The sequence below is a fragment of the Aphis gossypii genome, chromosome 2 (genome assembly GCF_020184175.1).
Source record: "Aphis gossypii isolate Hap1 chromosome 2, ASM2018417v2, whole genome shotgun sequence".
Taxonomy (NCBI): Eukaryota; Metazoa; Arthropoda; class Insecta; order Hemiptera; family Aphididae; genus Aphis; species Aphis gossypii.
The window spans coordinates 8,268,236-8,329,816 of NC_065531.1; the positions used below are offsets into that span (position 1 = coordinate 8,268,236).

The 61,581-nt window shown below is 27.7% G+C and overlaps 6 protein-coding genes across 14 annotated transcripts; 3 read left to right on the top strand and 3 right to left on the bottom strand.

Annotated features, from left to right (window-relative positions):
* The first annotated feature begins 280 nt into the window (after positions 1 to 280).
* LOC114124927 (casein kinase I-like) lies at positions 281 to 7,638 on the top strand. Of its 3 annotated transcripts, none has more exons than XM_027988379.2 (9): positions 281 to 924; positions 2,342 to 2,452; positions 2,523 to 2,671; positions 3,183 to 3,411; positions 3,471 to 3,641; positions 3,707 to 3,855; positions 4,414 to 4,609; positions 4,781 to 4,922; positions 5,708 to 7,638. In XM_027988379.2, the coding sequence occupies exons 1-9, from the start codon at positions 849 to 851 to the stop codon at positions 5,733 to 5,735; spliced, it is 1,251 nt and encodes a 416-aa protein (XP_027844180.1). In that variant the 5' UTR covers positions 281 to 848; the 3' UTR covers positions 5,736 to 7,638. The 3 variants fall into 3 exon arrangements, with proteins under 3 accessions (XP_027844180.1, XP_027844178.1, XP_027844179.1); XM_027988378.2 differs by having other exon boundaries at positions 283 to 924; positions 5,789 to 7,638; XM_027988377.2 differs by lacking the exon at positions 5,708 to 7,638 and having other exon boundaries at positions 282 to 924; positions 4,781 to 5,678.
* A 3,939-nt stretch (positions 7,639 to 11,577) lies between these two features.
* LOC114124933 (isatin hydrolase-like) lies at positions 11,578 to 14,189 on the bottom strand. 3 transcript variants are annotated; one of them, XM_050199418.1, is made up of 4 exons: positions 14,043 to 14,189; positions 13,676 to 13,982; positions 12,331 to 12,526; positions 11,578 to 12,095 (listed from the first exon to the last, which is right to left on the bottom strand). In XM_050199418.1, the coding sequence occupies exons 2-4, from the start codon at positions 13,965 to 13,967 to the stop codon at positions 11,810 to 11,812; spliced, it is 774 nt and encodes a 257-aa protein (XP_050055375.1). In that variant the 5' UTR covers positions 13,968 to 13,982; positions 14,043 to 14,189; the 3' UTR covers positions 11,578 to 11,809. The 3 variants fall into 3 exon arrangements, with proteins under 3 accessions (XP_050055375.1, XP_050055374.1, XP_027844186.2); XM_050199417.1 differs by having other exon boundaries at positions 14,039 to 14,182; XM_027988385.2 differs by having other exon boundaries at positions 13,676 to 14,181.
* Positions 14,190 to 20,196: 6,007 nt separating this feature from the next.
* Positions 20,197 to 27,489, top strand: LOC114124948 (probable cyclin-dependent serine/threonine-protein kinase DDB_G0292550). 2 transcript variants are annotated; one of them, XM_027988400.2, is made up of 3 exons: positions 20,197 to 20,557; positions 23,411 to 23,525; positions 25,003 to 27,489. In XM_027988400.2, exons 1-3 carry the CDS (start codon positions 20,525 to 20,527, stop codon positions 27,474 to 27,476), a joined length of 2,622 nt encoding a protein of 873 aa, XP_027844201.1. In that variant the 5' UTR covers positions 20,197 to 20,524; the 3' UTR covers positions 27,477 to 27,489. The 2 variants fall into 2 exon arrangements, with proteins under 2 accessions (XP_027844201.1, XP_027844202.1); XM_027988401.2 differs by lacking the exon at positions 23,411 to 23,525.
* Positions 27,490 to 27,603: 114 nt separating this feature from the next.
* Positions 27,604 to 32,468, bottom strand: LOC114124935 (uncharacterized). Of its 2 annotated transcripts, none has more exons than XM_027988387.2 (9): positions 32,120 to 32,468; positions 30,701 to 31,011; positions 30,539 to 30,626; positions 29,729 to 29,758; positions 29,512 to 29,657; positions 29,303 to 29,420; positions 28,901 to 29,246; positions 28,697 to 28,831; positions 27,604 to 28,634 (listed from the first exon to the last, which is right to left on the bottom strand). In XM_027988387.2, exons 2-9 carry the CDS (start codon positions 31,005 to 31,007, stop codon positions 28,161 to 28,163), a joined length of 1,644 nt encoding a protein of 547 aa, XP_027844188.1. In that variant the 5' UTR covers positions 31,008 to 31,011; positions 32,120 to 32,468; the 3' UTR covers positions 27,604 to 28,160. The 2 variants fall into 2 exon arrangements, with proteins under 2 accessions (XP_027844188.1, XP_027844189.1); XM_027988388.2 differs by lacking the exon at positions 32,120 to 32,468 and adding an exon at positions 31,516 to 31,653.
* Positions 32,469 to 34,903: 2,435 nt separating this feature from the next.
* On the top strand, positions 34,904 to 38,682 carry LOC126550509 (zinc finger MYM-type protein 1-like). Of its 2 annotated transcripts, XM_050202296.1 has the most exons (5): positions 34,904 to 35,364; positions 35,443 to 35,462; positions 35,549 to 35,622; positions 35,832 to 35,933; positions 36,243 to 38,682. In XM_050202296.1, the coding sequence occupies exons 3-5, from the start codon at positions 35,559 to 35,561 to the stop codon at positions 38,474 to 38,476; spliced, it is 2,400 nt and encodes a 799-aa protein (XP_050058253.1). In that variant the 5' UTR covers positions 34,904 to 35,364; positions 35,443 to 35,462; positions 35,549 to 35,558; the 3' UTR covers positions 38,477 to 38,682. The 2 variants fall into 2 exon arrangements, with proteins under 2 accessions (XP_050058253.1, XP_050058254.1); XM_050202297.1 differs by lacking the exon at positions 35,443 to 35,462.
* A 10,866-nt stretch (positions 38,683 to 49,548) lies between these two features.
* LOC114124923 (BAG domain-containing protein Samui) lies at positions 49,549 to 59,242 on the bottom strand. 2 transcript variants are annotated; one of them, XM_027988369.2, is made up of 4 exons: positions 58,592 to 58,741; positions 56,312 to 56,407; positions 50,916 to 51,807; positions 49,549 to 50,528 (listed from the first exon to the last, which is right to left on the bottom strand). In XM_027988369.2, the coding sequence occupies exons 2-4, from the start codon at positions 56,372 to 56,374 to the stop codon at positions 50,338 to 50,340; spliced, it is 1,146 nt and encodes a 381-aa protein (XP_027844170.1). In that variant the 5' UTR covers positions 56,375 to 56,407; positions 58,592 to 58,741; the 3' UTR covers positions 49,549 to 50,337. The 2 variants fall into 2 exon arrangements, with proteins under 2 accessions (XP_027844170.1, XP_027844169.1); XM_027988368.2 differs by lacking the exon at positions 56,312 to 56,407 and having other exon boundaries at positions 58,592 to 59,242.
* Positions 59,243 to 61,581: the final 2,339 nt, after the last annotated feature.

The window sequence follows — 61,581 nt, forward strand, 5'->3', positions numbered from 1 at the left end:
AACCGTACGCCGAAAGTAGAAAAAGAAATATAGAACCGAAAATACGACATTATTCATGACGAATATGATTTTTTTAAATACATTTTTTTTTATTAAAAATTATTATTTTAAGCCGATGTGGCCATGGACGGCGGACGTGAGAAGGGAAAACAGCTGTTCGGCGTGCGCGCACGGTCGCGGCAGCCTGACCGACCGCCCGTCGGTCCACGTCCCGTCCGACGTCGCGGAACGGTGATAACGAGTTTGGCGGAAAGACGGCTGCGAGGGAGCGAGACGACGGAGGCCCGAGCGAGAGAAACCACCGCCGCCGTGCGTGAGAGAGAGAGAAGGCCGCCAGAGGCACTGGTCGGGCTCCTCCCACTCCTCCGCAGCTCTTTTGTCACACTATAACTATTACAATATTATACACGCCACACGCGCGCACCAACTACGATACACACACACACACGCGCATACCTACGTACCAACAAGCACACAGACACACGCACACACACGCACACACGGACACCTCACACGCACACGACGAGAAGACGAGTCGACAAATTATAATCAACACACAATCAACATGGCCGCTATGCGCCTCGCTGGATGGACGACTGGACAATGACCACCGTCGCCGCCGCCACACGTTTCCCCGTCGCGTCGTCGTCGCCGTCTTCCGTGTCCTGTTGACAGGCACCGCTGCGTGTCCGTGATCCGTCTGCCGCCGCCACTCGGCCACTGCTGCTGCTGCTATCGCCGCCGCCGCCGCCGCCGTCACCACCACCATCACTATCACAATCACCAACATCACCACCACCAGAGCAGCTCCGCACTACGGTTTGGGTGTATTAGATGATCGACGAGCGATGGAACTGAGGGTTGGCAATAAATACCGGCTAGGACGGAAGATCGGTAGCGGTTCGTTTGGCGATATCTACCTCGGTGAGTACTTCCGTTGTGGTCCGCACCAACACAGAAGACACAAGCCGTATAAACTCTCTGTTGTCTCGTGCAGTCGACCCGGTAGTCTATGACCCTTGTTTCATCTCCTACGATCTCTCTTTCCTGTGATCGTCTACTACCTTCGACATCACTTTTCTTGCTACATAGTCCGTCCACTACTCTTGTTAATAGTCAACTGTCTAACGCTCATCCAATCCTTAATGACTTATCGAGTTACAAATTATTTAATATTTATTCATACTTTAGATCACAGAGTCTAACATAAATTTAACACCTATTGTCATTGATTTTTTCATACTCTGGTCTATTATAGCCTATCCATATCTTTTTTTATATTGAATTCTTTGTTATTTGAAATCCACTGATTTTTAACTGTAAATAAGATTCTGTGTCCATATGGTTTGTAATTTTCCTTTGTGATAACTATTTTTGACTTATTGTCTTTTAATTAAGGTAATACCTACTGTTATGCCTCTACATTTTTGGTTTCATGATTTCTTTTTCTCCCTTTCTACCTAATTAGTAATAATCAACAAGTTTGATATTGGATTTATTTAACAATACCTTTTATAAAACAGTATAAAAGAATCCCAATAAAAAATATGAGTTGATAAAAACATGTTACATAGGTAGGTATATTTTATTATTTAATGTTAAATATGTTTTTGATTGTTTAGAAGATGATTTAATTTAATTTGATATGCTATTAAATTGATCACTTATACCAACAATTATTATAATAATATAATAAATAATATTGTTTAGAAAATAATTTATTGCATTAATAATTGTAAATAAAAAACAAAACGATCTTTAAAAAAAAATTAGTAAAAACAGAAGTTAAGAAATGTAGATTCTTGATATCTGCTTAATGTGTATCTTTTCATTTTTATTATATGATCAAATCTAAAACTTTATAAATAATAAACTTACTCTAGCTCCTTGATATTATACTAATTAAATATCACTTTCTTATATGACATAGTTTTACTAAAAAAATGATTTGATTTTGATAATTCAACACCTGCAATACCTAATTACAACAAAATAATTTTTGTTAAAATAATTATGTCTAATAATTTTCATTATTTAGACTTAAACACGAGTAAAATTATAAAAATACATTTTTGGGTTTATATAATAAAAAAATAAAATGTTAACAATCACCCTATCAATCACCTATAATTGATCATTTATTATTCATATGGGTAACATATTTTAGAAAACATGTTTTTAGACACTTATTCCATCTTTCTCTTAAATTATCAACAAAATATAATAACCAATATTTAATTAAAATCCAATATTAAGATATATCATGAATACATTTGTACAACATTTACACTGTGTATTTGTTTTAACTTCTCACGACTATTTTGATTTTTTTTTTTTGTAGGTACAAATATTTCTACAGGAGAAGAAGTAGCCATTAAATTAGAATGTATAAAAACGCGACACCCCCAATTGCACATAGAATCCAAAATTTACAAAATGCTTTCAAGAGCACGTAAGTTACTACATTAATTTTTTTTTAAATGTCAGTATATTGTTATTTTTAACGTCTATTTTTATTTTAGCTGGTATACCTATAATAAAATGGTGCGGTTCCGAAGGAGATTACAATGTTATGGTAATGGAATTACTAGGTCCGTCATTAGAGGATCTTTTCAATTTTTGTTCCAGAAGGTTTTCAATAAAAACTGTGCTACTTTTAGCTGACCAATTGGTAATTATTTTACGACTTAAATAAAATTATGGTATAAAAAAACGTTTTAAAAATATATTTATTGTCATAGATTATTTTTATTTTTAATATACTTAATAGGTACATTGATTGCTATTGTGTTTTTTACAACAATAATAATAGTAAATCTTCAATTAATTTTTTTTACGTTTCTTATTAATTTTTTCTTTTATTAATATATTTTGTCTATAATCTATATCAAACATTAAGTGCTATTAAACACGCCACTTATTTATATTTAATCACATTTCCGCATACTTTTTTTTTTTTAAATACAATCAGTTTTCATCTTTACATCCATTGTTTATCTAATCTAACTTGAATGTAGTATTGTTTATTTTTATTGAAAATAAGCATTTATAACTATTTAATTTTAAAAAAAAAAGTTACAATTATATCTTGACATTAAAATTATTTTTATTTTTTCTTGAACATTAATTATTTTGCAATGTACTTATATTTAAATAAAAATAATTTTGTTTTCATTTTTTAGCTGGATAGAATAGAGTATATACATAGTAAAAACTTCATACACAGGGATATCAAGCCAGATAATTTTCTAATGGGTTTGGGTAAACGTGGCAATTTGGTGTACATAATAGATTTTGGTCTTGCAAAGAAATATTGCGACAGCCGAACCAATGAACATATAATGTATCGAGAGAACAAAAATCTCACTGGAACTGCACGATATGCTTCCATAAATACCCATTTAGGAATAGGTAATTAATTTGTGATTAGATGAATTATATTTTTTATTAATATTTTCTTAAATATTTAGAACAAAGTCGAAGAGATGATTTAGAGTCTCTTGGTTATGTATTAATGTACTTCAATCGTGGTTCTTTACCATGGCAAGGTTTGAAAGCAGTTACTAAACGACAAAAATATGAACGTATCAGTGAAAAAAAAATTGTTACTTCATTTGAAGATTTGTGCAAAGGATATCCAAGTAAAATAAACAAAAATATCTTCATAATAAATAATATCCTTATTAATCATAAATTATTATTCTAGATGAATTTTTAACATACTTGCTATATTGTCGTGCTTTGAGATTCACAGAAAAACCAGATTTTACTTATTTAAGACAATTATTTAGACAGTTGTTCCATCGTCAAGGGTTTACATACGACTATATTTTCGATTGGAATATGTTGAAATTTGTAAGTATACTTTTTTGATTTTTTCATATCAAATAATATATTGTATTGTATATCATTATTTATGGAGTTACCTAGTAGAAACATAAATATTGTATTATTGAATTAAACTTGTGAATAAAATAATTCCTACTGCTTGTTTAGGATTCCATACATAAGTTGTTATACCTGCACATGCTGTCTTCGCCTTACTAATACATAACATTGTAAATTTTAAGTTAAGAAGAATCTGTTTTATTCTATTATTTTTATATAAGTTTTAAAAGACTTATTATCAAATTTAAAGATAACATTATATAGGGACTCGTTTAGGATATTTTTTATTTTTAAAACTTTCATTATTTACCCCAAAATTGTAATATCAAAAAGTATATGTGTAGCCCCAGATAATATACTTCCCTTAGAAGAATAACTAAATAAAATGGATTATTATGAATGTAAATTGTAGTGTGGTATGTGTTGGTAATGTGAAGATTCGACATATTTTTTAAAATATTTAATAGTAGAATCTCAATACTTTTATTTAAGCAATAATATGTTTGATTGTCAATATTATTTTAGGGAGCAAATGGTGCTCGATACAGTGGATCAGATGATCAAAAAAATGCCTCGCATCAAGATAGCAGACGTGCAATGCAAGACAGTAGCTCTCCTTCAACTAACGTCCAACCACTAAATAGTCGCGCTCAAGCTGACCAGAGTGGGATAAAGAATTTTTTATCCAAAGTTCCTCTGGTACCAATGGATAATTGTTCAGGTAAATGTCTAGTATAATAAATAAAAATAATAATTTTCTATTCATAGATTATAGTAACCTTATTTATTTAATTAAATGGTAATTACTGATTACTAATAATTAATAAACTAAATATTATAATATTATATTATATATCTAATAAACCAGTATTATTTGTTTAAATTATATTAGGCGGTGGTGTTATTCAACCATTACCAACAAGATTGCGTTACAGTGCTGATCCTGGGTCAGCGCGACCAGTGAGAACTCAAACTCGAAGCTCAGCAATGGCAACATCTGAATCGCCGTCTGTTACTCAACCTTTGCAAACCAAGTCAGTATCTGTGACCAGACGCAATCGCCATCAAACTTAATTCTAACAAATCCCTAAAAATGTTTTTCTCGTAACACCAGCTAACCTAATATTTTTTTCCCAACTACCATTTTCTAAAAGAAATATTAATTTTTCATTTTTTTATACACTAAAATAATAAATATTAACTATGCCAGTTTTTAAAACGGCTTCATTGTTGCATTTATTTTCACAATTTTGCACCTAAAATTGGAATATGCATTAGAGCTGTTTATTTTATTTTTTGGCATAAGTTTCTATACTTAAGATATCTTAATAATTATCAAAAATGTTTAAGCAATAGGAGAGCGTTTCTCTTGTGACTCAATTTGAATTAATTTTTCTGGTGTGCTTGTGTACATGTAGAATTATCCATTATCAATGCATGCCTCACATTACTAAAATAATTGTATTAACAATGTTTATGGCTAAAACTTTTCAAGTATTCTTGTATAAATAAAATATATTAATATTACTACTTTATCTCTTATGTAATTTTGGTGGGAGTATGTAGTAACTAAAATGTTTGAATTAAATCTCAGCTCTTTAATATTCTACTTTTCTTCTTTTTCTTTTTTTTTAAGATTGTTGACTTGAACATAAAATGGTTTTGTACATAAAATAATTATGTATCATACAGCTAATAACTATTTAGAATATGATACTCTTTGTAATTTTAAAGGAGTTGCAAAATTGATTTTAACTTAATTTAAGAAATATATGTATTATTGATTTTTACTTTTTTTAACATGTGTTGCTGCCCATAGCTTTCATGTCCTACCTTACACATATTAATACTTCAAAGTCGAGAATTTATGTAAGAACTTTTCTTTTCTTTGTTTTGGAAGTGTCTCCGGTTCAATGATACCACCTGCGTGAGTCCCAATATGGGTCAAAGCACCGGATAGAACGCCAATCATGCACCAGCATAAATAAACTATTGCGTTTGAAATTATGTAAATAGCCTAGCCTATTTTTTTTTAATTTTATTATTATTTTTAGTTATTTTTGGTTAAGATATACTTAAGTATTTTTTATGTAATTCAAATAAAATAAAAATTCATTAATTACAATTTAACAAACGTTTTAGAAAGAAGTTCGGAGAAAAATTATTAGATAAAAATTAATATTTAACCCAAAAAATAATATGGGCAATATAAAAATATTTTAAATAATGTTCTAAACTTTTACAAAATATATTTATAGTATATTATATAGTTATGGGCTGGATTCATTTCTATAAATATGTACTATAGAAACAAATATTATATGTTTTATTTTAATGTAAATCATTGTATCCCTCATTAATTTTTATAATAAAATAGAAAATTATTAATATTAATAATCAAATATTTTAAGTTCTTTTTGCTGTTTTATTATTTCATTTTATGGATTAAAATCTTTTTATTGATGCCCTTTAAATTATAATTTGTTTTTATCGGCACTGTCAAATAATGCAAAATTTAGCTACAATAATTTTCCATTGTTACACATAATTATGGGATTTGATTTGGATAGGATTCATTCAATGAAATTTTTTTACACTGTATTTAATTTCTCGCTTTGCATAGTTCTATATTTATTTATAGCATATCTCAATTGTGATGTTGTATATGAGTGAATTGTACAAACCAACTGAAAGTCCCTTTATTATATATATATATATATATAAAAAAAATAATCGTTTTTTACTGAACAAAATATTATATAATTTTTTTTCAAAAAAAAATTAAAAAAAACTAATAATTTGACGTCTTACCTATCTTGTTTATTAATAAATTATACCAAACCCCGTAGGAAGTTAATTACATTATATTTCATATGAATATGAAAGTTCTTACTACCAATAATACAATACCATTATGTCAGTATTAAATGTCTTTCAATATTAAATCTCTTATCGACTGATATTTCGTGTTAGTTACATATAATTGTAAAATGGACCAATTAAATGTATCATTTATTGAAACCAAGATTATCTTTTTGATTGGATATAATTCTTGTATAAATCAATGACCGAAATCTATGTTTATATTCTTGATTACTTATTACATTATTGAATGTATAAATTTCATCAAACAATACAAATAAGTAGTCTATATATAAATAGCTCTTTATAGACAATAATCCACACCCTCCGCCTCTTTCATTTGAAATTGAAAATGTGAAGCATTTAATTTGTTCAATAACAATCAAGATTCAAGGTCTTAAATCTATTTGTTCCATGCTTTTTTAAAAATGACGAATTAATAATTTTTATCTTAAATTGAAAAAAACAAAAACTCGTATTAAATCTACATAAACTGAAGACGTACCATATGATTTTATAATATATCAGTTTGCTTTATTATATACTCTGGTTATTAACTGCGCTGATTTATACAATACAATTTTTAATAATATTTGCGCTTTGACATATTGTATTATTTTAACTGTGGCCATTTGACTTGTTAAATGCCAGTATCTATCCAGTTTGGTCTTCAGGGAATTCTCGGTACACCGGACAAAAGAAAAAATATAAATATATTAATGATTTTATGTTTGACTTGCAATTTGTATAATAATGCTTTCCGTGATATCCTCGTTGAATTTATATACTCGTTGTGGTTATATATTATGCATTTTTGTTTTTTTTTTTTTTTTTTGTGGGAACTATTTGGTGTCTATATACTAGTTTAATCCGTCTTTTTTTTTTTACCTCAACATGTATCTAGTAGATGGCGGAGATGTCCTATTATCATAGTCGGCAATTTTACAACTTAATAAAAGATTAAATTAAAATGTTAGTCAATTATATTTTAAAATAAGTACATTATCAATGTACGAAACAATAAGATCATCGTACCTTGAGACATCGTGTCCGCACACTCGACTAGTTCTTATGACATAACCACAACTTTGTTATTCAAACCATTAAAAAACCTTTGTGATGTTAAAATGTTTAAACGATCAATCTTTGTATAATATTTAATATAACATATTTTAGTTATTTTTATATAATACATTTTTGGACAGTTTGATTAGAATTTACATTGTCAGAAAACTATTAGAAAACTCATCACATTATTTTATTATTAAGTTTATACTAGAATTCTAAAGAATAGAAAACACAAATGTTGCATTTTTTTCTATTGTAAACAATTAATTTTTTCAAATTTCTATGTATAATTTTTTAATTAATATTTAATTATAATGTAATATTGAGGTTTGTTGGTTAAGTTCTCATTTGCCAGATTTGTTTTGTAATATAAAATACAAATTATACTGTCATTTTGTAATATAAACTTGTCTATATAATACATGAATAATATGTTTATTGTTTTAATTTTTAATTCTGAAAATATTATTTGAGTTTTACATTTTAAAAGTTTGACCTATTTTTCAATATTGTATTACACAATAACATACAAAGGTTTCCAATGCGAAGTTTTTTTTCCTGGTTTTTTTATGCCTTGTTACGTTGCGGAAATATTCGTGTTGCATACTACGCTTAAATTAATTATATTAATAAATATTAATTTTCGGATATCATTTTCATTGATCCGTCAACACAAACTTGCGTTTTCTTCAGAAAACCGACTTAAAACAAAAAGAGCGATGAACGTATAAAGTGATAAAAAATGATTTAACATTAATAATAAGACTTATTCCTCGACGCCTATAGAAATCCTATGACACTTCCACCTTCCGCACGCATATTATATTTATTGTTACTTTTTATGATATCATCAGCTATTCAGGTTATTTTGAAAAGAAAAATAAGTAACTGCGTTACGATTTGTGCCGTGTGCACGAATTCATTCGTCATGTAAAATAATTTATAATATTATATATATTCATTAAATACATTATAATTTATTTAAACATATTATTTATGTTTCGTAATGTAAAAATCCATTATAGAAAGACAAAAATACAAAATGTGATAAATTCAGAATTTATTTCTTTTATTGTTTTAATGCTTTATCGTGCATATATGAATTGTCGGTATATAAGTGTACACAAATATACTTATAATCGAATCAAATGGAGTAACTATCTGGGCCAGAAAAATTTCATCCTGGAAGAGAACAAAGATATTTCGGTACCTACTAAGCTCAGATATTAAATACGGAACAGAGTCAACGAAGAGTTTCTGGAGAAGGATAATTCCATGTCAAAAACCAAATCTAGTCTAGCCCAATAATATTTGTGAGTGATGATATCAAATTATTATAGAAATTGTAGGACACATAAATCATCATCACTGTTTTGTATGAATAATAATGGGTATAGTTCAACTGCAATTTTTTTTCTCATTAACAAAACATTCGTACTGTCATAGACTTATAGCTAGGTAGTAGGTACCAATATAGGCTATAATGTTAAATATTAAGACGGAAAAGCACACCCACATGTGTTGTCTCTATCTTACATAAATATACTGATATACAACGTAATAAATTTGCGATCACCCGAATTCATTTCATGTTGTTAGCTTTAATATTCAAGTGAATTTATCCATAATTAAGCTTAAAGGTAAAAATATTTATTATTTATGACATCTCATAGTATTTTATACATATAACCTATTATGTGTAGTCATATTTATTCATGTTCCTCAATCGCCATGAATGGTCAGTCTTTAAACTGAGTTAACAGGAAAAACGCTTTAAACGAATTTCATTAATTTATTGAACAAGGCTGTTTTTGTTATTTATATATAATTATATTATATTAATGTATTTTATTATTTAATACAATAGCTTTGAAATAATTTTTAGAAAAAACTATAGAGTTTATACATAAACAAATAAAAATGGAGTTGGTGTTGAGTGAATAACGACTGCAGAACCAAACTATGCCTATATTTATATACTACCTATATTAGCATTGCAAGTTTAGGCATAAATGTTACCAATTTATCATATATTTTTAAATATAGACACATAACATAATAACATCACATGATAAAAAAATACAACAATAATGTAGGTATACTTAAATATGTTATCAACTAGTCAATAAATATAATTTAATAAATGGCATAATACCTTTATACCTATGTCGAATGCTGCAGATGAAAAAAAAACTATATTTTTTTCTAATATTTCTAGTATACAAAAGAATATTGTTCGGTTGAATATTGTACCAAACTACCAAATATTTATATTACTCTAAGGCGGTTCAAATCCTTATATCGGCTCAGTAGGTACGTCGTATAAAAAATAAAAACTCAAAGAAACAAGCGTATTATCGTTACGTTCGTTCTCAGTTATATTATTATCGTTGGTTATTCTTTGTACTACGATTGGTTATTCTGTTATTCAATATTGTTTTCAAAACCAGTCGAATGAATGGAATATATACGGCCTATAGGTATATATCATATATGCATAATAGAATATAGAAAGAAACAATGAAATCACGAACCCGTCACTGTCACGTTTAATCCTTAGTATTAAATTAGCCAACAGGGTTCTTATATAGAAATTTAGATTTAAAATTTTCGTATTCGATGTAGCTACTCATTGGTACTTACCTACAACATCTGCGATATGCAAATGTATAGATATTTTATCTATTTATACTAGGCTTATTTATTACCTATATTGTTTACTTAGACTTCGATATATATATTAGGTATACTGCTGGTATATAAAGCTAAATCAGTATATCACCGAATAATATATGAATGAAACCTAACCTAACCTAATTTCATTTATTCTATAGCTATATTAATATATAATATATAATATGTATTATATTATTAATGAACTGTGTTATTTATAAATTATTAAATTATGTACAATCGTGAATCGATACAGAAATGTTCATTTGGCATTTTGACAATCTGTAATATGTTAAGATAGGTGCCTGGTGTTTAATATACTATTTATCTATAACAAAATTTATCAAAATTACAGTAGGTATCTTAGATTGACTTACAAATTACAAAATTACAAATTTATATGCAAAACGTTAAAACACAAACAAAATAATATTATGACGTATCTCGTATATTTTAATGTTATGATTAATAATTATTAATACTAATATGTGTAATGTACTTATTGGCTTGTGCACACATAATTTATTGCGCATATTATATTATTGACTAATAGCAGTAAAAAAATAGGTAACAACAATGCGTACCTATTGCGTTATAAAATATAAAAATATGAGTACCTTTACAATTTATTTTAAAGTACCTTGGTAAACTCTTTATTATAGATTCTACTTCTATGCTTAGAAATAAATAGGTGATATTATTACGAGTGCAGTACGTATGTAAGCTCTTCCGATAATAAATAATAAAAAACAATATATTATTTTTTATGTACCTATACATAAAAGTATAAGACTTGTAGTATAATTTATAATAAATTATTTTATTAAATTCATCCATTCTTTTTAAAATTCAAAATTTAAATATATAGTTACCTGTGAATTTTATTTTAAAATCAGTAGAAATTTAATAACAAATTGTTTAAAATCTAACATTGGCATCCTATCTATACTTATAGGTATTAATTATCAGTATTTTCTGTCCACACTATACCAATTTTATTTATATTTATATCATCTATAAATTAAAATCACTTTATAAACCCGCATTAATTGTAGGTAAAAATATATAATTTAAAAAAAACCAAAAATTCGTGACTATTGTCAATCATTATATTTATACAAAATAAAATTAGGTATGTTAGGTTATAACGTAATATTTTTTCAAAAAAAAAAAAATTACGTTGGTATAAAACTAAAAAGACGTCTTGTTTTACATTTTATATTTTTAGCTTATTTGTATGTGTTAATTTTATTAGGTTAATAAATTATAGTTAAGCACTTAATTAGAATATATATAGTCAAGTAAATTTAAGTTTCATTCACTTTTCAAGTGTATTATTTATAAAAGCTAAAATCCGACAAGGTCCACCGGTACCTCCTATAATTTTGATTGGCTGCATAATAAGTTTAAATCCTTTTGATGGTAATGTCGTACCATTTAGAGCTACGTTTTCAAGATTATATATGTTAGCTTTAGATAGTATTTTGTGCACATCAAATGACGTTGAACTGCCTGCATCAACACTCGGGCTATCTACTCCTACGCCAAATACTTTTTTAGAATCGACAATCCATTGTGCTGCTTCTTTAGATAATCCTGGAAAACTTAAAAAAAAAAAATGATGTACTTAACACTTAGGAAAATTAATAACACACTTTAAATTTAAATTTACACCTAAATTCATATAATTAATGAACGCAATAAATAGTAATATATAATATTTATAAATTATAAACTTGTATTATGCCAAACGTGAAAATAAATCATATACGAACATTACATTTTAATATTTTATACAACTACACCATTTTAATTTTGTATGATATTATTATTTATTACCTTAATAATGAACGTTGTGTATCGTTATTATAGTATAATTGACGATTGCCAAACTTATGAGCCCAACCAAAATTGACTAATATCACAGAGCGGTGTGGAAGTGGATCATTGTCGTGTTCCCATTTTTTCAAATGATCGACTGTAAGTAAAAATTCGCCATTTCCATTGACTTGATGACTGACATTAAGATGCACACCTATTCAATTATATTTAAAATTAAGTTATGACTGTTATGACTTATGATGGGTACATTTAAAAAAAATATTGTTAGTATTACAAAATTATTTAAACATATATGTTTACTGTTTACTATAATAATAGTAACTGGTATTTCTCGGTTATTCCGACTACCACGAGTCTCGATCCTGTTATCTTGACTACCTCCTCATAAGGGTTACAACCAACATGACTTAGTCATTTATATAATTAATATATAATTTATATTATAGTATAACTTTTATTATCAAATAACCGCGACTACCTTTCTTTATACAACATAGTTTAAAAAAATGAATTCATGCCCTATGTCAATGTTATAATTACTTCCTTAATATCATAGGCGAAAATCGGGAGGGGGCTTGCGGGGACTAAGCCCCCAAATTTAAGGTACAGCTGCTTTTGTACTGTAATGCATATATTACTCAGCCCCCCACCCCCCAGTAATTTCATCAAATTTCCGCTTATGCCCAATATCACATATTCACATCTATAAATGTAATAATTGAATTACTTTATTTTTATTTAATAATAAATTCTGTTTTCGTGAATAAGGAATTAAAATCATTAACATATAAATAATTCAACTGGAAAGATTTTTAAAAATGAAGAGATAGGTGATCCTGAGATTACTAGACTTTTTTGTGCAGGCTACAAGAAAATTAAACTTTGTAGTTTATACTCATAGCTGTAAATAGTAATCATAGCAATTGAAATTAATTTGAATAGTTATAAAATTATAAATACAAACCAACTAGGTATGAGTTTTTATTTTATATTTTTAACAACCTTTTACATTAAGGTTAAAGTCAGTTTAACGTCATTTAAATGGCAGTAACAAGGTTTTTACTCATAACTCATATTTTTTTATCATATTATACTTACAGTTTTTCCAAAGTATGTATTATGTGAATGTTAAAAACTCAAACTACTCGCATTCAGCAAAAACTCAGTTTAACCAATTAAAAAAAAAAAAAAAAATAGTACCTGAAGATCTACAAATGACGTTTTTCGAAAATGTAAATCTTTTTTGAATACCTACTTATTTTTTAATCGAACATTATTGGATTATTTTGTATGGATTTTTAAATATTTTTAAGTTATAGAGATAAATTTTGTTTAAACTAACCTTCAACTATCATGCGTTCCAAAGGAATATCATTTAATTTCCATCCGTCTTGATAAAAGTGATAAGGTGCATCTAAATGAGTACCGCAATGTTCAGATACTGAAAAGCTCTGTGTTGAATACCATTTAGGATTAACGCCTCTCTGTACTCCAAATATTTCGAACCGTTGTGTCGGATTCCAACAGGTAGTAGATTGATTTAGATAACCATGACATAAATCAATCACGATACTGTTAGCTTTCCTTATCAATAAAATTACCAATATTACGTTCCACCCATAAAAATACATCATGTACCTATTTAGTACCTATTTACCAAAAAAAAAAATTAATCACTTGAATTATTAATAATTATCATATTTACGAGCAAGTAGTAGAAATGATCTATAGCTAATGTAAGTTAGTAACTATGTACTCTTTGCCCTCGCGCCATGACGACTTATATTATAAATATAGGTATACGAAATGTGTAAATAAAGTAAGAAGACTGATAGCGTAGCTGCTGTAGCTTGTTATCTGGCAGCACTAATGGCTTTCCTTTCGAAAAATGTTTTATATACATATAATGTGCCTTAAATATAAAGTACGAGTTTAAAATTATCTACAAGATAACCGTGTAGATAACCTTGGTTAGGTCACATATTGGTCTGTGGTGATTATTTTCGTTTATTTTTGGTACGTACTAATATAATAAGTAACAACAATTTCGAGTAACGATGTGCTATTCGATTTTGTTTCAAACTTGGACAAAGTGTGACAGAAACTTTTCAAAAGCTTCAAAAAGTATATGGAAAAAGTATACTTTCAAGTGACAAGGTTTTAACATGGTTTAAGGCATTTTCAGAAAGCAGAGAGTTGATTAACAATGATAAACATCGCAGTGGAAAACTTTCAACTTTTCAACCAAAAATATTCCCTGGCCCCTCAGGCCTCAACCCCCCTATTCACCCGTCTTGAGCCCTTGTGACTTTTTTATCTTTCCAAGAATAAAAATTCATCATAAAAGACGAAATTTTGGGACACTAGAAAATAGTTTAGGAACCATTACAATTAAACTAACCTTGTCAAGCAGACTAAAAAAAATCAATATTTATAAACCATTTGGTGAAGTTTTGCAGTTTCTATAATAGGTATAATCCACACTGTAAAGAAAGAGTGAGGTGTAAATGTGTAATCTTGCCGTTTTTTTTAAAGAAAAATGATATTTGGAAGAAATTTCTATAACTCTGCCAAAGTGTATTTTATGAATATATATTCAAAATTTTAAAATATGGTATAAATGACTACCAATAGCTCATAGAGCAAATCTTCAACCAGTAAAGTAAGACATATTATTAGTTAGTATATAATATATTATGTAAAAAATTATAGCCACACGTTTTTCCGTCGTCTAATATTAAATATCAAGAATTTAAAACGAATTTTATTATAAAGGTACTTACAATTTATATGCCTTAATTTTAGAGTTTAAGATGTATTTTGTATACAGGTATTTATTTAAAATATTTTACTAAAATACCAGTTTTCAAGCTTATAAAGTAATGACTAGTTAGTTTAAGACGCGGCTAGGCGTATTCACTAACTACCTATACATATATTATATTGTATACGTAAAATATTATATTTCTATAATCTATAAAATATATAGAGTCTTCGCTCAAGTCTTATCGTTTAATTATTGTTATATTTATAAATCTACCAGAAATATAAGCAAATAATAGATTACAATTGGCACAGACTGTGATCTTCTAAATAATCTAAATCTAAATTATAGCACTGCACTACTTTTAAAAATTTAAAAGAGATACTTACCTACAACCCGTGAAAAAGGTCATTTCGTAAACATTAAAAAAGAAGCCTTCAAAATAATAGCATCACATTCTAACAAAAAAAAAAACTGAAATTAACACATTAAATGTGGCAACTTACTTTCAAGTTTCAACCAACCGAGGTTGAATTAATTTACACTATTCTAAACATCAAAATATCCTAATATTTTGTGTGGATAAATTCATAAGATCAAAAAAAATTAAATCTATTCATAACAATTATATAAGATAGATACATCATTGATAAAACAGTAACTTTATTCACCTACCAAGCATGTGTAGAATCTATATAGATGCGTTTACAATCATTAAAATAATTATGATTCGTGTAAAAATTATACACTAAAATGTATATTATGTTTATTAACATAATATATAGTATTAAGTAATCGTTTCATCAACAAATCGTGAAATTTAGAATAATTTAGTAGTCATTTGGCTACTTGTTAAATGGTTACTTATTATTTTTAAAGTATGATAAACAAAATCTGCAGTTTACCTAAAAGTACCTATACTGGTTACTGGACACCTTTACTACCATTATAATTTATAAGCTTTAAAATTAAAAAGCACACTGCTCATCGTTTGAAAAAAAACCTATTATATAGGTAGTCGTTTAGACTACTAATTATGTATTTATATAATGTATTGTATTATATATTTAAAATTGACACGTGCTTATTATGCTTCGCTATCTATACTATCCTCTCTCCACTCTTCAGTTACAATAAGAATATAGAACCTATAAAAAATAAATTTATATACGAATATTTTAGAGACTATTGAAGATTATTTTCAAAACGAATTATCTATGCGTATGATATATCTAAATGCTTAAATTATTTATAAACTGAATTGTAATAAATATTTAATGTTTGTTATGCCTACGTCATGAAATTACTTTCGCTATGACTAAAACATAAGTACAAATACTACAATATATACCTACATGAATGAAACTTAGTATTTGTATTCTTTAGATCTGTATATATAAACAAGTTATAAAGGCTATGCTATACTGCTATAGTATGTATTATTAATAATAAATACAAGGACAATAAATATTATATATTTAGAAATGTATAATACGACTACATAATAGTATGTGTGTATAAAGTATTATACTATATTATATAGGCGTATAGTTTAATGTTTATGTTTTGAAATATTATAACTTACTTATTAATACAATTGATGCCGGATGACGCCGATGTACAAACTTATAGTTGAGTGTTGTCAGTTACAGTAGTAGACTATAATAGTTGGTTGTGAATTGTGAAATTAGATTTGAAATTAATGATAAACAAAAAAAAAAAAGGTATAAATTGATAAAAAGCGAAGACACATCCTTTTTATAATTGTGTAGGCACAAGGTATATAATTATAATATGGACCTATTGGGTCTGCATACGGGGGATTGTGAATTTGTCCCGAGGCTTTCTTTAGGTCTTTAGAATCCTCAAAAAATTAATTTGTTTTATTTTAAATATTTTAATTAAAAAATTTCAATGCGAAAATAAAATGATTTATCTTAATGTTTAATAATATTTAAACAAAAAATTATTAATGAAAAGATATTAATATACCTAACGTGTATATACTTGTTATCAAATCGTTTTGATAACAAATTCAAAAGTTTGTATACCACCCATAATTATAATTTATAGTTAATATTATAATCATAATCCTACCCAGTGTCCAAGTATAGGTGTTGGTGTGTTACCGTGTTTTTAATGCAAGATCCGAAATTGCAGTTATTAAGATGAAAACATTGATCTCAAAGATGATGTATACCTACAAAATATATACAATCACTTCATAAAAATCATATATAAGCAAATGTAGAAACTGTTAAATTGTGTTTCAGGTATATGCAATAGTATAACAAATAAATTGATAGGTAGGTATATTGTATATATAAGTACCTAATTTGACTGTAGTATCAACAACTGTCTCCTAATATGGATGTTGATCAATGACTTTCTTAATCCTTTAAAAAATTTACCAGTTGCCCTAAAACAAACGTACAGATTCTCTCAGAAATTATGTACACAATTACAACGTTAAACCGTAAAATAAAGGAGGTAAACATTATGTAAATAAATGAAAATAATAAAATACATATATGATCATAAAAAAATTAATATAGTAATAACAATATTTGATATGCAATGGAATTTGTCTAAAAATATAGTATTAAATTTAAGAAAAATAAAAATAAAATATTTTTTATTATATAATTAATTCCTATATTATGTATTATGTTTTGTAATTATGATTTATGACTAACAGATTTAAAAAAAACCTATCACCTATAATATTTTATTTTTATATTTATTTATAAAATCTTTAAATTGTTAGTTTTTTGTTTACATTTTGCTTTATACTCGCGTAATATTTTCTATCGTGTGAAGTGTAAACAGCGCCAATCTACTAAAATGTACCGAACAGATATTTACTTCCCCTATTTTAAGGGTTGAGAATCGTTAAGTATATAATATTTGAAGGCAATAGGTTTATCATATTGTATACAAAAAACGATTCTGAACGAAGATGATTTGTCAGTTTAGGATATATTTTCCAGATGGCGGCGAAAAAGCTGATTTATGTTTTAATGACCTGAATACCCAAAAATTTGAATTTTTTATAATTATTGTAAGTCAAATTTATGGACAATTTTATATAAAAATTTTCAATTCTTAGCTATTTCAAAAAAAACTTATATGAATTATTATATATTAAAATATATAATAATTATATAGTTATAATTATATTATAACTACAAAATAATTTGCAAGTGTTCGTGATCTTAACGAATTTTTGTCAATATTTTAACTATTCAAATGCTAATAAAAACAAGTTGTGCCAATTTATAATGATGTACTCTTACAATTTTTGAATCGCTATAAGAGTAACGTATGAGGAATTTTGAATTAAATTTTCAAGTATTTTGACTTAGCCAAAAAAATGTTATTGATATATTTTATAAAAAAAAAAACTAAACAAAAACAAATATTTCAAATGCTTATAAATAGCTTTAAAGTTTAAAATAAACGAAATATCTTTAAAATGATGTAAAGAAAATGAAAATCTAAAGAACTGGTTAAATTTTCAAGTATCTACGACGTATACTTTTTGAATAATAACAAATATTGAATAATATCGTTTGAGGATAAATCGTTATATCATATACGTGATTTCGTAAAAATTAAAAATTTAAACATTTTTCCGCCAATGAGGATTCGAGTTTTCTCTATAGCTATTTAAAGAAAAACTTATGGAAAACTTAGTGTTGAAATTTTTAACCTTAGATATAAATGTAAAAAATGTTATGATTTTTCTGCACCTACAAAATTACTTATACATTTTTACAATTTTGACATATTTCATAAAATTTGAACTTTAAACGCTTAAAAAAAAAATGTTTGACTTAATTTTTGTTTTTTTTTTCACTACAATAAAAATAACGTATAAAAAACCTTGTATTAAATTTTCAAGTTTTTTTGAGCACTCAACATTTTTTCATCGACAACTCAAAATAAAATACTTTCAGTTGTCTATAAATACCTTAAAAAAGCCAAAATATTTTGAACATTTGTTTATCTGTTAAAAACTGTTTATAGATAACACTAATATAGGTATTTACAGTGATTAGTAGATAGAAAAAAATTGATTTTGTCGAAAACAATGGTTTTGAGTAAAAATACCCGTTTTTCCGTCACTTTTTTTTTGTTTTGAAAAATTCTAACTTTTGACCTGCATAATATACCAAGGATATTCACTCTCCCATCGGAAACCACCCCCAAAGTTTGAAATTGAAGCATTATACAAAAAAAAAACACATAATTGTAAAATCAATACATTCATCATTTCGTTCAGAATCTAAAAAGGTGCTTTTGAAAGCAACTGGTTTACGTTTTCTCCCTTCTATCTGCTATATATTCACACTCTCCTATAGATACTTTATACGTGCGATTAATGACTGTGATATACAATAAACAGTCCTTCGAGAGGGGGCGTTAAGGTCCATTCGTTAATTGTTTATACCTATAGAGTTTTATACAAATCCATGACCTGATTCGTGGCCCGGGCGAGTATATGATATTATGTATATAGTGACATAAATTTATTCCGTCGTGTGCCCATTGTCTATATTCACTTGCGATTGTAAAGATTGCGCAGAAATCTAAACGCACCCGCTGATGACACTATACATATTATTAAATTTATGCGCTATTAGGTTACTTACCTATCTACCATCTGCAGGTACCTACTCCAGATTTATCTGCAACTACATAGTAATAGTCGCAAAATAATAGAAATTTTATTAGTCGTGTATGTACACAATGGAGGTACATCGCATCATACATGCGTGGTTCAAGGGCGATCTATGTCATAACAACACAATAATAACAATAATAATAATAATAATAATAATATTTTTATATATTATTATCATCATCATTACTGTTGTGGACTTGCGGTACCGATCCTATATAATATGTATAATAATACTGATTGTTTTCTTCGTTTTTCGTGAAAAGGGAAAGGGAACTCTTTATACGTATAACCATATAGGAAGGGAGGTACAACAAACAAATTAAAAATGTAATTATATTTATATTCCACGAACTATTGCTCCGCGGGAGAAAAAAAAATTGTATAATATTATATGATACATAGGCTTATGGTGCACACGTCGGGGGATGCTTCACTCAATATCTCTCTCACACACGTTCACATAATATAATATAATCGACGTGCAGATACGACGTTTGTGTGTGTGTGTGCTTATATACATACATACGTGTCTTACAGAAAATGATACTTATAATTTTTATACATATATATAAACCCCGGTGTTCATCTACTAGTCGCAATAACGAAATGGCAAGTGACGCGACACCTAGACAGTAGACGCTCGTCGTGCTATCTTGAATAATAAAATTAAATCACGCTTTTATAATATAGTATTATATTAACTTATCGGACAGTCTTTAGTAGCAGTAGCCGTTACAACAATGGACTTGTGTTTTTATTTCAACATTTTAACCGTGAGTTAACTTTTTTTTTATTTAGTATAGATATTGTGTTTAATTCGTGTAATAGGCAGGTACATAGGTATATAGCCATTTAGGCACAACTAAACTTAAATTTTAAGGGAGTTAAAATCATACAACACTATTACGATATAAATTACTTCAACCCTGTATGCATAACATTTTTATTAATAATAATAATCGATTACTTAAATAAAAGATTATAATAATAAATAGGCTAATATGTACTATTAACTATATATCAAAGCGAGATGTCAGTCTTCACTTCTTCAGTTGAAAATGTAATAATAATATTTTCAGTTTTTAATTTATTTTTAAAATATTTTTTCAATAATTTAATAGTGATACGTTTAGAAACCATTATTGTGTTTTATTAGCGTAGTAGGAAGTCATGGGAGTTAAAGTGGACTCCCCAAAAATATTTAATGAAGGTTTAAAGCCCGTAAAAATATAAAGCGCCTAAATACTAAATAATTGACATAATTTTAAATTGTATTCTTAATAACTTTTAAATTAAAATGATTTACAAATAAATATTTTGTGCTGAAAATTAAATTCATATGATTTTATTAATTTATCATCAAATTATATCATATAAATATAATATAATATAAACGCGCAGCGTTTATTTATCAGCCAATCCACATTGTGCATTTGTGTCATTCCGACTTTAATGAAAATACAATTAAAATATACAATTTTTCACTAATCAAAAGTAATTTTTTCAACTGAACTCTGAAAAATACAAATTAATATATTTTACCATTGTTTATGAGGTATCTAATTCAAAATATTTATTTTTAAATTGTTTTATGTTTAATTTCGGAGGGTGTTTGAACACCCAAAACCCCTTTACCTACACCCATGGTATAACACATTTAATTTATTTTTATTTTTAAAAATTTTATTTTATTTATTGACATTATTATATTATGCAGAAGTGGCTACTTTGTTTTTATTAGGTATGACTTATATGGTTATATTTTCTGGGAGATAGTAAATTTCGACAAAAGTACACCTTTGCTAAAAGTCGTCGATGTGTGAACTGTGGCAAAAAAATTAACATTATACAATCTGCGACAAAACCAATAAGATACATTATACAAATTGCGACAATTTATTTTTTATATATAATTTATAATTATCTTGTACATAGCGATTTGATAAAATTTATAGGTATATAAATGCATCATATATACATATACCTATGTTTAATTATGTACATATATCGTTTAATTACCTAATACATTATGTTTGGATACAAATTTGTAAGAAAAATCCAAATTTATTTTTAAGTTTTAACGCAATATACTAAACATCATACTAGGTAACTAAAACAAGTGATAATTGTACTTAGTACGTGTTGTGTCATTTCTTTTTTTTTTTTGGCCACAGTTTAAATTAACGACTTTTAGAAAAGGTGTCATTTTGTCGCACATTATATACAGCCATATTTTTTTTTTTTTTTTAATTTATTAAGTAGGTACCTACCTATCGATTATTACTATTTAATAATCTATAATATCTGAAATTAATGTTATTAAAAACCATTTTATATTAACTATTGGAAAAGAAATATCTTCTTAAAGTATTTTAAAACTCAGATTTCTGACGTCTAATTTACCCAAATATTAACTATAACATATAATTTCTCTTTTTCTTCTAACTGTAGAATAAAAACATAGATGCAATTTATAATGGTTTAAATGTTCAAAATAGATCACCATCTCTCAATAATAAATATTGAGAAAGGTTTATCGTAAGAAATTTCGAGACATTAAGAAAAAAATTTTAGTCTGTGATTAATTTTTAGAGTAGGTAATCAATCATCTCCAATGCCTTTTCTAGTAAGAAATTAAGAAAGTGAATTATTTTGCTACTTAGAGAGTCATAAGTGAAAAATTTCCAATACTTTTCTTATTGTAAACAAATGTTAATATATACATTTTCTATGTATGGCATAACTCGTTTGAGTATAATTTTAACAATATTATGGTTCTTTTTGAACTTCTTATAAACACTTTAAATTTTATATTTAATATTAATTTTCTATACATTTCTATAAAAAAAATGTATACTCCGTCAAAAATTATGAAAATTCAATATAGGTAGGTACCTAAAGGTTTCTCATAAGTTGTTAATAATGAAATCAAAACAAATATTGAATGAAATCCGCTTTATTTTTTATAAGCGTTTTGTAGTTGAAAATCATGAATATTTAAGTATTTATATCTAAAGTTTAAAAAAGTAGTATAATTACAATATGATAATTAATATATTATTATTTAACCGTTTTAAAACATCTTAGTTTTACTTGTGAATTATAATATGGTACCTACCTACGTATGTAAACCTACTATAGGTAGATAAACTATATATTATATTATACGATTTTGTATATTATAGATACCATGTCAAGTTTAGCAATAATAACATAATTATCGTTATTATAATGAAATTGACCTTATAGTATGTAGTTAAAATTGTAAATACAGCCGTACGGGTACCTAACAAATATTATAAATTAATAATTATATTAAATTAATAACTTTTGTAAATTGTATCTGTTTTATAGTATATAATTGAAAACACTCACAGTCCACGTAGGTATAATTCAACATTATAAATAAAATTGTTGAAAACAATTAATCATATTTGTCGGTACATCAAACCAAAAACAAAAAATCACAAATGGCATTAAGAAATCTGAATTTAAATTTTAAAGTAAATTAACAATAAACTAGAACTCCTGACTAAAACATTAAAAAAAATGCATAATCATATTCTATTAATACCTATACTTACGATCATACTAATACTAAGCAACTGCTTAACTATTTGACTTAGGTGCTGCTAATTCACGAAATTGTGTTCTCTAAATGTGATTTGAAAACCAAATCATATAATCATTTTGTTAAATCCTATGTTGATGGATTTCAAAGAAAGGAAAGACAAGCACCAGGTATAGTAATAATTTATGCCATTATTTATTTATATAGCATTATATTTTAATATTTTATATAAATATATTATAATATATAAGTTTTAAGTACCTAAGTTCCTAAGTAGTTTTAAATACACTTCTACAGTTATTATAATAGTATAATAGCTATATAATATAACCTACCTATATAACCTTAAATTTGAAGCTAATAGTAAAAAATTAATAATTGTAATTTTATGGATTAGGCATTTGTCTTTCATAGGAAGATCGCCATCCTATCATCGTTTCAAATTTCAACCTATATAAGTATTTTTTTTAATAAAATTAATCTTCATAAATACATAAAACGGCATTAAATTGTATAATAATAAATTAAAAATATATTTTGATTCTTAATAATAATTAGAATTTGAATCTTCAGTAGATATCGGGTGGGTCCTCTGAAAGTGATATAATATATAACATATTATGTACAAGTAGGTACAGTTAATTGTCAGTTATTCATTCATCCCAAAACTTAATAAAGAGAACAAGAAACGACACCAGATACGATAAACTGATAGTGGTGAGCTCGGCTATAAATTACCGATATTTTCTTCACATTCCCTAACAAATTAGTACACAGGTTGATTTAAGATAAAATTTCCTCAAAATTTAGACTTTATAAATGACAAATGGATAATTGTAATCGTGGTACATAGTGGTCAGTGGACATGTAATGCTATCTACTTAGTACAATCGTAGCATTATTACATTTAATTATTTATTCCTTTTCTACAAACAATCATAACTATTTATTATTTTAAATGTGCAAAGAATATTTTACTCTGAAGGTTTTCAGATTTATTTAAGCTAACATAAATACCTTTATATGTCTGGAAAGTACAATAATCATCCCGTTCACCTTTTCAACAGAGACACTCCGAATCCATAAAAAAGTTGATCATTCTTCTTTATCTTATTCCCTAGCTGTAGATTTTTAGATAAATTCGTGTGCATTTCTATTTCAAAGTTAAATTTCGTTATTCGGACAGGTTTAATTTATATATACCTAATATAAATAATTAATATTAATATTTAATATAACTGTTACCGATGTTACTTCTTTTAGATAAGTACTGCGAAAAATTATGTTTACGATTTTCAATTAAATAATGTAATTATGACAAAACAATTGACCACATTACAATCTACAAATGCCAAGCAAAATGTTTGGATAAAACATAAATATTTGAATACCTAAAATTTTAAGTATATTGGGTTAACTTGTTAACATATACTATAACGTTTATGGAGACAATTTCTCATTCCCAGATGAAATGAAGTATAATACATTAATACCTCTCCCAAACATCCCAAATAAAAATATTAGATGACAATTATTTATCTAGCTTTATTTAAAAGGTATCTTTTTTAAATTTTATATACAGAAAGAATTAATTACTATTTACTTTACTTTAACCTTACAATAATTGACAACATTATGTCATTATAGATCCATCCCGTATGTATTTGCCACCGAAGATAGATTCTGTCGCATCTAGTGGTTTTGGAGAGCAAATAGACGCGTCCAATGATAAAAATGGTTATGGAGAAGTTGAAAACGTCCAGGGTACATTTACAACAAGTCCAACAACAGATTTTAGTAACTATGGTCTATCGCCAACAACCACCAACGACGCAAGTGATACCCAAGCTACTCTAGGATTATTTGATACAATTACTCGTATGTCAAATGAACCTGTTGGGTCATTCTTAGGCCAGAGTAATGGTTACAATACTTTATCATCGGGAGGAAACAATTTCGGACAACTTTCGAATAAGAATAATGATTATACTAGTGGTGTAGATGTACCAGGAACTAACAATAACTATGGAACTTCATTGGGCACAAAATCGATACCAAATAATAACGGTGTTACAGCGCAACCGGGAACAGCGGACGATTACGGGCAAAATGAGCTATTGAAAACTGCACAAAATCAAGGACCATCTAAGTATAATTACAACGGAGCAACGGCAGATAGTCAGATTAATCAGAACCCAAGTACAATTGCCGATCAGTATAGTCAGCAAGGCACGGTAGAGAACACAGCAGGCGGTTATGGTAACATAGATTTTGGTACACCAAAAGCTTCAGTGCAAGGTAATAATCAAATTAGTGGTCAGAATGCGTACGGTCAAGGAGGTAATGGAAATATTGGTCCAAACAGAGGTCAATCATTTTCTGTAGACAACATTGGTTATGGTAACACAGTGCCCAACACATTTGGCAAAAAATATACTAACGGTGATTATAGTCAAAATGGATATGGAAATATACCAAATACACATTTTAGTATTGAAAAGAGTATAGACATCTCAAACAATCCTGCTTCTATTGGTTCAGTTCCTAACATCCATTTACAAAATAATCCAACAAGTAAAAGTATATCGCAATACAACAATGATATCGTTAATGGGAAAAACGGACAAAATGAGTTTCCCAATAATCGTGGTTTCCAAGCTGGAGGACATAACCCAGAATTGTCGTCCTACGGATATGGACAATACTCCAGTGGATCAAATCAAGGTGTCCCAGCAACATCTCAAACTTATGGACAAAATGGTTTTGAAAAACCAAACTCCAATTCTTATTCATCAAATTCCAAGAATTTACCTTTTACCGCTGAACCTATTAGTCAATTATTGCCAATTAATAATGGATTTGAACAAAGTTCGACCAACGCATACAATCAAAAGCCTATTGGAATAAATAAAAACCAAATTGCTGATACCTCCATCATTGGATTACAGTTACCAGGAACATCATACCAAAATTCGTACAGCCAGAATTCACCAGATATTCAAAGTTTCAATCAGGAACAAGGTTTGTCAAATTACGAAAACGGATTTAATTTAAACCCACCAAGTCAATTACAAGGTTCTAACAATTTTAAACAGTCAGGATCTTATTCAATTGGAAATGAAGAGAATTATGGTCAGAGTTCTCTAACATATAATGGATTTTATCAAAACCAAAAAGACCAACAGTTGCCCAATAGCTACGGACCACCAGCAGGACCTCTTCAATCGTTCATAAACGGAAGAAATCCTATCCAAAGTCCAACAAATGGATCAGCGAACGGTGAATATAATAACCAAGACAGATCAACGACAGGTCTTAATGTTTTTGATCAAAGCAGTCCCACTACGTCACGAGTATCAAATAACAAAAGTCAAACAGAATTTCAACTATCATACGGTAACAGCCAAAGTAGTTCAAGTCCACCATTAAGTGATGGTTATTATCAAGGAAGTTCATTATACGTATTAAACGGTTTTGAACAAAATAGCCAAAGTACCCCAGGAGGACGACTCAATAACGATGGTCCAGTAGGATCTCAGGTATTACCTACGACTGGAAATAGCTTTAATCAAAATTCTCCAACAAATAGTGCTTACCATCAAGGAGCACAGAGTTCAGCATCTTACGGAGGAAACGTCGTTAAGCCCAATTCCGTAAATAAAGGAAATATAGCCACGACTCAATTAGGTTATAGTCAAAATGGTTTATCCACACCAAGTACGAGTCAAGAAAGTTCCAGTTCATTTGCAAGCAACGGTCAAGGAATAAAACCTTGCACTTCCAAGAATGGTGGAGATGTCAATAAAGATAAAACAAGTACAGGATCGCCATCAGATCCTGGTTATGGGATTCGAAACCAAAAAAAACATTCTACGCTTGTTCCAAAAGGACAATTTCAAAATTCTAACTCACCAGATTCAGGAAATGGAGTGCAAGTCTCTTCTAATACTAACAACATTGGTAATAATTATGGCGAACCAGGTTTTAATTCTTTTTCAAATTTTGCACCAGGAAATCAGCCCAACCAACCAATCAACCCTGGAATCAATAATTGTGATACAAATATACATAGTAACAGCTTCAATGAAGCAGTTTTCTCACCTTCAAATACTGGTTACTAACAAATATTTCAAGCTTTTGTTACTTAAACAAATTATTGAATTACACTTAATAATAACATACATTTTTTTTTCATTATAGTTAATTTTAAGCATTCTTATAATAATAAAAAAAAATAACTCATATTGGTGATGCATTGATTAAATGTTATGTATTTCTTTATAATTGTTAATAAAGGAACTGATTATTGAACAAAGTTTTTACAATAAAAAACGTCAAAACATGTAATACATAAAAAAATAAATGTTTACAAAGGTTATTAAAATTATATGTATTTCATTCTAAAAATTATATCTAAAGATATCTTGTTATTTTTAAAACTAGACGTATATAATAATAATTTAACAATTAACACATTATGTTATTAGTGATTATACTATGGAATTATGAAATACATATTTTATGGATTTTGTATTTATTTAATCTTTTTTTTTTTTTATTGTAAGTCGGAATAATTTTTAAGTATCAATATAATAATATGAGATTTAAAATAAGATTATGTACCTATTACATTACACATTTATATTATTCAATGTACAAAATCATTCGGTAATCAATAGTTCTAATCTAAAACTTCAGCAGCGAATCATCTTAAATATAATAAATGATACTTAATTGAAAATAAAAAAACAAAATTAAATTAGAAATAAAGTTCAATTAGCTACTTTATTTTTTTATATAATAATTTAATCTTTAACTTCAGGTGATAAACTAAAACTATTTTCATTCCTTATTTTTTTTTTATTTTTACGATCTTGTGAAGAACTAGAGCTTGATCTGCGATGATGTTTCTTTTTCTTGTCAAAATGTTCTCTATCCCTAGAACGATTCCTTTGTCCTCCTTGTGTTGATTTATTATTATACCTATCATCTTTGCGATATCTATTTCCATCTCTTTGCACCCTATCACGACGAAAATTATCATCAAAACGACGTTTTGGTGAGCGACTCCTAGAACGTCTATCAAACTTCTTTTCCATTTTTTGAAATTTATCTCTATTTTCTCCTTTACTTTTTTTTTTTACATCGCGTTGGTCTGCTTTTTTATGATCATAATTATCTGAACCATTTTTGATGTTGCGATCACGTATTATTTGAAATACATCTTCAATATTAGCCATCATGTCAATTTCAATTTTATCATTTTGTTTGTCAGAACCCTATACAAAAATTAGATTAAAAAAAAATTCAATAAAATCTCTGATTCAATATTTTTATTTACCTTAGGTGGAGATCCTGGAGGTGTTTCTCCATTTTTACTTTTCTCGCGTTTTTCTTTTTCTTCATGCCTCTTTTTCCTGGCTTCTTCACGTCTTTTAATTTCTTCTTCTTTTTCTTTACGTTCTATCTCCATCTTCTAAAATTGTGTTAAATAGTTATTATTATTTTAACAATATTAATATTAAATAATAAATTTTAAATTTACTTCAAATTCATTGAAAGTTATCATTTTTTTTTGTTCTTGTCTCCAATGGGGTGGAGTGTAACTTCTAGACCTACTACGAGATGGAGTTCGAAATCTAAGAGTTCCACGACCTTTAACAATACGGCCAGATTTTGTTACACCACGTATTCTGTTTCTTCTCTTTGGTCTATCATCATTATCTTTTTGAGGTTTCATAAGAAACATAGATGAAGGACCACCTCGAGACAAAAATCTATTAGGTGGTCCAGCTGGAATTTCTTCAGGATCAATATTAGAAACAGATACAAGTGGATGTAGCTGACCCTCTTCATCAGCATCAGCATTTTCTTCTTTTAAACGATCCGATCTAGAATAAATTTTATTTTATTATGTTTAAAATACAACAAAATTATACACTCATACTTCTTCTCTGTTTTTCTTTTTGATTCTTTTTCCTTCTTCTTCTTCTTTCGTTTTCTCTTTTTTTCATCGTCCGATTCTGAACTTGTTTCACTATCAGATGCACTTTTCTCAGTTTCTTCTACACAAAGACATGCAATATGATCATTTTAAAATATACTTTTAGTTATTATATAATATTTACAGTAAAATAAAACAGCTAATAAACATACGTTTAATTTTAGACTTCAATATAAGCTCTCCACATTTCACCACCTTTGCATCTTGAAGTGGTCGCGAATTTTTGTCAACTCCAAGTTCTTCAATCTGCATAACAACCGGCTGACCAGAAACCACTCTTCCAAATACCACGTGTATGCTATTTTAAAACAATCAATTATTAATACTTTTATCATACTATTTATAATTTTCTAACAAAATATTACTTACCCATCTAGGTGAGGAGTTGGTTGTGTTGTTCTACAACAAACACATGACATACGACCAAAATTTTATTAGGCTATTCTGATAAACTGATCCCATCAACACATTTTCAAATTACAAAATCAAAATTACATTAGTAAACATCTATTTTTTTTTCTAGAGTGAACGATCTATGAAGTGAATAATACAATTTTTCATACTTATATCACTGATATCTTATTATTTTTATTTTAAATTTTAACTGAAAAATAATTAATTAGCTAAAAAAGAAACAAACAATTTGGTTTCTACATCAAATTGTATACATAGACACGACATAAAATGCCAAAATTGTATTATTAGTATTTTAACATAAAAATCATTAAAATTTCTCAAAATTTATAGTTCAGATGTTTAAAGATGAACAATAATTTAAAAATTGTGATAAGAGAAAAATTGGTTTTGAATTTGAAAAAAATTAACTAGGTTAAAAAAGTGATGATTGATAGTATATAACTAGTTCTAAACTTTAATAAATATAAAACAGATTTAAATTATTATCGACAATTAAATGTTTACCAAATATAATAATAATAATGTTTTATAAATAACTTATAAAATTATTATTAATGATTAACTATTACTATTTTCAATGTTTAAAATTTTGTGACATACATCAAGATCTAAAATACCCATAGGTATAAAAGATAAAATATATTTTTACAATTATAATTATCATTTTCACTCTGAAATGTTCCAATGATTTATTCAAAAGCAATTAATTGTAATTTGTAATCATACAACAAATATCCTACAGTTATATTTCTTAAAACTTACATAAAAAATTGAGAACCATTTGTATCTGGTCCTCGATTAGCCATTGAAAGTAAAAAAGGCTGGTCATGTTTCAAATCAAAATTTTCATCTAGGTAAATACAGAAATAAAACATGTTATATACAATGACTATTTTTAACTTTTATGTTACATTAAATTTATACCTGGAAAAGTTCCTCCAAATATAGATTCACCACCTGTTCCATTTCCAGTCGAAAAATCTCCACATTGTACCATGAATGATTTGACAACGCGATGAAATATTACACCTTGGTAATGCAAAGGTTTACCAGTAGTTTTACCCAAGCCTTTTTCGCCTGTGCACAATGCTCGGAAATTTTCACAAGTTAAAGGACAAAAGTCATCAAATAGTTCAAATACAATACGGCCCAAAAGAATGTTATCAACAGCTACATCCATAAAACACCTAGGACGAACATGTGTTTTGACTAATTCAGTGTCAACTCCCATTATCCTGAAAAAAAATATCAAATTTCATCAATGCAATTATATATAATGGTTAACAATTTAAATGCAATAATGATGATTGATGAAATATATATTTTATTTTTACATACAACTTAATTTATAATTAATACCTCAGAGGTTATACCTCATGCAGTCATCACAAACTTAAAAAAATATAATATACGAATATTTTATCAATAAAAATAAAGTATACTTCAATATCCTTTTATCGACATTTATTAAATATACTCTTAAACTGTTAGTAACTGTACTTAATAACAGCAAATAATTAATTTATATCAAATATATATTAAAAGTATATAAATAATATTATCAGATTATCTTAAAACAATATTAGGAAAAGAAGTTGGAATACAGTCTGATGGCAAAAAAAAAAAAATTGTTTAATATTACAAATTTGTGACCGTTTATTTTGAATTAATAATGTTTACTAAAAATCAAGTTTTATACATTATAAATATTTATTTTAAATGATTTTTTTTGGACTTACCGTATATCTTTACCGTATACCAAGCATACTACTAGGAAATGGTTAAAATAATAAACCACATTCAAACAAAATTTAATACTAGGTACTTTAATTAATCAAAAGCAAGATTAAAAAAAAAGCATACAAATATTTGAATATATCATTGACAAAAAAAAAAATAACTAGATACCTAACCTAATAAATATTTCAAATACTAAACTGCTTCATGAAAAATTAATTTTTCTTGAAACTGGTATTTTAATAAATTAACATAAAGTGTTATAAGATAAAAGTAAAATACAAACAAACTGTGTAAACACGTTACAGGAAACCTACAGCCAACTCGTATACATATGTTGTCATACAACAAATAAAAGATTATAATACTTGGCAACAATCATAAACTACAAACGTATCTACCAATAATTTACCCTCAATAACAAAACCTTTAATATTAACACCCAAACTAATTAAAACCAAACGCATTAGGGTAAATAATAATAATAATTATGTTTATTATAATTTATAGACTTATAGTTAACGTATTGCGAAACGCCTACTAAATGACTACTACCACGACGCCACGAAGGGATTCGACGATAAAAGAAACGATGAAAATACTTACACGATTTACCAGCGATCTAAAGTAGAAAAATCCAAATAATTTTTAAATCTCGTAATTATCTGTGTATCACAAACTATAATTAATATGTAGGACTACTGTACTAAAAAATAAATAGTGAAAAAAACTAGATATCATAACTGAAAAAGATCATCAAACAAATAATAACACCGCGGCGGCGACAACACGTTCTGTGAAGACAATTTGAGCATACGATAACAAGATACACGGTGACGGTGTGTCGGTGTCGCGAACCATGGTCCCGGTCCCGAACAGTACGGCGGGCCTTTTTATCAAAGAAAAATAAAAACGGGTTCAATACCTTGTCTCGAAACGACATACGGTCACGGCGCACATTTATGCGAAACAATTATAATTAAATAAATAACATTGATCAATGTAGAAGTAATGAGTATATTAATACATTATAGACACTAAGTAATTTTTACTAATAAACAGTAATATTACTCTATAATTATAAGTGGCGTAAAACACAAGACTACTTCCATTCACAATGGTATACTTAATACTTATTGCAATATTTCCATTACTACGAAAAATAAATATTCTGAGTATAGTGGGTACTACGACGAATATCAATTGATCCGAAAGTATGCTCATACTTTTAATTTTTATTATAATCGAACTACACAGGATAAAAGAATTTAGAATAGATAAAAATATTCTGTATGACTGTATTGACTATATTTCTCTAATTATTGTTTATTATACAACACGACAACTAGGAATTGGGCCTGTGGGACTGGGTGTGCAGTACACCGAAGTGTTTTTTTTAAGTAAGTATAACTATTTCTTAATATTTACTTTAAAATTATTGTGGAATGCAATCATGAAGACTAGAATAACGTCCCGAAATGAGTCGCACGATTAAATCGCCACAGGTGGCGCTGCGTACGCTAAGGTTGCTACTTTAACCCGCGTAGTATAGGGATTATTCATGTTTTTTGCGTATTTTGTAAAATATATGCATTATTTCGAACCATGACTCATTATTAATTTTATAGTTCGTAAAATTACGCATTCATACATGTGCCTATGTGTATATTTCAGCAAAAAATAGTAAATAGTCACTAAACACTGTAAATAATATTAAGTATTTTAGTAATGAACCGCAATACACAGGGTACAAACTAGTAACTACTAACTACATTATGTTAATCTATTAACAATTAATAACAATATTGATATTTTATAGTGATAAAGAATTGACTATAATATAATAATAGGATTATTTATAAAATAATAAAATAATTTTAATGAAATATACACATATACACATGTATGAATGCGTAATTTTACAAACTATAAAATTTATAATGGGTCATGATTCGAAATAATGCACATATTTTACAAAAAACGTAAAAAACATGAATAATTCCTATACTACGCGGGTTAAAGTAGTAACCTTAGCGTACGCAGCGCCGTCTGTGGCGGTTTAATCGTGCGACTCATTTCGGTACGATTTTTGAGTTTTTTCATGCGGGCAGCCGTACTAGTTTGGTCTCCTATTCTAGTCTTCATAAATGCAATAATGCACTAGATAATCAACAAGCTATTTATAAACACTGTAAAATTATTGCTTTGAAATGTTGAATATTTTGTTTGAATTGGGCTTGGTTAAAGATTTTGCATTTTAAAGTATTTGCAAAAAGTAGATATTTTGCTATTTATACCTATATTTATGCTTTTTTTTTGACATTATTCATCATTATATTATTTCAAAATCATTTCAATATTGATTTAATTTTTTAGTTGTATTCAAATTTAGAAAAGTTAGTGAAATTAATTAACTAACTTACAAAAAATCTATTTTTAATTTTATTCTTATATAATATCACTAGGTAATAGGTATAATAAAACATTTGCTACATAAATGTATTATTATCGTTACAAAATGATTAAATGATTATTTAAACACAATAGGTAATTTATTTTAGCACAAAACTGCTATTAAAATAGTTGTTTTATATTTTGTTTATATAATTATAATTCATAATATTTTTTTCAATACATTTTAATCATATTATTTCAATTATAATTATTAATTTTATTTAATATTTATTAGGACTTTGATATACTTAATTGTGTATATATTGTCATTATGGTTAAACCAAAATTAAATGGAGCTGAAAATAGAAAACGAGCATTAGAACAAACTAAAACCATTGAAAAAGTTATAAAGCAAACTAAAAGAATAGATTCATTTTTTATTCACCCTACTTCTGCTTCTATTTCTAGTAGTTCTATTATAGAAAAATGTGACTCCTTAAATATTAATTCTTCAAGTCCATCTAAAAATTTTAATGAAGAGGTTACTTCAAGTTCTAAAAATGAAATAACCAGTAATATAAATGATAATAGTATTTTGCAAGCTGATAATTTACTACCCTCGAATGATCCTGCTGAATGGAAATCAAATGATTGGTATCGAGAGAGTATTACACGACTTGGTGTTTACAATTTGCTGATGCAGACTTTAATAACTCAAAGAGAGAATACCCGGATAAAAATAAGTACTGTACAAAAACTATTAGGGCTAAATATCCTTGTTACTTGTTGATAAACCTATATTTAGTTTTAAGGGCGCTATTTTATACGGGCCTAGGGGCGCCAAATCTCTTAATCCGGCACTGCCTATAACTTATCTAATTGTATCTTCTGAATAAATAAGATTAATATATTTTTTATACTATAAGTCACTCCAAAATGATAATATATTCCTGGATTAACAATTTGAACTTCGACAGGTTTTTCATATTACATTCCTGAGCATAGGCGTCATTACGGGGTAGCGAGGGGTAGCCATTGCTACCCCACCATTTGTATTGGGGTAGCAAAGTAATAGCTATGATACCCCACGACAAATATAATATTTATATATATATGTATGTATATGTTCTGAGATGTCAACGTACATATCAACTAAGATAACTATATATTAATATAGATAACATTAATCTATTTTTAGAGAAACTATTAAGTATTATTTTTCCCAGAAAACGGTTAATCGTCGATAACGATCGTCGATCTATATGGTACCAACACTAACAACTACCAATTACTAATATTATACATATATACACTTTATTATTATCACTGTCGTCTGTCATTATGAAATACGAATTAGTTAAACACAAAAATAATATTAATTGCGCGAGTTCCCGTCTTCCCGATGTCAGTACGTAATCGACCGACCACCAACGAATTAGACGGGACAATCCGACACGGTACGAAAATTCAATGAGTTACTTATAATATTATAATTTATAAAATACATATTTACTAAGTATAACTTTACGCTGTAGTGCTGTACTTAAGTCTTAAAGTAAGTATTATATATTTATTTAATTTTAATATCTTCGTATATTATGTTACAATTATTCAAATTTAGCAAAAATTGTATTTTTTCAGTTTTACAGGAATGAAACGTCGACTAACAATAACAGACTATTTCATTAAAGCTAGTTATTCTACAGAAAATAATGGTAAATACTAAATAGTAAATACCAATTAAATTGTGCTAAAATTTTTAATTCTCACAGATTCATATTCTATTTAGTAGTTTAAAAGATTTCCATATTTTTTTCTTAGTGAATAAACATTTGAATATAATAAGCTTATAGTTAATTGTTTAATTTAAAAAATGTTGAGTATGTATTATGTATTAAACTAAATACTGATTGTTCATTATTAGATGACAACAATGAAGATGAAGAGTTTCCAGCACCTCCTGGAAGTAAGAAAAATAAAGATACACCTCACACTTCTCAATTATATGAAAATAATCAAGTCAAAGGTAAATAAATAGATTTTAATTCCAAAGTATGCAAAATATAAAAATTAAATTGTTCTTCCCATCACTTTTTTGTGGTATTTCAAAACATTTCTATTTTTTACTGAAAGACCTTATTAGTTAGGTACCTATGATAAATTAATTCTTTTATGTATTCATTTTTTAATTTATGCTTTTTAGTTTTTTCATGTTAACACAACATAAAATATGTTGATCAAATGATCACATTTTTATTTAAATGTTACACTTTTAGTATATTATATAATGTATTATGTATTAAAATTAAACTAAATACTAATTGTTCATTATTAGATGACAAAAATGATGATGAAGAGCTTCCATCACCTCCTGGAAGTAAGAAAAATAAAGATATACCTCACATTTCTGAAGTACCTGAACGTGATCCAGTTAAAGGTAAAAGTATAGCTTTTACTTTATTAAGTAAAGGTTTAGGACCATATCAACCTGAAATGGATAAATATCCAAAAGTAAATGGACGGAAATTTTGTACTCAATGGTACAAGTCATATAAATGGCTAGAATACAGTCCAGAAAAGGATGCAGTGTTTTGTTTTTTTTGTAGAGCCTTTGATTTATCAGGTCGCGCTGAAGAATCATTTACTATAAATGGATTTAATAAATGGTCCAAGGCTTCAACATGTCTTCCAAAACATGAACGTAGTGTTCCTCACAAAGAAGCAATGGTTAAATTGGCAGGTTTTAAACATTCATCAGTTGAAGGTAGTATTACCACTAAAATTGATAAACATCATAACATGATAGTGTTGAAAAATATTAGCTATTTGAAAGATATTTTAGAAACATTGCTATTTTGTGCTAGACAAGGAATTGGTATTCGGGGACATAATGAACAAGACCATAGTTTGTTAAATAACAGAGGGAATTTTATAGAATTATTGCATCTGAGGGCCAAAGATAATGACATAATTAAACAATATTTTATTGACAAAGAAAGAAGATTTCGTTATATCCATCCAGAATTTCAAAACATTTTTTTATCGTTAATGGCTAAGAATGTTCAACATAGTTTAATATCAAATATAAAAGAAGCAGGTATATACAGCATATTGGTTGATGAGACACAGGACATAAGCAGGCATGAACAAGTATCCATTTGTGTTAGGTATGTCACAGAAAGTTTTGAACCAACTGAAGTTTTTCTGGGTTTTTTTAAAACTAATAGTACCAATGCTGAATCTCTGGTAGCTTTGATAAAAGAAGTTTTAAAAAATAATGACTTGAACGTTCAAAATATCAGAGGTCAGTGTTATGATGGTGCTGCTTCTATGCGTGGATCTTATACCGGTGTACAAGCTAGAATTAAAAATGAAAATCCACATGCAATATATGTACATTGTTATGCGCATATTTTAAATTTATGTTTAGTCGATTTAACTAAACAAGTTAAACAAATAAGAAATATGTTTGGTGTTTTAAATACATTACATAATTTTATTGGCGCGTCATCAAAAAGATTTTCCATTTTTGAATCAATGAGAGCAACATGTTCAGATAGTAAAGGACCAAAAACATTAAAATCATTATCTGATACTCGATGGAATTGCCGAATAGAAGCTATTAAAGCAGTATTTGAAAATTTATCAGCGTTATTTCATTCACTACACAAAATTGCAAATGATGATACTTTTGCAGGTCCTGAAGCTAGTTCGTTACTTAAATCAATTGAAACCTTTGATTTTATTTTTTGTCTAAATTTACTAAAATTTGTTTTTAATGAAACTAATATTTTATCAAAATACCTTCAAACGCAATCAATTAATTATTCATCGGTGCGTTTGATGGCACAGCAAACAATTAACACATTTAAAGATAGTCGAACTCAAGATAAATTTAATAGTTTATGGATAGAAACCCAAGATATTGTTGAAAAGTATGACTTAGAAGAAGCAAAATTACCCAGAGAAAGAAAAATTCCTATGAAAATAGGTGGAGGAAGGTCTCAACAAAATTCAATAAATATAAAGGATTATTATTTAATAAATATTTTTTATGTTGTTTTGGATATAATTATAGTCGATATAGAAGAAAGATTTAAAGAAAATAACTTAACTCTTTTAAATTCTATGAATGATGTATTAACTAGTGATTTACCAGATGTTGCTTCATATAACCTATTAAGTAATACATATGATATTAATAATTCTGAATTACAAAGTGAAGTTAATATATTTAATAGAATGTTTAAACAGTCACAAAATGATGTGAAAGAAACCGCACTTAACTGTCGAATATCTTATATTTTATCCAACAATATTCAGGTTGGATTCCCATTGTATGTGCAAATTTTAAAATTATTTTTAACATTACCTACAAATACATCAACATGTGAAAGAAGTTTTTCTACTTTAAAACGTATAAAAACCTATCTCAGATCTACAACTGGCCAAGATCGCTTAAATAATTTAGCAATACTCTATGTACACAGAAACCAAGAAGTTAACAAGGATGAAGTTATAAAAGAATTTGATGCCACAGAGAATGGACGTCGCATGATTCTTCACTAAATTAAAAAAACAATTGAACTTGCAATATTATATAAAATTGTGTATTTTAAAAATTAAAAATTGATGAATTAAAATAAATAAATGTTTTAACTGAAAAATAATAAATAAATTCAATGTGGGAGGGGGTTGAGGGGTTGATAAAGCTAATTAGCCATCTATCATAGATTTTCCAATGTTGCTACCCTATGGTTTTATTCTAAATGACGCCCCTGTTCCTGAGTACATTTTGTATAAAGTTCTACAAGAAGCTGTAAATGTTCAAAACACTTATGGTTTTTTAAAATATTTAGTAATTTATCAAAATTATTATTAGGTATATTTTGGTCTATAGCCCATTGAACATTAAAATTAAATTTAATTTAAACATTAATGCCACTTTTACGTGTGCACTCCTCGTGAGTAGAAGTACAGTGCCATAACGACCTGCCTTATCTATGTAATTAAGCTAATCAACATCGTCGTTATCCAAGTAATATGAATATTTGAATTTACTTAATCTACCCACCAATTTAATTGAATTACCAATCTAATCGTTCTACTAGGAGTCCACCAGTTAAACCTTCACTATCTCACAGTCATAATACAAATACCAAAAATAACACAAACTCGACAATACACCCAATTAAAATTGTTAAAAGCAATGACAACTCAAATAATTGGCAAACAGTACCGCAGAGATCACCTACTTCTCCAAATTCTCCCAGTCCAAAAATGCAAAAAACAAACTCCTTTTCAAGCAAAAATCGGTTCTCAGTCCTCGCCGACAACGAAAAATCATATGAAAATTCAAATGAAGTCGAAATGCAATCCCAAGAAATCTCAAACGTTCAACCCAAAATACCACCTATATACATAAAAGACGATATCGATTTCTTCGATTTTTGCAAAAAAATTAAACCTTTCACTGACCCCGAAGGGTTTAACACTAAGGCTCACCATCCGATTTAAAACTAATGACGCACTCAATAAACGCATATAGACAAATAATCAAATTTCTTGAAAATAAAAATATGAACTTCCACACCTTCCAAACAAACGAAGAAAAAGCTTTCCGAGTAGTAATTGCCACCTTCATCATACCAAGCCAACAGCCTACATCATAGAATAGCTTCATTCTCTCGGTTTCACCACTCACCACTGGTTACATCACTGTTTAATTACAAACTGTCTTCAATACAAAACCAAAAACCCACTTCCATTATTTTTTGTGGACCTCGAACCTTCTCCATTAAACCAAAACATCTATAAATTCGATTCAATTTGCCATACCAAAATTAAAATCGAAGCACCTCATCCAAAAAAAAACCCAGTTCAATGTCTAAGATGTCAAAATTATGGACACACCAGAACTTATTGCCATCACACACCCAGATGTGTAAAATGTGGTGATACTCACCTCTCTACCGAATGCCAAAAACACTCAAATACACCAGAAACATGTGCCCTCTGCTATGGGGATCACCCAGCATCATACAAAGGCTGTCCCAAATTCAAACTGCTCCAGAAAGGACGATCTTCAAACAAAACCTACAGGCCAACTGAAACTAAAGACACCTCCTCAACTTCAATCAAAACCAACACCATTCAAGATAATAACTTTCCCCCACTTTGTCAACCCCAATGGAGCACCTCCCAGTCTACCTCAAAATCAAGGTTAGGTTAGATATACCCACTCCCACCCTAAAAAAAATCAAAATCCCACAGAACCCTGTGATAACCCAAATACCGATTCCGTTACATCCCAACTAACAAATTTCCTAGTCCAATTCCAATCCCTGATAAGCCCCCTTATCGCACTACTCACTAAACTCATCGAAACTCTACTAGTTAAATGACAAACTCTTACTCAAACAATTCACCCCTCTCACTCCTACTTAGGAATTCAAATGGCTTATAAAATCATTATCACAACCTTCATCTTTGCCTCAACAGCCGAAACATCGACATTGCACTTATCACTGAAACGCATCTCACTCCTAACAAAACTTTATTCTTCCCAAATTACTCCACTATCCGAACCGATCACCCAGATGGTACAGTTCACGGCGGAGCAGCAATTTTTATACGTAACAATATCAAATACAGTATCAGCCCTCCTACTGCTAACCAATCAATACAAAGTGCAAGCATCCAACTGAACATTAACAACACAAACACTACCATTGTAGCTGCATATTTCCCGCCCGCAATTCCAATCAACGAAATCATCTTAAATGACTTATTTTCTTCTCTCAATAAAAACTTTGTTATAGGAGGCGACTTCAACTCAAAACACACCCGAGTCGCAACTTACTCAAATTTATAACAAATCCAACCTACGTACTATCTCACCTCTACATCCCACCTACTGGCCCTCTCACCAAAATTGAAACCCCGATATTCTCGACTTTTTCATAGTTTTAATCCCCCCAACCATCCAACATTCAATTCTAAATATAAACGAACTTGCTCTGATCATAAAGCTATATTACTCTCCTTAAATACAACTACCCCCACCAATATTAAACCTAGCCTAACTAGAGGTCCCATATTCTGAACAAAATTCAAAGATATCCTAGATAATAAAACAATTCTAAAAATACCACTAAAAAACACACATGATATCGAAGTAACAGCTCTCAAACTAACAAATAACATCCAAAGCGCTGTCTCTGAATCTTCATCCAACCCTAATAAATCTACCAAACCTAATAATATCCCGAAAATCCTTAAAGAAATGTTAGCCCAAAAAAGAAGAGCAAGAGCCAGATGACAATCAACTAGACACCCTATGGATAAGCACACGCTCATCTCTATTTCTAACAGATTAAAAAAAGAATTTTATAAAATTAATTCAGAACGTTACGAAAATAATATCACCAAACTTCAATCAACTAATGGCTCCCTCTGGCATAAAACAAAAAACATATTAAATCACAAAGAACTTATCCCGCCAATAAAATTACCTTAAACAAGCTAGCCATATCTGACTTGGAAAAATCGAACACATTTGCCGAATATTTTTACGAAGTGTTTAAACCTAACAATATTAACCCGCCTATTAACCATTTAAATAAAATTAACCAATCATTAAACAGCGCTCCACCCACTTCCCCACCTCCCAAACACTTCACTCAAAATGAAATTAAATATACAATCAGCAAGCTAAAAAATGGAAAAGCCCCTGGACACGATCTCATTACAAACAATATACTCAACAACTTACAAATTAAGCAATTCTCAACATAACCCACATCTTCAATGCAATGCTCCGACTTTCTTATTTCCCACCACTCTGGAAAATTTCAACAATCATACTAGTACACAAACCCGCAAACCCAAAATACAACATCTTCTTACCGTCCAATCAGCCTCCTCCCATCCCTGGGTAAATTATTTGAAAAACTTCTATTAAAACGCCTCCAAAATATCTCCGAAATAAATAAAATCATTCCTAACTCTCAGTACGGCTTCCGAGCTCACCATTCTACTATTCGCCCTCTACATCGTCTCACTGATGTCATCTCATATTTTCTTAAACAAAAAAAATACTGCTCGGGTGTCTTCCTCGACGTCGTTCAAGCGTTCGACAAAGTATGGCACAATGGACTCCTCCACAAACTAAAATCAAACTTTCCAGCCCCATATTATCTAATACTCAAATTCTATCTCACTCATCGTTCTTTCCAAGTAAATCAAAACAACTCAATTTCAAACCAATTTATGATTAACGCCGGTGTACCTCAAGACAGTGACCTTTCTCCTCTTTTATACCTAATTTACACTGCAGATATACCTACAACCTCTTGCACCATCCTCGATACTTTTGCCGACGACACTTGTATTCTATCCACCGATTCTGATCCCACAATAGCAAGCTTCAAACTCCAACACCGCCTCAACTTGCTCGAAAACTGGTTCACACTATGGAAAATAAAAATTAATACAAACAAATCCAGCCACATTACTTTTTTTTCACATTACATTACTTTCCCTTCGCCCAAACAATTGTCTTCCAGTCAAGCTTTGTAACCAATTATTACCCCAAACCAACCAAATTAAATACTTAGGACTCATTTTTGACAAAAGGTTAACTTGGAAAGACCACATATTTGACAAAAGAAAGAAACTAAACTCCAGATTACATCTACTACGTCCTCTCTTACGATCAAATTTAAACCTTAAACTCAAAATCCTTATTTACAAAATGTTGATCTTTCCTCTACGGTATTATGGTATTCTTATGGTATAATTTGGGGTAACGTCGCCCCAAGTAACATTCAAAAAATACAATCATTCCAATCCATCTGCCTTCGCACTATCACAAAATCCCCCTGGTTAGGTTAGGAATTTAGCGATTAAAGTAGAAACACACTCAGAGGCTAACTTACCTTCGTAATCTCTATTTTTGGAGGAGTAGGTTCCCATCTTTGCATAATATATTTAAACAATACTAATATAGTTAATGGAACTTACAAAATGCCAAAATATACCAAACGACTTATGAGAAATAAAGAATAATATTTTACATTATTTCTTTTTCATAGAATATAGACAATATAGTATGTCTAAATATTAAAGAATAGTGCAATACGGGAAATTATTATTAAGAAAAGAAAAACACATATTTAATACTATCCGTACCCAATATCCCATATACGTTAGTGAACTCTCAGTTTTAATTAAAATTTCAAATTTGTGGTTTGTTACATTTAAAGTCATTCATGGAAATGATAAGAATAATTTTTCTCGGTGTGAGGGAGTGATCAATTATATTTACTATTTACTAATTTAATTATTTTGTTAGATTTCATAATTTATAAGTACCTACAGCAAAATACATTTTTTTAAGATATAAAGACCTACATTATAATAATATGTTATTTGTAAATCTTTAACATGAAGTGTAAATGGTGTAATTATAAGTTTTATATGAAAAAAAGTAATTTATTTTTAACTAAGTTAAGTTACTTATTTTTTCCAATTAACTTGTAACTTAAACAAGTTAAATAAAAAAGAAAAGTAACTTTTAACTTAAAACTTAACTTAGATTTTTTCAAATTAACTTAACAAGTTAAAAAAAAAAGTTAACTTGCCCAGCCTTGGATATGATATGCATATGGCTTTTACTCCGCCAATTGGCATAATAATTAATAAGTATAACTTAATGATTGAGTAGAATGCGATCAATACCCAATTCCTCGTATTGCTGACTTATTTAGAGCCCTGGAAAGAGCAAAATACTTTTCATCATTTGATCTAAACAGCGGATTTTTCCAGATCCCCGTTGGATCATTTATAGGTATGTGTTCGTACTATAGAAAACACTTCAAAGATTTTGCAAAAATTGCAAACCCACTTAGTGAATTAATAAAATCAGGAACAAATAAAATAACATGGCTTGACCAACATAATGAATTATTTAATAAATTAAAAAAAATGTTTAATCTCGGAACCTTTATTAATGCATTTCGACGATAATAAACAAGTTTATTTAACAATAGATGCGTCTATAATGGGTTTAGCCGTTTAGGCGCATGCATTGAGCAAGCCGATGACAAAAATACATTACACCCTGTAAGTTATGCTTCTAAGCAAAGCAAATAGGTTTATTAAATCCAATACCAATAATAGCTGGAAAACCATTAGATAGAGTAACGTTTGATTACTTGGGACCACTTGTTTCAAGCAATAAAAAACGTTATGTGCTAGTAGCTGCATGTAACACTACAAAATACATATTTACTTAAGCAGTCGAATCGGCCACAGCTGAAGCAACTGCTAAATTCATAACAGAAATAGTATCGAATTGGGGCTGTTTTAGAAACTTTTCATCTACCTAACAGAGGTACTCATTTCAGAAATAATTTAATCAGTGACTTATGTTAAATCTGGGAATAAAACAAACCCTATCAACAAGCTATTCACCTCAAACCCAGGGTTTAGTTGAAAAAATTAATGGAGTACTAACAGGTTCATTAAAAAATTATATAGAAAACGGTGACCAATCAAAATGGTCATATTTCCTACCGTACATAACATTAGCATATAATGCCATACCTCAAACTACTACAAAATACAGTCCGTTCTATCTAATGCATGGTTTTGAACCAACATTTCCAATAGACAATAAAATTATCCCCGAAAATATCCCTTATCATTTAAAACAATCTCTAATAGAACTAAATAAAATAAGAGATAAAATACCACAACGAGTTCATGAAGCTCAAATAATACAAACAAAATATTATGACAAAACTCATACGACAGTAAATTACAACATAAATGATTTAGTTATGGTAAAATTTCCATTTTTAGAAGTAGGCAAGTCTCCTAAATTAGGGCCTATATATAGAGGACCATTTAAGATAATAGATAAAGTCAATGAACTTAACTACAAAATAAAATTAATTTTAAATAATAAAGAGGTTATCGATACTATACAGTATACACATTAAGAGGCTGATACCATACCATAAAAGAGAGTAACAAATAACAGTTTATATATATATATATACAAACTACAAGGTAAAAAATATATACCTATACATAATATTCACTTCTCTCTCCAATCCTTATAAAAAAAATCAACATATATATACATATCTCAAACTATGTATAACGCTAATATAAATTAAAATCATATAAATGTTACTAATACAATTATGTAATATGTAATAATTCATATTATAGGAATTAATTGAATCGCTAAATGCGGAAAGGACACGTGTCCAAGTTTTAAAATTTTTCAGGAAACACAAAAAACTTAATATATTTGAAAAAAAATTGATTTACAAATTGTATGTTATAGAATAATATAGTTTAAGACATGGTATACATGTTTCTACAATCACTTAAATAAATATAATTAAACTGTAGGTATCTGAAGGACTTTAAGGTTGTGGACATGTGCCGTTTATGCTTCAAATTACCATTTATATTTCGAAAATAACCGTTTTCTTATAAATAAGTAGCTTTAATATGCATAAAAATTAAAATTACATGATTAAATAATATACAGTAGATTATATACTAATATTGAGTCACAAATATTTGATATCTTTTTAATAATTAGAAATTTAATTGTATAAATATCTTATGTTCTATTTTGCCTTGCTTGAGGTGTCTCAGTTTGTAACGAAAATATACAATTCCAAAATGATTGCAATGCTCTGGAATATATTTCGCTAGTTGCTTCAAATCTTTCATTTTGCTTTCAAGAATTGGTAAGCTTGAAGTATAAACTAGTGTTTTTGGGAGTTGTATGGGCGCATTGCATTGTTTTTTCTCAATTTGAAATGGTTTGATGTTATTCCGTCAATAAATCCACTTGCCTTAATTATTCCACATTTTTCCGATACACATTCAAAATAATGGTACTTAGAAATTAAAAATTTTTCTATTGTACGACGTTGTTTCAATGTTTTATTACGGCTTAAACATTCTAATGCGTTAGTATTTTTAATATAAAATTGTGAAAACCACATTTGATAGTCATAAATCATACTTTTATCAACTAGAAACACTGAAAATTTTTCTGGGTTTCTTGATGATTTTAAAATAATTTCTATATAGTCTTCTAAAGTGTATAGACGATCCACTCTGTTAAGTTGTTTTTTTATCAATGCAAAGTCACGATCACACGGCAAAAACGAGTGTCCTCTTTGTGGAAAAAAAACCTGAACTTTTTTGAATTTTTTAATTTCAACTAGAGCCATAATCATTCTAATTAATGCGTGGTTTTTGTTTTGCCCAGCACAATTGTCACAAAACAAATGCAATTCCTCAACATCATCATCAACAAAATTATTAATATAGTGAACCAAAAAAGAGCATACATCATTTGGCGTTTTTCTTGCTGTTGCCTCATGATAAACATAACAAAATAAATTATTCGTGTTTAAATTATGAATACCAAAAGTATTGACAGATAATTGTCGATAATAATATACTTCCTGCACCGGTATTTTAGGTAAGTCAACTACAGCCATAAAATCAAAGCAAAGACCTAACACTTTCTTATTCTGTTGAGAAATCTCTATTGTTTTTTTAATATTATTATAAAATTTTTTGCTTCTATTTTTATGAACTAGTAATTCGTCAGCAGCAACTATTTTTGCAACATCATTTAAATCTTTACTCATTATTTTTGTATTTAATTCTTCGCATTTTGAACAAGCGTCTTTGACTGGAGCACCAAAGCTTAATGAAAAATTATTCTTAAAATACTCCCAATAATATTGATATTTTATTTTCGCTTCTAACTCTGGATACTTTTCTATGAACATTGTGTGCATAGTTTTAACATTTAATTTAGGGTCTAAATAATTTTTCAATCGTGTTGTGTAATGAGTATCTTTAGTTGGAAAACTCAGTATATGTTCATGTATTTTTTGACAATACTCATATGGCATAGTATTAGCACTAATATTTTTGCCTCTCATATCAACTGGGGTAATATTATTTTCTAACAAATCGACCAGCCGTCTAATTTTTTTATTAGAAATATTATAAACGTTAATGAAAGCTTTCTTACATACTTGAATACGCTGTCCGTATATATAATTGTAATATATAATTATTATATAAAATAGTTATTATTGTTATTAATTAGTTTGTAGAAGCGTATAAAAAATATTTACTTTAATTATTACAATAAGAATAGACTACCTTAACCAAAGCAATTAAAAAAATAAAAATAAATTTTTTTTTAAATTAGCTTTAATGCCATTATCATTAATTGTAACATTATGCATGACTTTTAATGCCTATCGCTTATTAACAATATATTTTATATGATTAAAACAATTTTAAATCCAATAATTTATTGTAATCTTACTGGTAAACAAAATAATCAATCAAGCTATTACTCATTAAGTAATAATCATAAAGACTATAATAGACTAGGTATTCTAATCTTCTTAGTAATAACTAATACTGCTAATACCTACTTAGAAAGTGAGTAGGTACCATCTATTGATTTTACTGAGTTTAGTGTTCCAGTGGCGTAACTGAGGGCCCGCAAACTCCGCGTTGCGGGGGGGCCCATGGTAATTTGGGGCCTTTGGTTATAGGGTTGTAGGTATTTAAGTACTTTGATATAACAATATGTTAGGGGCCCATTCTTAGCATTTTTATTTTTGCGGGGGAGCCCAAATTTTTTTGTTACGCCACTGTAGTGTTCATACCATTATTGATCATTTTATCACATTATGATAGGTAAACATAATAATTTATAAAATCACATTTATCAAAACTTTATAGTTTATACATATTAACACAAATAAAAGGCGAATCTCCGAACACAATTATTAAGATTTTTGCTATTCAAATTAGCTATTAGTAAATCAAATCAAATATTGTTTTTATAATTTGTGGATATTTTTGTGTTTTATAAATAAATAATGGTATATTTTAATTTACTATTAATTTATATTCAGATTTCAGAATATTTTATAACCTATAAATGCTCAAGTAAAGTTAAAGAAACAAAAAAAGTGTAATAGGTACCTACTCATTAATTAATAAACAGTGAAATGATTTTAACAATTTATACTTAATTAGGTACCTATTTAAAAGACGTATTATATTCTATGGCTCTATGCCTAGAGATAGTAGAGAATCAAAGTAAATATTTTCAATGTGGTTTTGCATGTAGCATTAGGTATATATTATATTGTCAAATATGTGAGATTAAATTTCATTTGTTTATCATACCAAAAACTGAATTTTTATGATGCATACTTCAGAATAAGACAAATATGACATAACCGCTTTAAAGTTTAAACAATGCATTATAACTGTAATTTGTATTCACTAGACTAGCTTTACATGGATTTCGTCACTTTGGTGATACTTTGTCACAATTATTACAATAAGAGTGTATCATGTGTGTCACAATAATATAGATTTTATTTATACTTCTCCAATAAATACAATGGCTTCAAGAAATTGATACTTGAAAGTTGATAGTCTTATTTTAAATAGTTGCACAATATAATATAATATATTAATATATTGTGTATTTGCATCTGTATAAAATATAAGATTATAGATATCATCATATTCATGCATCAAAATTGTAAATATAATTTTTTTTATTTCCTTGTCATTAACTAAATTTTATAGATTTTAAGTACACCATTGCTACAATACCAGTATAATACTCATAGCCATACTCAGAACAAATTTTTGGAGGAGGAGGAGGAGGTTGAACCCCTAACTCCCCCATCTGGGTACAGCCTTGAATATCCCTACCATAACATTTCATTCAGTGATTTTCCTGTCATTTCTTCATTGAAAGATAATATTACATATATTATAAAAATATTTTATCACAAATTTGTTTAATAACTATTGTTAATTACACATTAGAAAGTAATACATGACTAATAAAACTAATTAGTTATATTAGTTATTGATTGTACCAATATTAATACTCAACGTTTGATAATTTTATTTATGACTACATTAACAAAAATAATATCATCTTAACAAAATTTTTCTGCAGACGAAAATTTAACAGTAGTGTAACTATTATTAATAGGCATTATTTTGTTTAGTTAATAATTATATGTTGGTTTGCAACACAATATATTTTAATTATACTTGGATGCATTTATGGAACATTTGACGTACAATAATATTATATAGCTAATATTTAATACAAGGAGATTTATTTTAAATTAATCTTTAATTGATATTTAGAAATTTTTGAACTTCATTATGTTGATACTCACTTAGGTAAAAACAATCAATATGAAATACAAATAGTAAATCATATAATTTACTCAATAACTTGGTATCAGTTATAATTTTATAAATATTATGGTGTAGTGTGCCTATAATTTGCCAGTATATATGAATACAGTAGTTAAGATTGAAAAAATGATAAATGTATAATAACTATAATTATAACATTTTATTTAAGCTGTATTTCTGCATTATTGCTGTAAAAACAATATATTTTATTATTTTAATACATAAAGCTCAAAACATTATTATGAGCAATAATTAATAAAGTTACTTTTAAATAATAAACCTATACAGCATAAACAGTTAAATTGAATGATAAAATAGTGGTGATAAAAAAGTTTCAATTCAATTTTTTAATTTATTTAACAATTACATTAAGATTATCAAATTAAATATTAACACTAAAATTGTTATTAAATTGTTATGTACAAGACTTATATAATAGTAATAATCTAATACATTATTTATATAAAATATAAAATAGTGACGTTCAAAAGATTTAGCTTAAGCAAAATTCGTAATCTATAAAATAAAAATCAACGGTTTTAATAATGCTAAATATCCTTAACAAATGATTGATAACTAATCAAGTCTGTGTTTGATTACGTTCTATCACATTATGTTGGTTAATAAAAAAATGTTCCAGTTTAAAACAAATCATTTGACACTGTATGACATATTTCACGCGCAGACATATATTAATAAATATATATATATATATATAGATCACATCACAATCTTAAAAATACATAAAAGGCAAAATATATTTTTACAATCTTTTATTATTATTATTTGTTTTTAAGATATATAAATAAAAAGTTGTTTAAAGTATAATTTTTAAAATATAATTTTTTCTACTACATATAATCTTAAAGACTATTTGAATATATAAGCAAATTAATTTTCAATGTATCCAGTCTTCACACAGAACTATTAAGATAAAATGGTTTAATTAATTAACAAAAAATACGAGTTAAAAAAAATGTGTGGACAGAGAAGAAACAAACTTAAATGTAAATCAAATATTGGAACAACAGTTATAGAATATTTTATTAAACAGAAAAAATAAAAATTTTAATAATAAACCATAGAAGTATATGTATAGAACTGCACTGGTATTTAACATTTTAATTATTGCTTTCAGCTTTTTCAGTTTCTGAAGTCTCATTTTCAACTGGGGCAGTTTCAGTTGAATTTCCAGATAATTCTTCAACTGTTGATTCTTCTTGGGGTTGAGGAGCTTTACTTTCTAAAATAGAAATTGTATCCTGGATAGTTTTGATTGCTTTTTTTCTAGCCATGCGTACATCATCTCTTCCTGTAAAATAAATAATAAGTTATTTACATTTTTTATTCAACTTTTGAAATGCCTAGCTAGAAGCTAATAGTTTTACATCCATGAACATTTCTGGATATCTAAGATAAATAGGTTTAAATATTCATTACACAGATATGATGTAATATTAGAATGTACATATTATCATTTATCAGATTAATTAATTGATTATAGGCACACTTAAACAATTAAAATATATGATACTGACATTATGTAAAATCAATACCATTGTTGACTAATTTAATTCATTAAAGTTTCTTTAGAATCTAAAGAATATAGTATTTTATCTATATTGTGATAAATAGGACAAAGATTTATTCAAAATTAATATTTTTTATATTCATACTATTCCATATAATATTATATTACCTTCAGTTTCAATGATGTCTAGCTTAATCAAATTTCTTGTAAGCATCTCATCCAAATAAATATATTGTTTATCACTACGCGAGGAACCAGAAAATTGATTAACAGCTACTGCCAATTCTTCTACATCAGCTTGAACGATTTGCACTTTTTCTAAAGCATCTACTGGTTTTACTTGTTGGCGCTGAGTAGGTGGAGGAGTAGATCTGGCTTCATTTGAAGCAGCTTGCTGATGATGTTGGGAAGGAGGTGTTTGACGGCGTTGTGCAGTATTTTGATCATGAAAGGAATGATGTTGTGCAAATGGAGTTTGTTTACCAGCAGATCGTTTTGGTAATGAAGAGCTATTATTTTCATTAAATCCTTGATCAACATTCTTTGGATACACAGGTTCAGAACGGCCTTCTACATAAATCGGAATGTGTCGCACATTAGGTTGTTTTTGGGTTCCGTGTGATGGTGTAGAAGTATCAGTTTGAGGTTGTGTTTGTGCCTGTGGCTGAATATTTTCAGATTGATTATTAATAGGATTAACTGGTGTAAATTCTAGTTTAGATACAAATCTTTGAGGTTTATCATCATTTTCCTGAGATCTTGAATTATTATCAAATGGATGCTGGTGTTGCTTATCCATGTTTTCTTCAAATCGTTTTTTATCGGGACTAGAATCGGTTCGATCGTTGTAATTATGGTTAAGATCTGATGGTCCCTCAGGCACGTTATCTTCTCCAGACACAGTGCGTTTACGGCTCCAACTCTTCGAACTAGGTTCACCTCCCCAAGGCGGACAACGCAAATGACCGGCGAGATCTGGATGTCTTTTGGCTAAATCTTCTAAATGTGAGCGGACACTCAAATGACCTCTTAGCATGTCATCATCAAATGGAAATTCTTCCTAAAGAACAAAGAAATTAAAAAAAAAAATTGTTATGTAAATTATATAAATCTCTGTGCTTACAACCAAAATATAGGATTTATATTATATTTGTTTTTATTTCTCTAATGAAATTCATCAATAATAAAAAAAAAGTTTGAACTAAATTTTATTTTTTAAGCCACAGTAACTTAATATTATGGAATTTTGCACAGATAAACAGAATGCGAATAAAATATAATTATATTTGACAATTCGGGCGATCGTTAATTATAAAGAAATGAATGTCAACCACATATATTTTATTCCCACAATCTGTTTATCAGGGAACAATTTTTAGCACATTGAGGTAAAGAGGTTGTGTGTGGGAGGGAAGACCATGAAGATTAGTTTAAATTACAACAGGCCACAATAATGCAACAAAAGTGCAAATTCATTTTAAATTACATTTGATTTTAATCCTGTTAGTTGATACTGATTTAACATTTCATAATCAGTTTTAAAAATATAACAATTTTTGTTTATTTTTAAATCAAATAAAACTGGATCATTCAGTGACCATGAAATAACTTAGTATTTAAATAAAAACTACTTTTTATGCATGACTTTTAATTTAAATTACTTAAATAAAATAATCTGTTTTTTATGAGTCGTTGATATCTGTTGTTATGGCAGTAATTGCATGATAATTGATAAGTGTTAGCTATTAATGACAATTTACAATTGAATAAAATTATTATCAAAAAGTAAAAAACTATAAATTATAGATAAGTATATATTTTTATTCTACGAACTTTGCAACAATATACATAATCATGATTATGTATTTGTATGAACAAACATTATTATAATAGTAATAATATTAAATTATAAAATATAATATTGTATTCAAAAAATCACGAATTTACGATTAAAATTTTTTTATCATCTATAGTAGTAATGTTACAAAACATTAAATGAGTAGTGCCGACCGGGATTACATGAAATAGAAACACAGCCAAGACTACGATCCCGGGACCCAGGCCAATAATTTGTTGCTAAAAATAAAAAACAAAACCCATTACATATTTGTCTACCAAAGCACTAGAACAATAATTAAGAAATTAAGTCAGGCTAACTACTCGTTATTCACTACTTGAATTCGTAAATTACCTAAGTACACAAAGAAACATAAGTTGAAGTATATACTACATGGCCAAAATTAAAAATTTTTACTATATACGAACTATAAAATAGATTTTATTCCTTGATGAAAGATAAAAATAATTTTTAAAATGAATTTAAATAAAATGATCAAATATAGTAAATATTTATTAATTACATAATATAATTAAAATGATTTTTTTAAATTTAATATAAACTTATTTATTTATACTTAGAGAAATCGAATATTGAAAATGAAGAAAAATAATTTTTATATTAAAATATATGCGCATTTTAAATAATAAAAGCATGTAAAAATAATAATACATAAAATTATATATAGAAGGTATCTTCCTACTTGTCTTTATCAAAAATAAATAAACAACAATATGGGTTTAGCCTTATTAATGAAATATAAATAAATACATATTATTAGAATACCAACACGATGATATCTCACTAAATATAATTATATTATTTCCATAATTCCATGAGTAATCTAAATCGTGAATAGAAATAGTATATTTTTATCTTACGTGAACGATAATAATATACAATGTTTAAACTGTAAACCTACCTAATAAGCTAGGTATCTATTCAACTAGAAAATAATTCATCCCTCAAAGTATTAATTATGTAATACAATATCACAACATGTCCTACACCACATTATTAGTAGGTGATATTGTGTTCGGGAGGAAGCAATGCGAAAGCGGTCCCCTCCTGGTCATTGATTTAACCCCCCCCCCAAAAAAAAAGAGATGATATTGTGTAAAATTTAATATTTTAAAATTATCACAATATTATCAGATAATAAGTTAGTTACCTAATAACCAAAAAAAATTAAGAACTTTGACGTAAATTATAAACATAAGAATAAAGAATCAAAATCGTTAAAGGTACACATTATTTGGCTAGGTATGTTTAAAGTTATTTGCAACTTACAATTTAGCATTCGGAATATATGATTATAAAACACGGCTCTAGACATTAAGTTAAGCTGAAATATTATGTATATTTCATATTTATTTTGTATCTTGTAAAAATATCACAAATTTAAGTTTAAAACTCAAGTTAAACATCTAAGATATCTAAGAGGTCCTTCAAAATCAAATAATTGACAATTATTACCTAAATATTATAACCAATATAGTTGATTAAAAGAATTACTATTTATAATAATAATCATTGGAAAAAAAATAATTTACGGAATTTTGGAATTTCCATAAAAACAAAAAGAAAATAATAAAATATGGATAAGGTGATTCAATTTTAGATGACAACAATTAGATTTAGAAAACCAAGATAAAATTTATTTTGAATACGACTTAAAATTATTTTAATTTTGAATTATAAAAATAGAACAGTACGTCTGTATTTTGAAAACAATACCAAAAGAAAAAAATCTTAATTTTGATAACTATTTTTAATATAGGTATTATGAATTCAGAATTAATGAACAATAAATATAAATTTCATTTAGTATATTTCACTATACAAGTAAATTGTAAAAATTGTTAGAATTATGTTCAAAAAATAAAACATTAAGTTATTCTCTTTTAAATTCACAAACGTTTAATTAATATTCGTAAAGATCGATATCACGATACTTTAATTTTTATACTTTATAGTTCTATCATTACATAATATGTATTATTATTAGAGAATATATTATCATATATCTTATTTATTAAACCCAATATAAACATTAAACATATATATACTTAATATACTTATATACCTAATGATAATAGTTTAGGTAGGTGTTCGTTTTAAAATTCAGCTAATACTACAATAAAATTTAAATTCAAAATATATCTGCATTATTAGTATGTTGAAAAAAGTACATTTGAGTGGATGTCCTATATATTGTACAAATTATCTATTGTTTGATATTGACATTTAGTCATTAAGCGATTACTGAACATAAACATTTATAGATAGTTAGTTAGGTAAATATTTGAATAAAAGTTTGAAATTTATTACTTAGTACTACGGTTGTTAAGTCTAAAATTATTTTATTTTTATACATATTAGTTTTAATACTTTTTAATGAACTTTTAACTAATACAAATGTATTATTGTTAAATATTTCATTTCTGAAGTAATTGTATTTTATCTTTACTATTTTTCTATAAATTGACAATATTTTATGAATCTTGAAATCAAATAAAAAAAAATGATCACTTAGTTTAAAATTTTAAATAAAAATCATGCTGATTTTAATAATTATAATATATTAGCAAATGGCATAATATGATGATAGTAATAACTCTAATTTAATTATTGAATGGATCTAATCTAAACTAAAATGTATCATCCTTAAATTAAGAAAAGGCAGGTATAAATATAATCTAAATTGTTTATATTATGTTGATGTAATGACATAGTAGGTTAAATTTATCAATCTGAGACCAGATTAAGCCATATGATTGAGTATTACTTAATAAATCAAAACTCTACTATAGAGGAACCATATTCATATTTCATATTATAGGTAACACATAATTGATAATTTTTTTTTTTTTTTGGAAAATAACAAGATAATTATGTGTTAAATACATAATTCAGTTCATTTATCTTCATTAACTCATAAAATATTACCACTTTGAACAAATATGGTAGAAAGTAGAAACTAGGAAGGATTTAAACCAGCAAAAATGCTATACAATACGTTCCATCAATCAATTATTTAAGTCATAGTTGAATATTTAACTAAAAATAATAATAAAATATATTTAATTATATTTTAAGAAACTGATTACATACCTGTTTTGAAAAATAGTTAATAAGCTAAAATTAAATAAATATTAAAAAATTATGTTACAAATATAAAACACAGTTTTAAAAATATAAGTTTTATTTTGAGGATGTAGAAAATAATTCTCATGTTAGTTTAATATGCAAGTGGTAAGTAGTAAACCATAAAAATATAAAATTATAATTAATGTATTAGTACAATGTACTTAGTTAAACTATATTCATTATTTTATATTTAAAAATAAGAATTTATGTACAAAGGTATCTATGTATATTATATTTAGACATAGGTACCTTTATTTTTAAGATAATGCAATTTTTCAAAAAAAAAGTGATAGGTTTCGTTAAATTGTAATAAATTAAGATTTAAAAAGTATGATAAACTCGAGAATAAACTTAGGTATCATGTGTTTTAGATATTTAGAAAATAAATTTTATAAAAATACACCATAACAATATAAATAAATATACACTAGAAATTTGTGTAAAATAGTTTCAAAATACTTAATTGAAGAATAGGTATTTTATTTAACACCATAGTTGGATATTTTTTTAAGTGTAATGTAATTACAAATATGAAATATATCCCTGGACCTTGATATAATAAATATTTGTAACTTACCGATGTGGAACTATGAGAGGGCGATAAAGGATAAATGACAGGATTAATTTTGGCCGCTTCCATAACATCCAAAAACAGCAAAATATTTGTTACTCACTGAAGAAACACACAAAAAAAAAACTTATCACACAACAAATACTGATATATTAAATAAAATTTAAGTTGTTAGTCAATACATAAGTTTTTAGTAAGAGTACAATGGAGAGTAGTAACAACTTCAAACAACAGTGACTATATGTTTATTTATAACAGATTAAAACCATTTTCATTTAAACATTATTATAAGCGTGTGGGTATAAAATTGTGTAGGCGATAGCCACACCAACTGCTCTAGAATATTCATCAATGAGGAATGCTAGATTTGTGTGTGCCAAATAAACCGTAACCCAATTAAAAGAAGACCTTAATTGGATAATATATATATTTGATTAACTTAAAATTAATTACCTATTTATATCAATGTAAATATTATAAAATCAAGAGAAAATGATTACACAAAAATTTAAGAAGATTATCATTGCAAAAAATGTATTTAAACATCAACAAATTAGTTTCATCTGTACCTATGTTAATAAATAAGTGAACTTTATCTATTAGTGCAATTATATGAAAGAATTTGAAAATATTAGAAATCTTATAATGAGAAACACTCTATATAGTATTTCTAAACGGTAATAAATTAAATTAATTCTGCTATACTAATTTTCTATCAATTTTTATGGTTTGGTAATAAAATTATAATGTATAGTGCTGTAATAAAATAAATAGTACTTTAAACACTATTTTTTTTAACGTTTTGACCTACATGCATGTAGCAAAAAACTAAATAATTTGTATTTTGTCGCATCATAGTATGGCAAAACAGCATACGTAAAAATTATAATAAAAACTCCAAAGAATGTACACATTGTATTCAAATAAGCAACTGTATAAAAGTTTGCAAAATAACTACTACATTACAATCTATACTTTAACATAAAAACAAGTTTAAATACTAGTCCAAATGTTATCAAAGTACTTATTAATTTACAAACATTTAAAGTTTAGATGAAAACTTAATTATAGGGGTACCTCAAAAACAATTCTTTAATACTCGATATATATATTTTTTTCAAAAGTATTGTAACTTACAAACACTTTCATTAAACCATATAAAATTTATCTTAGATATGACTTGATAAATTTTCTAAAGGCACAAAAATAATGGAATAATAGTATGAAAGGTTAAATTGATTAAAACTTGATAACCAAAAACTAAATTAAAGTAACATACTAATTATGATTACAAAATTGGAGACTGATAAGTTTAGAATTTAATGAAAAATTATTGTACTTTCAAAATGTGTTTTTGGTTAATTAACTTCAAATAAATAGGTAGGTTTTTAGGTATACTCAATGATTATAATTTATAATACCTATATTACCAATATGGATCAATTTAGTACATAGCTAATGAATTGTGATTTATAAATTATTTCTAGGTATATTCCAATGACACAAATTTAAAATGAGTTGAAGACTATAGAAAGTATATTTACCTATAGAAAAATATGAAATATTAGAACCGAGGTTAGAATCTATACCTTAATTTTAATTTTAGAAACAAGAATGTTCATAAATAATAGAATTCAACAATCATAGTATTGTCTTTGATGGCTGTATATTTTTTCTTATTTCACAGATTTAAATATAATCTTAGAAAAAATTATATTAAATTATTGTAAAGGTTAAGAAAAAATAGTTAATAGGTACTCTACTTTGCTAACGACTGTTAGGTTATACAATTTACAAATCATTTCAAAAACTTAAAAACTCAACATTTAACTACTAACATAATACCTACATTAAATATGTCTAAATAATAAATAAGTCTTATTGTTCAAACCCCTACATACCTATAATTACAATAAGTATAATCAATATAGTTAAAAATTAGGGGTAGTATAACATGATGAAAACAATGGAATGCAATAATTTAATACAAGTAAATATATGAATAGAAGAAGACAGATAATTTTTGTTGAAAAAATCATTAAGTACTTGTATGATATAAGTATTGACATTAATTAATAAAATCAATAAAAATTTTCAACAATACAATTTGAGGTAAAATTTTGCTTGTTATAGGATGTAATTTTACTTAGCAAGTACCTACTTTTCAAACACATATTGTAGGTACACCCACAACTTCATATAATAATATTTCAACAAAATAAGCCAGCATATAAACAACATTAATACAAAAACACCAAAGTATTATGTATGTTAATACCAACGTACCCTTGGAGGAGAAGTCCTGGAGTCAGATTTGTCGAAAAACATGCTATTTTCTCCCGTGTTGCCGAACTCTCTGTTGATCTCTTCCAATATTTCGTCTGTGGATTTACCGCGAATACGGTCGCTCAATTTTGACTTATTACGATCCCGACGATCAGCAAAAGGCATATTACTCTTGACACGGCATCGATCGTCCCTAACGCAATTTACGAGAGAATATTAATGGACGTCCGCGAATAGCTGATTGAAATGACGGCGGAGAAGAAAGTCCGTGTAAGCGATAGCCGAGAAGAGTGAAAACAGATAACTTAAAAAAAAAAAAGGCGATAAAAAACGAAAAACGTCAGGGGGGTTAGCCTATAATGTTAAAGATAAAACAAATCATAAGTAAAGATGACCACTAAAAGAAAAAACAACCGACGCGACCGTAGGACCAGCTGCAAATAAAATCCCAAAAGTATATAGCTCACGATAAGTATTAAAACAATCAGTGATAGACTGATATGCTGATACGGGCATACGGCGGACAAATCTAGAAGATTCGAGTAAAGACTGGTAAATACCATGGCTAAATACAATCGGTCTACGGACTCGCGGGGAACGTTAAAACGGCGAATCGGACGGTCGCGTGAAAGTCCCCCCTCTCCTCGACAACGAATATCACGGACTTTAGATCAATATTATGAGCAACCACGGTCGCGAGATGAGATGTGCGATCTGCGCATGCGCACGCGTACTCGTCGCATATTTATTCAATAAACCGCACCTCTCCCTGGGATATTTCATAGAGTATAAAGTGTATACTCTATGGGATATTTATTCGAAAAACTGTATTCTCCCTGGGAGCTCATGAATGATAACCATAATATATACTCGACAAGTATACACATACGCATGCGTAAATCGCGCATCTCATCTCGCGACTCGTCGCTAGCATGTGCTTCAAATTGCTAACATAGGCTAGATAGGGCATGGGTTCCATCTAGAGAGCCTAGATTATAATATAAGCTCTCTAGCTGCTCCATCCCACAGATATATCTGTGCTCCATTGCCTCCATACATTGTTAGATGATCTAAGCAACAGACCAATGGCGTCGTGGAATTGTATGATAAGTGATAACACAGTATACCAAGACCGCGAACCAAGATCTTAAATACGTCATATTATTATATCTAATATCTACGACCAAGATGATTTTCGTTTTTCTTAATTTTTCTTGTCAATAATAATAGATATTAGTATATTACGGTTATTTTTTTACTCTAAGGTCGAAACTCACTGCGTCACGTAGTATAGGTACTTACATATTATTCTATAACTCTGGAATTAGTGAAATTCACGACTCACCTAACGGTAGCACGTCGTGATTCCTTGAATTTTTTATTACACGAATTAAAATATTATATTTATATTTATTTAATTCGCGGTTTCTTAGATGATACTAAGTTATTATTTTCCGTGTAATAGGCCTATTTCTTATTATATTTTATGATCTAAGGTGAATTCACCATGATCGCGGTGACGCGCTTGTTGATCTCGTGAATTGTGTGTTAAGTACATAGGATCGTGTCGAACGTGGGTGTATAATATATAATTGGTCAGGTTCAAATTGTGTAATTCATAATTACTACACTATTTATGATACACCCAATACCACCTAATACACAGATATGCCTGATGTGAAATAATATTTATTTATACTTATGACCCACAGACTTCTATCCTAGAACTGTTGATTTTTGTTACATACCTACATATAATAAAATATATACAATGCGAAAACTATTATAAATTGATAAAATATTTATCCCATATTTGTAAAATAATACTGTGTACCTAATAAAAATCCATTGGTACATTTAATGTATACCTAATTAATATAATTAAAAATAAATACAGTTATGAACAATATGACTTATAATTCAAATATAAGACAGTCTTAAATATCTGAATATCTCTATAGATAGGTACTTCAGAGTTCAGTTTAAAACTATGGCACTGAAAATTAGCTAAAAATCGAATTGGTAACTGAATACAGACATTGACACATTTTTTTTGTTATAAAATGAAGAAAAATATATTATACGTGACGATCTTGGAATTTAGTCAATTTTGATTATATTATAAGTCAAAATTGACGAATTTTGACTTTCGCAATCGTATTCAAGACTTTTGAGGTACGCAAGTGTGTTGTGTTGTGATGTGGAATAACAATTCTACATATTATACGGTTGGAGTAACTGACGAATGTCTCAATATTAACTCAAAATTACTGTGCATAGTGTAGGTACGTCTCCAAAGTCCAAAAATACAGTGCCATTGTGGTGAATGGAGCTATTCTGGAGTTGGTCTATTTGACTTCCACTTCCCTTAATTATAAATCACTGTAGGATACAATTAGCTACAGTGTGTCGGTATCCGAATCATATCTTATAAATTAAGAATTATAATTTAAATTTTTGGGGAGAAAACATGTCACACTCGTTGTATAGTGTTGTACATAAGCCAAGTAGTTACAGAAATTCTCTTACCTACACCGTTATACACCACTTCAGTAGTATGGTATGGCGGCGTATCGGCGATCGGGCAGTGCAAATTTTGTGTGAGCTACAGTAGTGATTAGGACGATTTGATATAAATTTAGTTTTTAATTCATAGTCTGGATGATGAAGTGATAAAGAGACATAACACATCGGGATCGACTACCTTTAAATTTTTTTTAGGAAGGTCGAAAGTGGATGGGTTGGAAATGACCAACAGTTAATAATTTACACAAATCAAAGAAATTGTCTACATTTTATTTTAAATCTCATAATGCTACAGCTAGAGAGCCTAGATAATATAATAGATACCTATTATTATCTAGGTTTCTCTAGTTCGAACTTTGTTATTTTATAAAATACCTACCTACTATAAAATTGATGATTGTGAAAACATTTAATTTTAAAATAATTATATTCATTAGGTAATAGGTATATAAACAACAATGTAT

Excerpts from the sequence above, each read along its gene's own strand:
- LOC114124923 (XM_027988368.2), bottom strand. The coding sequence starts at position 58,756 with ATGCCTTTTGCTGATCGTCGGGATCGTAATAAGTCAAAATTGAGCGAC. Across the intron at positions 51,808-58,591 it reads CCAGGACTTCTCCTCCAAGG|GAAGAATTTCCATTTGATGA; the intron begins GTACGTTGGTAT and ends TTTGTTCTTTAG. Across the intron at positions 50,529-50,915 it reads AGACATCATTGAAACTGAAG|GAAGAGATGATGTACGCATG; the intron begins GTAATATAATAT and ends TTTATTTTACAG.
- LOC114124935 (XM_027988387.2), bottom strand. The coding sequence starts at position 31,007 with ATGGGAGTTGACACTGAATTAGTCAAAACACATGTTCGTCCTAGGTGT. Across the intron at positions 30,627-30,700 it reads ATTTGGAGGAACTTTTCCAG|ATGAAAATTTTGATTTGAAA; the intron begins GTATAAATTTAA and ends GTATTTACCTAG. Across the intron at positions 28,832-28,900 it reads TAACTTTCAATGAATTTGAA|AAGATGGAGATAGAACGTAA; the intron begins GTAAATTTAAAA and ends ACACAATTTTAG.
- LOC114124927 (XM_027988377.2), top strand. The coding sequence starts at position 849 with ATGGAACTGAGGGTTGGCAATAAATACCGGCTAGGACGGAAGATCGGT. Across the intron at positions 925-2,341 it reads GTTTGGCGATATCTACCTCG|GTACAAATATTTCTACAGGA; the intron begins GTGAGTACTTCC and ends TTTTTTTTGTAG. Across the intron at positions 2,453-2,522 it reads CAAAATGCTTTCAAGAGCAC|CTGGTATACCTATAATAAAA; the intron begins GTAAGTTACTAC and ends TTTTTATTTTAG.
- LOC126550509 (XM_050202296.1), top strand. The coding sequence starts at position 35,559 with ATGAAACGTCGACTAACAATAACAGACTATTTCATTAAAGCTAGTTAT. Across the intron at positions 35,623-35,831 it reads TTATTCTACAGAAAATAATG|ATGACAACAATGAAGATGAA; the intron begins GTAAATACTAAA and ends GTTCATTATTAG. Across the intron at positions 35,934-36,242 it reads TGAAAATAATCAAGTCAAAG|ATGACAAAAATGATGATGAA; the intron begins GTAAATAAATAG and ends GTTCATTATTAG.
- LOC114124933 (XM_050199418.1), bottom strand. The coding sequence starts at position 13,967 with ATGATGTATTTTTATGGGTGGAACGTAATATTGGTAATTTTATTGATA. Across the intron at positions 12,527-13,675 it reads GGAACGCATGATAGTTGAAG|GTGTGCATCTTAATGTCAGT; the intron begins GTTAGTTTAAAC and ends ATAATTGAATAG. Across the intron at positions 12,096-12,330 it reads ACACAACGTTCATTATTAAG|TTTTCCAGGATTATCTAAAG; the intron begins GTAATAAATAAT and ends TTTTTTTTTAAG.
- LOC114124948 (XM_027988400.2), top strand. The coding sequence starts at position 20,525 with ATGGACTTGTGTTTTTATTTCAACATTTTAACC. Across the intron at positions 20,558-23,410 it reads TTTATTTCAACATTTTAACC|GTGCTGCTAATTCACGAAAT; the intron begins GTGAGTTAACTT and ends TATTTGACTTAG. Across the intron at positions 23,526-25,002 it reads AAAGGAAAGACAAGCACCAG|ATCCATCCCGTATGTATTTG; the intron begins GTATAGTAATAA and ends ATGTCATTATAG.